At 43.5% G+C, this 72,089-nt stretch overlaps 1 protein-coding gene across 1 annotated transcript; it reads left to right on the forward strand.

Annotated features, from left to right (window-relative positions):
• The first annotated feature begins 29,187 nt into the window (after positions 1 to 29,187).
• On the forward strand, positions 29,188 to 54,264 carry SDE2 (SDE2 telomere maintenance homolog). Its single transcript, XM_082252472.1, has 7 exons — positions 29,188 to 29,353; positions 33,303 to 33,420; positions 37,276 to 37,387; positions 40,240 to 40,409; positions 43,252 to 43,360; positions 50,896 to 51,325; positions 53,951 to 54,264. Exons 1-7 carry the CDS (start codon positions 29,240 to 29,242, stop codon positions 54,164 to 54,166), a joined length of 1,269 nt encoding a protein of 422 aa, XP_082108598.1. The 5' UTR covers positions 29,188 to 29,239; the 3' UTR covers positions 54,167 to 54,264.
• The last annotated feature ends 17,825 nt before the right edge of the window (positions 54,265 to 72,089 follow it).

Consider the following 72,089-nt stretch of genomic DNA (forward strand, 5'->3'; position numbering starts at 1 on the left):
CTGTTTGGTCAGTAGTTTTTACACTGTTTCCGTTGAAATAATCAGGGACCCCCTTCCTCCACTCACACAGTGCATACGTGTGTGGGGCAGTGGTGTCAGTTTTCATGTCAATCACCCAAAATTTCCTGTCTGTGGATAGTGCCCTCAAAACAGGGAGGAGCTTTTCTTCAGTCCAGGCTTCTCCCTTGATTTCAACCACCAGGCCATTTTCCACTATGACATTCTCTTCCTTGCACCACTCAGCAGCAGCGACAGGATCCATTTCTGCGTGGGAGGGGATTCTATGGCTGAGAGGGTTGTATTGCAGGACTGTAGAAATCCCGGACGAGCCCCCACGTGTAGCACCACCCCCGCAGGAGCTGCTGATTATATTATTGGGTCTACACCCTGCCTAACAACCCAATCAAATTGGCTCGATCCCTCCTCAGGCACAACTGACCCAGAATAGGACTGGACTATCAAATAGATACACAGGTTGGAATACAATACTTCACTATGCAACAATACCTTGTTACCTTCTTGAATAGTAGTCCTTCTGGGTGACACAATGGAACAACGCACAAGATTGTAATTAACCAGACTTAGTTTACTATGTATCAAATTGAATAGGGGAGATACAATACAATACAATACAAGTCCATAAAAGGTTATTTAAAACAGCTTTAAAAAGGTAAAAGAATACCCCCACACTCCTCCTGCATTAAGGCTAGACACAGTACCAGGTAGGTGGGCCTATCTGAGTCCCTCCCCCAGAGTTCTCTTCTTTCTTGTTGATCTTCGCTAGCAAGGTTATTGAATAGAGCTCATTTGTAATCCAGATTAGGAATAAAGATCAAGAGAGAAAAAACAACGAGCTGTTAGTTGTCACCGCTGGGTGTCTGCGTAACTGAGCAATAACTTCTGCGAGAGAGATAAGCCTCTGGCGACTCCTTTACAGACCTTATTGTTTGTCTATGAGTCTCCTGAGAGAGTATGGTGATAAACCCCGGGGTTTTATCACCTCCTGCTGCGCTACCGCTATCTGTAGATAAAACTGTCTCTTCAGCAGATAAAGTCAGTTATTGGGCATGTGCCCTCTCACCAACAGAAGTTTCTCCTTCGCGCGCTTCCACTGCGGTCTCAGTCCTTTGGCTATATGCCAGCCGCGCGGGGTCCTTCTGGCGGATGACTTCCGGTCTCGGCAAACAGCAGTATGACCTCCAGGAATGTGCCTCGTGCTTGAGATGGGACGGTTCCACGTCGTCCCTCCAGGCTAAAAGGCTCTGGCCCAATATCCAGTGTCAGTCCTTCACTCTCGCTCGCTGGTTCCTCAGAGTCCAGCGCAGAAAGGCCCCCCCCCTTCGCGCGCTTCTCTCTTCCTTTAAATAACCTCCCCCATAGTGCCGTGCGGTGCAGCCGTGCACCCTGGATCTTGCAAAGCAGCCTGGGAGATGTAGTTTCTTCATCTTGTGAAAAGGAAGTCACAGCCCGGGAAATTCCATGCAGCTACCACTAGAGGGAGCCTAGTTCCTGGATCTTGCAAAGCAGCCTGGGAGATGTAGTTTCTTCATCTTGTGAAAAGGAAGTCACAGCCCGGGAAATTCCATGCAGCTACCACTAGAGGGAGCCTAGTTCCTTCCCACATATCAAACAGTGTCTTTAGGCATGTTTAACCCCGCTACACATACAAAAGTACATGATTCCTAGACAAAATCTGTAAAGTCTGGGCATCCAGGCTAAACACTCCATCCAAAGCAACCAATCTGCAATAACTCCTCACTTTGACACCAGTATCCTCATGTCTTCTGGACTCCTACGCTTTACATGCTTCACAATTATGTAGAGTCACATTAGTTTTCTGTACTTGCCCTAAAAACTGATCTTCTCTGCTATGCCTGCTCCCCATCCACTCCAATCCTTACCTTCCTCTTTCTCCTCTTCTATTTGAAGCAAGAGAAAATTTTGATCAGTTTGCCTTTTTCACAAAGCACGATCTCTCGTTTTTCATGCCTTAGGTGATAATCAACTATGGCATAAAGTACTTCGAAGCACAGCTGGGAATGCTCAAGAAGACCCATCTACAAAAAAAGGTCTCAGTGGGAAACAGCTTGGGCAGAAGAGGTATCCAAGCAGAAGCATTGAAATAAAAAAATAAACTGTAATAACATAACCTAATGAAACCAACAAATTCTGTTGAGTTCCAGAGTTAACATTGGATTTATACTTTCCATTAGTTAAATACAAAGTTTTGTGCTAGACTGAGAACTTTTCATATTAGCATAAAAATATAATTATTGTTCTCACTGTAAAATCCTTTGAGGGGAAACAAGTAGTCCCAAACCTTTGGGTCATATTTCCGCCTACAAACACTGGCAAACTCTTGACACTGGCAAAAAAGAAAACTGTAGGCCAGCCCTGGGGTAACCAGCCTGCCTCCTTTTGGTAACAAAGTATTACCAATAGCATGGTCAAAACTCGTAGGGGTGGAACATATAGTATGCTCTCGAAGGACTTAAAAAAAAAAAACTTTTATGGCGATTGCAAATATCCTAATTTCTTCATGTCATCTGAGGAGCAATAAACCTTTATGACATCCAACATCCAAAGGGTGGGCAACACAGCTAAAAATTGCTAACAGACCGAACAAGAATAAGGGACTGTCTGCAGCTCAAAGAGCCACCTGAAACTGACATTAGATGAGGCAGAGACATCCACCTGGTAAAACTTGGAAAACATGTGAACAGAAGATAAGGTGACAGCCATACAAACCTGAGAAACAGAGGCCTGATGCTGAAATGCTCAAAAGCACCTACAGCCCTGATGGAGTGAGCATTGGTTGGAAAGGGGGAACCTGATCCTTGAGATCATAAGTCTGAACAATGGTCCGTCTGAGCCACCTAGAATGGTGGAAAAGAGAAGCCAGATGGCCCTTCTTGGGATTATCCGGAGTGACAAAAAGTGAATCTTTTTATTGAGAGACGATGTGGCAGAGATAGAGGTGTCCTGGAGCAGGACACAAAGAGGCAAGAACAATGATCTGGCTAAGGTGAATGGCAGAAACTACCTTAGGAAGAAAGGAACACGACCATGCCCTATGGAGGATGAAAAAGGGTTCCTGACAGGGTAAGGCTACCAGATCAGACCCTAAACCGAGGTAATATGCGACATGGAAAACTATCTTTTATGTCAGCGCAGTGAAAGGAATCTTTCTTATAGGTTTAAACAGGGGCTTCTGAAGCACCAAGTGGCCCAGTTTTAAATTCGATGGAGGTAGGGACCCCTTGCACAAAAGTCTTGATCAGAAAGTGATAAGCCAACACTCTCAGGAAAAGATTGGTAAGAGCAGAGGTCTGGCCCTTGATGGTACTAAGGGCCAAACACTGGCCAAGGCTTAACTGCAGGAAAAAAAAGGATCGGTCCCAGGGAGAAACTCCTGTAGTGGAAACCCCCTAGACTCACACCAAGTAAGCCTTCCACATTCAGTAATGGACTTGGGATGTAGCGGGATGTTAACTTTTCAGCCTTAAAGGATAAGTCCCACAGCGCTAACCCCTTCCTTGGCAAGCTGGTAGGAAAAATAGGGAAAATTAAGTTAGATGCCCAGACACTAACAAACATGGGGGAGCTCCATGAGCCCAAATAGCCTACTCAAAGAAGTGAGTCTTTGTAGACAGAGCAAGTGCAGAGGCAATTATAATAAATCTGGAAAGCACTTCGCAGCTCACTTACACTAACCAGAACCTGTCTGGAAAGCGCTCAAGTAGAGCCCAGCACCCAAGTCCAAAGCTGACACTGTAAGGACAACTGTGTAAGACTACCAGAAAGAAGATTTTTTTTTTTTTGAAAATTTTCTTTATTGGTTTAAACTACACCAACATACAACCAATACACACAATTAAACATAGACATTAAAGTGACCCTTGCAGGGGAGTGCATTTTACAGTACAAAAAAGATTTATATGTAGCAAGACCGTATTGGAGAGGAAGGCCTAGATCCCATATGCCAAGTACAGGCACGGACAATCCCTTCTACAAATTAGTCAATGCAAGCCTGAGTGGAGTAAGTATGAGACAACTTGTGAAGCAAACAATGACGTTAATAAGAGACACATCAACCCGAAGGCTCCTTGGAAGCTGTAGAGGCCTCAGCTAGCCATTTGGACCATACCTTATCATATTTTATGGGACAGCCTCTGTGTGTATAAGTATCCTTGTAAAGAGGCAAACTATTGTTTACCAGCTGAAATGAAGGAGAAATCGGCCGCACACCACCAACTGCTAGGAAGATAAATACTTTGGTGGTGAACAAGGACTTTGAAAGTGTGAAACGCGTCTATCTCTGTATCCTGTGTACTTTTGACATATGTTAATAAAGGATTCATCTTCTTAGCAGCTGGTGGCGTGCGGCCGATTTCTCCTTCATTTCTACTGTTGCAGCGGTGGCGAGCCAGGGACAGCACCAACAGAACCGGGATTGCTCACCTGAGCGGTGGTTGTCTTTTCATTTTCATTATTTAGCAGCTGCTTCCAAAAGAAAGTTTAATAGTATAATCCAAAGATTTAAGATTTCCTGTATCTTTCAATAGAGCAAAAAGAAAATGTTTTAAAAACTCAAGCTTTAAGCCCCCTTTCACATAGGGGCGACGCTACTTCGCACCGCGACCTCGGAGCGGCCGCCACGGACTTCATAACATTGAAGTCTATGGCGGTCGCCTCCTGGTCGCCCCAAAGAAGCTCCGGACCCTTTTTCTAAGTCGGAGCGACTTGTGTCGCTCCTATTAGAACGGGTCTGCAGCTTCCCTATGGGAGGCGACCTACGGCGACCTGTGAGGCAACCAGGTCGCCTCACAGGTCGCCTTAGTGTGAATGGGGGCTAAAAGTCCACTGTATTTAGAGAAAATTAAATACAAAATGTTCACTTTATTTTTTTTTTTGTTGTTGCAGTGGAGCCTGTAAAGCATTGCAACCTTGATCAGTGGATCAGTACGCTATATGATGTAGACTTTTACTCCAGTTATAGGTACAGACCTTACAGTATGGGGGAGATTTACTAAAACTGGGGCATGGCAAATCCGGTACAGCTGTGCAGAGAAATCAGCTTCCAGGTTTTTTGGGCAAAGCTTAATTGAACGAACTGAAGTTAGAAACTGATTGGTTACCATGCACACCTGTATCAGATGAGTGCACCAGTTTTAGTAAATCTCCCCATATGGGTCTGAAGAGGTATCAATGGACTACAAGTGCGGTGAATCCCTTCTACCATGGTGACAGATGAGATTTGTTGTTTTTTCATTCACAGACTTCCACACAGCCACAGAAAATTCAAATGATGGCAGAAGCGAGTGAATACCCCCCCCCCCCCCCCAAATTCTGTATGTTGGGGGAGGGTGGGGTTTGGTTTCTGAAGATTGTGACGCTAAATATGGGTGTAACATGAAACATGGTCAAATCTGAAGACTAATCTTTTAAGACATTGACACATGCATCAACGTATCAAGTAACCCATTACTTGATACGTTGATGCATGCTACTGTACACCCATTACTGTACTTGACATTCATTTCCTGTGGGTCCTTAGAAACCATCCATGCACTAAAAGAACAATGGAGTTCCCCTTGGGGCGGGACTTTTAAGGCACTATATAATGTCAAGATACACAATTTATTTGAAAACTTTATTGAAAAAGTAGATATATACAAAAAAGAAAAATATGTTAAAATGCTTGGCAAGTTATACAGACATAATGTACACAGTGAAATGCACCACACATGAACCGCGGGTATTCACCCGACGCGTTTCGGAGAGGAACCCCGAACTCCTTCTTCAGGGGTGCCCGCAGGAAGTGGTCTAAAAATAATTAGTATGTAAGTCACGTGTCACTCAGACAAAAATATGTGCATTGTAGTATTTTGACAAAATTTTTTCAAAGCACTTACATGTTCACTGTAAAGAATGGAGAAAACTTGCCTGCCTGTAAAGGCTAAAAAACAAGAGATCAATCTGCCGCAAGGCGCCAACCTAGGATGCCGTGTAGAAATGCTCGATGTTGGACCCAAAAGAGAACTTCTCTGTATGTCACAGGTGGTTGAAAAACTGCTTGCAACCCCAATTCCCCAAAAGGGAAAAAGGGGGTAGGAATAGCTGGAACCCCCAGAAGACAGTCCTGCTGGGCAAAAGCCAAATGATTAGAAAGAATCCCCAATTTAGCCAAAAGAGCGCAAAAGTGATAGTAATTGCTTTTTTGGAAAAAATCCCCAAAAAAAACAAAAAATAAATAAAAAATGTTACTTTGGTTTCTTTTGTTTGAGGGGAAAAACCATCGTCCATTACTCAGGTAGTAAGTGACAACACAGATTAATTATGAGTGAAAAAATTATGAGTGAAAAAATTACACTTCAGGATTTTTAAGTCCCAAAAGCTATGGTTGAAAATACCAGAGGAAAAAGATAATGAGTATCCTCTCATAAGAAATATAAATTCAAAAAGAAAAAGAAAGAAATCAAAGCTTGCCATCACCATTGAAATACATCGGCAGGCTATTTAGCAGAATTTCTCAAAAAATACTCAAATAAATACCTTAGAGTCACTTGTAATGGGCAGACAGATCCAGCTTGGCAAAATAGATGTTATCTCATGCTCGGCAGCGGAACAAATGAGTCCAATGTCGGGCATGTGAGATATATGAGGAGCTTTGTCAATCAGCTGAGATTGGTCTCAGCCGAGAGACAATTGCAATCAGCTGGTTGTCAATAGGGTTCCCCGGGTAACATACGCCGGGCCTGCCCCCTGCCGGAAACATCCGGCGGAAGCTGGGCCGGCCTGTGCGTCCCACCGACACGGTAAAGGACTTCATTGTTACCCAATGTATCTAATGATTGACATGAATTTAATACGAGGGTTGTTTAGATGCTCTTTAATTCTGTTTCATGCTATGGGGAATATTGAGTGATTGTATAATATTTTGTAATTTAGCATATGCACAAATTAAATCTTTGTACACAGGTAGGTCAGTCTGACCGACTATGGTGCCAACTGTTAATTCTGATAAATACCCTTTCTTAAAATTATATTCGGATATTGCATTGTTGATAACCATTTGCATTCAGGCTCATGGTATTTATTGCCTTATTTATTTTATTGTTTTACAGGACCCAAACCTTCTCTGATGTCTCGATGGATGGAAGCTGCATGATGGGGAGACACTTATTCCCATCTCGGCTCTGGAATAGCCCGGCACGGTAAGCGGACGCCACCAGATGGCGCCCGCAATATCGGCAATAGCCTATTCCATCTAGCTCTGTCTGAGCTATTAGGCGCATGCCCAGTGGACTCCGCCTTGCGTTCCACGCAGTCGGAAGTCCTTTACCGTGTCGGTGGGACGCACAGGCCGGCCCAGCTTCCGCCGGATGTTTCCGGCAGGGGGCAGGCCCGGCGTATGTTACCCGGGGAACCCTATTGACAACCAGCTGATTGCAATTGTCTCTCGGCTGAGACCAATCTCAGCTGATTGACAAAGCTCCTCATATATCTCACATGCCCGACATTGGACTCATTTGTTCCGCTGCCGAGCATGAGATAACATCTATTTTGCCAAGCTGGATCTGTCTGCCCATTACAAGTGACTCTAAGGTATTTATTTGAGTATTTTTTGAGAAATTCTGCTAAATAGCCTGCCGATGTATTTCAATGGTGATGGCAAGCTTTGATTTCTTTCTTTTTCTTTTTGAATTTATATTTCTTATGAGAGGATACTCATTATCTTTTTCCTCTGGTATTTTCAACCATAGCTTTTGGGACTTAAAAATCCTGAAGTGTAATTTTTTCACTCATAATTTTTTCACTCATAATTAATCTGTGTTGTCACTTACTACCTGAGTAATGGACGATGGTTTTTCCCCTCAAACAAAAGAAACCAAAGTAACATTTTTTATTTATTTTTTGTTTTTTTTTGGGATTTTTTCCAAAAAAGCAATTACTATCACTTTTGCGCTCTTTTGGCTAAATTGGGGATTCTTTCTAATCATTTGGCTTTTGCCCAGCAGGACTGTCTTCTGGGGGTTCCAGCTATTCCTACCCCCTTTTTCCCTTTTGGGGAATTGGGGTTGCAAGCAGTTTTTCAACCACCTGTGACATACAGAGAAGTTCTCTTTTGGGTCCAACATCGAGCATTTCTACACGGCATCCTAGGTTGGCGCCTTGCGGCAGATTGATCTCTTGTTTTTTAGCCTTTACAGGCAGGCAAGTTTTCTCCATTCTTTACAGTGAACATGTAAGTGCTTTGAAAACATTTTGTCAAAATACTACAATGCACATATTTTTGTCTGAGTGACACGTGACTTACATACTAATTATTTTTAGACCACTTCCTGCGGGCACCCCTGAAGAAGGAGTTCGGGGTTCCTCTCCGAAACGCGTCGGGTGAATACCCGCGGTTCATGTGTGGTGCATTTCACTGTGTACATTATGTCTGTATAACTTGCCAAGCATTTTAACATATTTTTCTTTTTTGTATATATCTACTTTTTCAATAAAGTTTTCAAATAAATTGTGTATCTTGACATTATATAGTGCCTTAAAAGTCCCGCCCCAAGGGGAACTCCATTGTTCTTGTATTCCTATTTGGGATGTGGCACTCAGGGGACCACCCCACATGAATCAAATGTTTCTTTGATCCATGCACTAAAAAGCTCACATGACCCTCACATACTGGGCAGATAAACAAGGTGCCACTCCATCACTGATGGGATCACTGCCAAATGTCACACATAAAGCCAGAGGGTGAATGACCTGTGCAAACAGGTGAGAATTTCTTTGCCCTTCTATGTTCTGCTGCTGATTGCTCATAAGTGAGACATTGGCCTCAGAATACCTTGTTTTTGTTATTTCTTTTCTTTTTGTAATTCTTTACTTAGACTTTGTGCATATACAAAAGATTGCGCCATTACTACAATAAACACTAAGGCCCCTTTCACACTTGTGGCTCTGTTCACATCTTGGCATACCGGATCATGGGGAGAATCGCCGCGATTCTGCCCGTGTTTCTGAATCACGGCAAAACGCAGGACACCTGTCACGTCCCAGAATCACAGGACGCCTGTCGCCCAAAAAAAGTTCTTGTACTTCTTTTGGGCAACAGGCATCCCACAATTCTATTCCCGCAATTTTACCGTGATTCGTTGGGCGACAATTGCGGAAAAATCGCGCCGCGTTTGGGGTGCCAATTGGAAGTGATGGGAATCGCACGGGCATTCCACGATTTGCAGTGATTCGGGATCATGGGCAGAATCGCTGCGAATCTGTCCGTGATCCGGGATGCCAAGATGTGAACGGAGCCACAAGTGTGAAAGGGGCCTTTGTGTTTATTGTAGTAATGGCACAATCTTTTGTAAATGCACAAAGTCTAAGTAAAACATTAAAAAAAAAATTTGTTTGACGAATCGTGACAAAATCGCACAGAGTTTGGGGTGCCATTGGAAGTGACGGAAATCACACGGGCGTCCCACGATTTGCCGTGATTTGGGATCGTGGGCAGAATTGCATCGATTCTGCCCACGATCTGGGAAGCAAAGATGTGAACAGAGCCTCAATGACCTGAAAGTCACGCGACTTTGATGTGACTTGAAGAAAAGCCTGTGTAATCTTGAGGTCTATGGACCCCAAGTCGCATCAAAGTCGGACCAAAGTAGTGCAGGTACTGCTTTGAAGTTGCTGTGACTTGAAATTGCAGAGATATGACTGCTGTGACTTGAAATTGCACCTGTCTTCCAGTTCCCTTCCCTGCGAGTGTCACCACGCAGGACGTGGAACCGGCGGCAATTTCGAAAAAGTAAATAAAATAAATGACATGATACAAAGTTGTTATCCTAACGGATTACACTGTATCAAGCCATTTCACCTTAAAATTTCACCTGGTGACTTTCCCAGTGCCCTGCCTGTGCCTTTCCAGTTCCTTGTGCCTGGAAAATTGAGAACGACCATGGCGTCCAAAAAGCGTTCTTTTTGCGCAAAAGCGCTTTTAGACGAATTGAAATACAGCGACAGCGAAACTGAGTTACTTGAAGAACTGAGCGATAGCGATTCGTGGGAAAATTCATCATCAGGTACGGAAAGTGATGACAGCGACGATTCTGCGACTGAGCTCAGCGATGTGCAGACTTGGTGCTCTATTGACTGCGGTATGGATCAGGCAGCGCCCCCAAGATTCCCATTTACAGGAGCACCTGGTATGAAAGTTGACCATGACAACCCCTTGGCATACTTTCAATTATTTTTGAGGTTTGCAAGATGCAGAAAGTGGGAACCAGTAACCAAAGATGACCTTTGGAAATTTCTGGGCCTAATAATCCTTCAGGGAGTGGTGGGGAAACTCCTTCAGAAATGGTATTGGACAACCAATACATTACTTGCCACTCCACTCTTTGGCACGGTCATGTCAGAGTACAGATTTTCCCTCATAATGAAATATATCCACTTTGAAAATAATAAAGAATTTGATGAAACTACTCATCCTGCACTAAAACTAAAAAAAAATTGGGAACTATATCAAATGATTCTTCAGAATTTCCAACGGAGCTATGTGCCAACAAAATCAGCATAGATAGTCTAAAGGCCTGCAAGGGAGGCTAAGCTGGGTGCAATACATTGCATCAAATAGGCACCAATTTGGCGTAAAATCCTACATGCAATGCGATTCGTTAACTGGCTACATTTGAAATTCAATGATATACACTGGAAATGGAAAATTTGATAAAAAATACAGTAATTATGGAATGGCAACATCTTCTGTTCTTTCACTATTTGAGCCATTGCAAAATCAGGGCTGTTGTGTAACAACGGACACCTTTTATACATCTCCTAAACTTTATAAGGTTCTACTGCACAACAAAACTGATGCCTATGGAACCATAAGGGCTAACCGGCACGACATGCTGCCAATGTTTGACAAAACATGGGGCACATTCTGCTCAAAAAAAGAGTCACAAGCCTGTAATTCATGTGGACTTTATTTGGAAAGTTGCCGAACAAATCTTTCTGAGTCACCAAACACCATCAATGGCTGTGAACAGATTTAGACATCATGCTGTTGGCGTTGTCAACCCGGAATGCCTGACTGGTCGTCACTTCATAGACTACATCCCACCAACTGATGGTCAGCACCTACAAGGATGTGCATTGTTTGTTGCTTAAAGAGAGATGACAGTGGAAGGAAAATAAAAAAAGAAACCAGATTCTATTGTCCCGATTGTGACGTCGGACTTTGTGCAGTACCATGTTTTAAAAAATTTCATACCCGAGATGTTTACTAAACCTTTATTACAGTGACTAGTAATATCGCACCCCTTGTTTGTACATATTTCAGTGTTTTTGGTTTGATTGTATTATTGAATAAAATGTATTATTATTATATTATAATTTATGATTTAGTGTTTCAAACTTTATCATACCTGGGATGTATACTAGACTCTTGTTTGGACAGATTTAAGTGAGTTAATTCTAAGAATTACAGGCATACAATATAAAACAACATATTTCCATGCAAAACAACGTACCACTTTTAGTACAAAAATTCTGACATAATCAGACTGCCAGGGAGGTTAAAGGTGGTTCAAATAATGGATGTACTGGCAGGATCAACAGGTATAAAAACTATGTTACAGGGGCCTCAGAGAAACAAACATATTGATTGGCTGCATCATACATTTATTTTTGATGTTGCCCACATAATAAATTGTCACTTGAGAAATATTTCTACTTCTATTCTCATTTCCCGTTCGTTAATAAGTAGGATTCCCCTAATCCCCAGGGAGGAGGCAGGTTTAAGAAGGTTGTCTAACTATTCATTGACATCAATGTCTCTGAGGACCAAGAAGTATTATCTTCTCTGTCATTACATACTTACCAAACTGGGATACAGGTGCTTATTACTGTATTTTAACTACTCCTTCATTGCAGCCTACAGAAAATCACTGAGGGATCATTTACAGATCAGTGTTTAAAGCTGAAGGCTTTTTTTTTTTTTTTTTGCATACAGTCAGTGGCGACCCGAGAAACAAAATATAAGGGGGAACATAAGATAGCACAGTCAAAACTGGGGGGGCACTCATAAATTTTCACCACTATACTGTATATATAGGGAAGCTGCCAAGCATGGAACCTGGAAGCTAGTGGAGATCACTGTAGTAGCTGTGCTTACTACAGTGAATTGTAGCTTCCCCAGGGATTGGCCAGGTATGGTATATGCATGCTTACACCAGTCCAATGACTGGACCAATGTAACAATGCAAAACAGTGGTCTCTAAACTGCTGCTCTTTGCCTGCTTTTATGCAGCCTTTGTTGCACTTTTCCTCCCACTGATGCAGGACACTATTCCCCCCACGGACATCAACAATGGGGAATAATTCCTGTTACTAACATTAACAATGGGACACTATTCTTTCCACTGACACCAAAGATGGGGCACTATTCCTCCCACTGACACCAATAATGGGGCACTATACTTCTCCTACTGACACAAATGATGGGGCATTATACTTCCCACTGACACCAATGAAGGGGCACTATTTTTTCCACTGACACCAATGATGGGGCACTATTCCTCCCACTGACACCAATAGTTGGGCATTATACTTCCCTCACTGACACCAATGATAGGGCATTATACATCCCACTGAAACCAATGATGGGCACTACTCTTTCCACTGACACCAACGATGGGGCACTATTCCTCCCACTGATACAAATAATGGGGCACTATACTTCTCCCACTGACAACAAAGATGGGGCATTATACTTCGCACTGACACTAACGATGGGGCACTATTTTTCCCACTGACACCAATGATGGGGCACTATTCCTTCCATTGACACCAATGATGGGGCACATTTCCACCCACTGACACCAGTGATGGGGCACTATTCCTCCAACTGACACCAATGATAGGGCACTATCTCTCCCACTGACAGCAATGATGAGGCACTTTTCCTCCCAATGATATAAATGATGGAGCACTATTCCTTCCACTGACACCAACAATGAAGCACTATTCCTCCCACTGACACCAACATGAAGCACTATTCCTCCCACTGACACCAACATGAAGCACTATTCCTACCACTGACACCAATGACAGGGCACTGTTCCTCCCCCTAATGCAAAAGATGCACTGGTTACTCCCTCTGACACCAGGACAATTTCTACTCCCAGTATGAGTGAGAGCAAAATCTCTAGGTATATAATTCTTGGTTAAGTCTAAACTCATGAGCTGCAAAGGCTTTTAAAGTGTCAGCTATTAAAATAGCAAATGATTTTGGTGCCTTCCCTGGGATAGGGATCAACTGGGATAAGTCCATTCTTTTTCTCCTTGGTACTTAGTCCTCTCCTCCTGTTACAAACACCCCAGTTGTGTGGACCACTGAATTTAGGTACTTTGGTATACGTGTTGATACTACCATCCAGACTTTTGTGGAACTTAATTTGTTACCCCTGTTGCGTTCCCTATCCCAGAAATGCAACACATGGCGAAACCTTCCGTTATTGACTATAGGTAGAGTTAACCTGGTTAAAATGATCTCCTTACCCAAGTTCCTAATATTTTTTCCAGCAACAACCCCATAATTATCCCCAGTTTTTTTAATAGACTGGATGCTATTGTTGATGCATTTATCTGGGCCGGTAGGACACCTCATCTAGCCCGCTCTACATTAGGACTTCCACTTAATCGGGGGGGGGGGGGGGGGGCTCTCCCTCCCTGATTTTTGATTGTACTATTGGGATACGGTGTCGATCACTGTGTGATGGTGGTTCTCTCAGCTAAAAGACAACCCGGCAGTTACTCTTGAGGCAGCTGTGGTAGGCTCAGTACCGTCAGCAATTTTGATCTTTTTTGGGGCCTCTGGGCTCATCCTGCACTTACTGGCTTAATGAGAACCACCATTGTAGCCTGGCACCAGGCACGGGCCAAATATCGTAAACCCTCCACATATTCCTCCCATATACCTCTTTGGGTCAACGCCACTCTACCCCATCTGTGTATGATACCTGATTCTCATATTTGGACCTCTCGAGGGATTGTGGGTCTTAAACACATCATCTCAAAGTGTATGTTTAAAAGCTTTGCGGAACTTAAGGCTGAATTTCATCTGCCCAGTAAAATGCTTTTCAGGTACTTGCAGCTTCGTAATGCAGTGCTTTCACAGTTCTCTACTCCTATTGTTCTGGAATCTGACCCGCTAGAGGGGCTCCTGACCGCTAGGGAGTTGGCGAGGCCTCTGTTCTCCATTTATCTCCATCTATCAGTTGCTCACTTAAATTGGATGGGTTGTATCATAAATGGTGGACAGATATACCGGACCTCACTGAAGAAGACTGGGAAGATTGTGTGGGCCACTATGCTACTACTATGGTGTCAGCCAGGGACAGGTTTGCTCAGGTTAAGTTCCTGCACAAAGCCTACTTTACCTCTGTTCGTTTGGCCAATATATATCCTGCTGTCAATCCCCTATGCAACAGGTGTCAGTTGACCACTGGCTCTTTCTTTCATATGGTATGGACACAGGGCCGGATTAACATAGGGACTATTGGAGCTGCAGCACCAGGCCCCTCCAATAGGATAGGCCAGCCCAGCCAGCAGTATGAGCCTGATTTCTCCTGTCCATAAATGTCTATGGGACAGGGGAAGCTGTTTGTAAATGTAGGGGTGGCTGGCTGCCCCTGTGTTGGCTCAGTGTGATTATTAAAGTGTCACGGACATGCCCTAAAATCCAGGAATATTGGGCTTCTGTGGTGGAGGTCTTAAATCATACTTGCAACCTGTCCCTTGGTCTGGATCCCAGGGTGTGGCTGTTAGGGGTACTAGACGATGCAGAACTAGGTCGTTATATTAAGTTATGTGTGTTCTCCTCTTTCTATGCCGGAGGGAAATTTTCCTCAAATGGAAGTCGGTACTACCTCCCACCATGACTTCCTGGCACACAGCCATTAATGTCGTACTACCTCTGACTTACCTATGAAAGCCAAAATTGCCCCAGGAATTCTGACAAAATTTGGTCGGTCTGGATAGGCTTCTGGGGTACCTGATTTGAGATCCGACTGGTTGCTTGCTTACTTCTATTGATGTTTATTACTCCTATATATATGGGCTGATTTTTCTGCTCCCCTTCCCCTCCCCTCTTCTCTCCCCTTCCTCTCCCCCATCTCTCTTTCCTGTCCTACTCCCAAATGTATCCTTCCCCCCACTCTCCCCTGTCTTCACTGAGATCCCGAAACCATGTTGTTTTCTATTAATGTCTACGCAAAGTCGCATACCTCCCAACTTTTTGAGATGGAAACGAGGGACACCTATTACCAAGAGTATTCAGGCATAGGACACCCCCCTGGCCACACCCCCTTAACCACTTCAGCCCCGGAAGATTTTAACCCCTTTCTGACCAGGGGGTATTTTGCGATTCGGCACTGCGTGACTTTAAGGGACAATTGCGCGGTCGTGCGATGCTGTACCTAAACGAATTTAACGTCCTTTTTTTCCCACAAACAGAGCTTTCTTTTGGTGGTATTTGATCACCTGTGCGATTTTTTGATCATGCGCTATAAACAAAATCAGAGCGTCAATTTTGCAAAAATAACAATATTTTTCACATTTTTTTTATATGAAATTCCCCCCAAAAAAATGTAAAAATCAAAATTTTTTAACATTTTCTGCCAATTTGTTTTATGCTACATATGTTTGGTAAAAAAAAATCACAAAAAGCGTATTTTGATTGGTTTGCGCAAAAGTTATCGCGTTTACTAACAAAGGGAAAGATTTTTGTCATTTTTGGTTTTTTTTTTAACGCGTAATGGCGGCGATCTGCGATTTTTTTTGCGGTACTGCGACATTGGGGCGGACAGATCGGACCCTTGACTGACATTTTTGACACTTTTGGCGTTACCAGTGACATTACTGCAGTAATCAGTGCTATACATATGCACTGTTACTGTAAAAATACACTGGTAGTGAAGGGGTTAATTTTATTTGAGAGGGAGGGGCTGTGTGTGTCCCTAGGGGCGTGATTCTAACTGTGATTGGCTGTGGCTTGTGCTGTAGGAACAATGATCAACGGTCCTACATAGTAGAACCGTATGATCAGTGTTTCTACACAGGGGAGAATGACAGGCGGCTTGTTTACACTAGCCGCCTGACTTTCTCCCTCTGCACCGACGATCGCAGATTGAGCGGCGGACATCGGGTCCACCGGTCACGCGCGCGGGGGGGCCCGTGACCGCGCGGGAGCGCGCCTCCGGCGGCACGCGCCCGCTCCCCAGAGCCTCACAGGCTAGTGACGTTTATTTACGTCACTTTGCCTGTGAGGGGCTGACCGCCGCAGTATATCTACTTGCGGCGGTCGGCAAGTGGTTAAAGGAGAATTGTACAAAAAAATGATTAGCTAAACCCACAAGTGATTTTTTTTTTTTTTTTTTTACCACTACTATTCTTTTAAACTGGCTTTTAACATTTAAAAATGCAGCCATTTAGAACTTGGATGAAAGGTTTAGCACTGAGAAACACTTTTTGAAAGATAAATAGAGCATTTTATATACAGCTAGATAGATCAGACCAAAATGAAGAACAAATGAGGAGGAAAGAGGGACACTGTCCAAATCAGGGACAGTCCCTCGAAACCAGGGACATTTGGGAGCTATGTCTACCTTGTATTACTGCTGATCACTGATCTCACAGTGACTAATTAATGCCTCTCCCACTGATTTTCATATGTATTGTACCTTGGCTCTGGTCATTTCGACCTAACATACTGTACTTGAACGTTCTTACTTTGATATCTAGATATCTAGAGTATATTTACCAGCTGCAGTTGTTGTATTTGGTTTTCCCTTTTTTTTTTTTTTTTTTTTTTACCCAATAAACACTACTTGTTAAAAAAAAAATGTCAGCTATGGAGATTTTTGGGTACCATAGTTTTTCTCTATTTTAGGGGTGCACACAATTTTAGGACTTGACATGTTTAGTATCTGTTTACTCAATACAACCCCATATTTTAAATTTTACCAAAAAAAATGGGTACTATATTATATGTGTGCACTAAATTTCATTTTATTTTTTTTCTGTAAATATGCATTTGATTTGCAATAGATGTCGTATTATAATCACTTCTCTGGCAACTTGTATTTTCTACCTTTCTTCCATCTCACTGCAGCAGTCTCTGTCAATGTCTTCAGCATTTGTCACTTCCTCCTTAGTAATCATGGTGATGGGCAAGCACATTAGGGCCCGTGTTGATGGACACTGGGATTGTGTTTTTGGCGTCAGTTTGAGATGCTTCTAAGATCATTCAGCATCTGGCCTGAAGGTGACCTCCTGCTGACCTGCATATGACCTGCTTCAAGTGGGTTTTGAATTCCTATATACTTAGAATGGAAAAGATGTTTGAAGTGAACAAAAATGTGTTCACACAAGCCTTGTGCTATTAGTGGTTGCCTACTAAGAAGATGTATTGGGAGTCATCATAGGTTTGTTTGAAGTCATCTGCCTGAAACGAGCCTTACATCTGCTTGAATATGAAAACGGACATCTTTCAGCTCACATTAGGGAATTCCAGGGATGGTCCCTGGAAATTAGTTCCAGCTAGTAGAGAGACACAGGTGACACCTGTCACTGGGACAGGCATGCACAAAAGAAACGACTAATTACAGCAACTGAAATCTTCATTTGATTTTTTGTGTGTGCTTTGAGATGAGGATGACAAGTCAACCTGAAGCCACATCCTGTAATAAATGAATTAAGAAGACTACATAGTATTACTCATATTCAAATAAGCATGGTTCCTGGCAAGTCCACTACCTGTCAGCAGGAAATAAAGCACAGCCATTGGCATATTTGCCAGGGTTTCTGTGTATCTGCCATGTGTTTATTTTTTCCTTCCAGTCATATTAAAGAGGACCAGTCAAGGCTTGGCTTTTGCAAGAATCTGGCCTAAAAGTGTATAGCCACATTTTTAAAACCTCCATCAAGTAATTGTTTGCTGCCTGTCTCCTGTTGGGAAGATGCAATAGAAAGTGAGAGTAAATTTCCCCAAAGTGAGGGAAATTCCCATCTAGGGCTTTATGTACACATAGCCTATTATGGCAGCAGAAAAACGCAAAAGCGGCAAAATGTGCCAAGATTTTCCACTGATTTTTCCAGCATTTTGGGGCTTTTTCTATCCTGAACGTGATTCTTTTGCGTTTAGGAGAGGGAGGTTGAACTTCCTCTAGAACTTACTCAGCAGCTCCTAAACGATCCTAAAAGCCTATGTCTACATGGACATGGGGAAAAAAATGCCAAAAGCTCCTAAACTCAACTTTAGGAGCTGAAGTGTACATGAAGCCTTAGACAGTTGTCACCAGAGCAACTATTCCCATTGGAAGTTTTCCTCTAACCTTTCTCTTGCACCCCTTACAACTTGGGGACAGAGGGGTCTATCGCCTGACTGGGACAAGGACTGCAGATAAAACACGACAGAGGGTCTAACATCTTCCCCACAAATTGTAATACATCATTTAGGCATTTCTATAGAATTTTCAAACTAATTATATACTCCTGGAGTAAAAATTTAATAACATGTTATTGTTTATGGTATTAAAGCGGTTTTATCCCCCCCCCCCCCAAAAAAAAAAAAAAACACTGCAGGACAATGGCATAATGTGTTAGTATGCAATACTTACCTTAGAACGAAGCCCTGATGTGGTTGCCCGGACACTGCTGAGGGAGCAGACATGTTCCCTCTGCATCTCTTCTGGGTTCGGCAGCTCCGGCGCTGTGAGTGGCTGCAGCCGCGATGACGTCACTCCTGCGCATGTGCGCGGGATTTCACTTTCCAGCAAGGAGATGGCAAGGAGTCGGCAAGGAGCTCTGAAGGTCCGGCAAGATACGCTCTGTGTGGGGAGATGGAGGTGTCAGATCCCCGCTGTCCTCTATGGGGGAATCGGATGAGAGCGGATCCTGTAGGGATTTGACGGACAGGATCGGATTGGATGTCAGCGGACATGTCTCCGCTGACATCCACTGCCCCATAGAGATGCAAGGGGCATCTGTTCAGATCCGCTTGCAAAACTGACAGGCGGATCTGAACGGTCCGCATGTGTGAAAGGGGCCTTACATAGGTTGGTTAGAATAGGTGTTGGGGTAGGGGGGTTTAGCATTTTTGAGAGTAGTTAGGTTTTACCTGAAATTCTACTTTAAAGTGGAATTCAAGCGGCAAATATTAGAAAACAGGAATCGGTAAGGTTTCCAGACAACACTGATCATGCTCAGCTGAAGCCAAATTATAAAATAGGACTTAAGCCCCGTACACACGTACCGATCGTCGGCCAAACGATCGGCCGTCTTTTGTCCGAGGGCTGTCTTGTCTGTTGAAAAGTGCAAAAGACTGCACATGAATTTTGTCGGCCAACAACAGCCGACTGCAGAAGTGATGTCATGTGATGGTTAACTTTCCGTGTGTTTTTTCTTTTCTGAGCATGCCCAATCTTGCAAATCTGCTGTCTGTCGGCCGAAATCTGTACTGACTGGCGAACAATCGGCCGTTCTGGTGTTGGCCAACAAAAATTTTAATGCTTGCACGACAGATTCTGTTTGGCCGAAAATGCGCTGTCGGCTGTCGGAAGCATCATACTAACAAGCCTACAATCGGCCGATCGGTCGTCGGCCGAATCTTTACGGCCGACAATCGGTACGTGTGTACGGGCCTTAACTTTAGGCTTTTGGCCCAAAGTCTGAAACCATTGGTTTATGTAAATATCAGCATCATCAAAATCACACTACAGATGAAACAGGTGTGTGGACCTAGACTTTACAGAATGGAGAATAGGTCACACTGCAACCCCTTCTGCAAACTTCAGACTTGCCAGATGCTGGTAAAAATATCCCCTGCATGACTAGGTCTAATGAAAAATGTTTTCACAGCTAAGCCACAAACAAGGGAAAGAAGGAAAGAACGTTCGAAGTGTAACTTCGGCCAAGAGTTTTTTTTTTTTTCCATAGAGTGGGGAAGCATTAGAACTTCTATCACAAACATTTACGCTGGTGCTTGTTACCATTAGCTGTCAATGATAGCTCACTTTGCTGTCAATTAGAAAGCCTGGCCTATTCACCTTCTTGTTGTCACCGAATATCTGTTGGCAGCTTGGAAGAGGCCCACCTGCATACCTACAGCAGTACCCTGCTTTCCTATAAGTACCGGGTTTGGTGCTCATTTGAGGTCTGAAGTGCATGCATTGGGGCTGATCTGAGGTCTTAAGTGCATGCATTTGGGCTGATCTGAGTTCTGAAGTGCATGCATTGGGGCTGATCTGAGGTCTGAAGTGCATGCATTGGGGCTGATCTGAGGTCTGAAATGCATGCATTGGGGCTAATCTGAGGTCTTAAGTGCATGCATTGGGGCTGATCTGAGGTCTAAAGGGAATGTATTGGATGGTATTTATTCCGGGCAGTGCACACACACAAATCATTGCATGCACTATTTAGCAGTACTGTCAGTGGCAGCTGATCAAAAGGGGGCGAAGGGGCGCCGCCCCCCATGGCTAGTCACCGTAAAATCAGCAGTAAAAAAAAAAAAAGTGTACCTTTAATGGTAGCGGGGCACCGGACACACTGCTGGCTATGGAGAGGGGTGGGGGTTTTGGCATCATGTGCCTCTTTCTTGTAAGCTGATTCGCGTCCTTTTAGAGTGTCCTCGGGGCGCAGAGCGATGCCCCCAACACTCCCACTCACGATTGTCGTCCTGTGATTGGTCCAGGACATCTGACATCATAGGGGCGGTGCTTGGGCATCACTCTGCCTGCTTCCCGTCTGAGCCTCACTCCATGCAGATGTCTTTCCATTGTCTCTCTCTCATCTCTGCTACACAGGACGCTGAGGACTCGAGTGAGGACCGGTCGGATGGACCGATTCAGAGACTCCGGACAGGACAGTGCTACCAGGGCAGCCAGCCAGCCAGGAGGGCAGACAGGACAGCTTTTTGACTGAGAGAGAGGGAGGGAGCCCTCAGCCCAGTCGATCCCCAGAGTTTTGCGAACACAAAAGGTGAGTGGAACTTCTGGAAGCAACCCTCCATCACCAGCTTGCAAGGGAAGTCATCCCGTACATCAATAGTGCAATGTGGGTCCATTCATTCCATGTAATACCCTATCAAGCCTAATGTGCATTGTGGTGATTCGCATTCCATAGATGTGGTGGCTGCGTTAGTTTTCTTTTTTCAAGAAGTACATTTTCAGAAAGTATAGCTAATAAGGGTTTATCCTAAAAAGCAGAATTCCTGTCACTTTCCATGGGATGAATAGGCAGCACAAACATCTTTATCTTGTCTAAACTACTATTTATTTTATTTACTATAGGTACTTATATATAGCTCTGTCAATTTACACAGTGCTTTACACATACTGTATATTGTGTATCCACATCAGTCCCTACCCTCAAGGTGCTTACAATCTAAGGTCCCTAATCTCATCAATCCACCATGTAATGGAGATGAACAATGGCTGATATGTTTGTCCCAGCAGTCCCCAGTGATATCAATTGCTGCCCCCCTACAGAGGAGAAATGGGTATACAGTAGGCAGGAAATATGTTATTCACAGAAGCACCAGGTAAAAATAAAAGAAACAAAGCCTGAGAAAAGAAAACTAGTGCAGCCACCCTATTTATTGACTGGTATGCTGCATTATGTTACATTTTTTGTTTTAAGTTTAGGTACACTTTAATGCCTCGTACACACGTTCAGATAATCGGACGACTTATCGTTTGCATTTTGTTGCATGATACTAATATCGAATTCAACAATGCATATAAACGTAGAATTTTTTCCATACGATTCCGGAAAAGCTTTCTGGTTGCTTAGCTACGTATCAGATGGTGCAAAACAAAAACAATGGCAGCCAGGCTTTTTCCGTGCTATTTTAGTGTTTCTGATCATGCGCGGTCTTTGTTGATCGATTTTTAGCGGATGCATACTGTACTGATTAAACGATTGTCGTTCGCTAGGCTATCATACGACAGAAGTTTATCCCTTCGGATTTTGTTGGACGAACTGTCGTGATCGGCTGTCTAAAGCTGTGTACTAACGATCAGATTATCGTGCAATCATGTCGAAAGCGATTATTTTCATACGATTAGCTGGACATGTGTACGAGGCATTAGGCCCCTTTCACACAGGGAGTCCGTCAGGCGGACTCAGTTTTTCTCAGCGGGGGATTGATCTGCCGTAATTATCTTTCACATTATGGAAAAAAATTGGGCTAACTTTACTGGATTCTTATTTTTTAATTAAAAAAAGTGATTTTTTTCCAAAAAAATTGCGTTTGGAAGACCGCTGCGCAAATACGGTGTGATAAAAAATATTACAATAATCTCCATTTTATTCTCTAGGGTCTCTGCTAAAAAAATATATATAATGTTTGGGGGTTCTAAGTAGTTTTCTAGCAAAAACAACTGATTTTAGCTTATAAACACCAAATGTCAAAAATAGGCCTAGTAGGCAAGTGGTTAAAGCAGAATTAAGCCCTCCTATCCTTTACGGCCAAGGAAGCTGCTTCTGTTTGAATCTGCAACTGCCATGATGCTGCACATGTGATCAGTTATAACACAAATTTGATCGTTTGACAGTTTGGTGGAGGACACAAGCAAATGTGACAGTTAGCAATTCCAACATTCTAGGAATGTAACTGTTCTAAAACTGTTAAATCAATGGGTTTAGTTCCCCTTTATGATTTACTGCTGCTCAGAGGCTCTAGGCTTCAGCAAAATGGCAGACCCCAGCAAGAAGAAACAGGAGCAATGCTGGAGGCAATTTACAGCACACACTAATTTTAGTAGCATAATTATTAATGTGGAATATTTGTTCCTTGCTAAAGAGCATTATTTTTTATTAAGTTGTTATGGGAAAAGTTCTGCTTTGAGTATTAAAACGTTGCACAGTGCCTCTTTTAATTTCTTTACGTGACCAAACACCTGCATAGGTTTCTTCTCACCAATGCAGCTCCAGGTCTACGAGCACAGTGCAAAGTTCATTTTTAGGGTGGAACTCCGCTTTAAGCATTGTCCAGAGGGCACTGCGCATGTTCAGGGAAGAGGGAGGAGGGGAGTTCCTTTCGGTTTGGGCTGACTCTTTCAGTGAATGCACAGAGGCTTGTACACAATGCCGGCCTGGGGAGCAGGCACACGAAGGTGGCTCCATGGGACCTTCTGAGGGGATGGAGCCACCAAAAAAGTAATGGGGAATATACATTTTCAAGCAGGATTTAAAAACAACCACCTGCAAAAAAGAAAAAAAGGGGCACAAACAAAGTCAGTTTTGATGTCAACAACACATATATCTTCTTTTTTTTTAATTTGTTATTTAGGGCATATAATAAGGGTGTATTCACATGGGCGATTAGCACACACTGGGAATTCCAGTTGCAAGAATGTGGGAGTTCCGGTAGCTGAAATGACTGGTGTGCACAGTGCTGCAGTCGCTTAGCCCAAACAAGGCAATGACAGTCAGCTATCTGTGACTGCACTGCCAGCAATTACCTGCTGTGATCAGGACTGGACACACAGTTTTTTTTTAAAGCCCGTGGTGTGTGAACACACTCAAAAGACTTACACCCCGTGCATAAAAAAGTGCACACACACAAACATGGGAAACACAAAAAGTGCACAAGGCGTACAAATAGCCCTCCTCTGAAGAGGGAAGGCCCTAACCCTGATCCCCCGGGGCGCAAGGCTCCTGACAGGGACTAAGGTATTTCACTTGGTCCTGCCTGGCCGAAACCAGGCAGGCCCCGTTCTCTGGGAGGACTGCCGAAACAGCCCACCCCAAGTACTAGGTGGGGCTCCCCCAAAGGGAGACCTCTTGAGAGAGGGCGAACTAAGCCAAAAGGCCATATCCGCCCCCTCCCAAGACTTTCAGGGCAGGCCCGAGGACCTACACCATACTCATCGTGCCGTGAACATAATCAACCGCCACATAAAAAAGGACAAACTGTGAACACACACAACACAAAAGAGTGGGGAAAGGGGAAGAGGAGAAGTGCCGGTAGTGTCAAAGTGCAAGACCTTGACAGGCCCCCGGCCAGGAATAAAAAAATCCTCTGGTGCTGGCCAAAAGGCCCGTCCCAAGAGGCAGGTGCGAAAAAAGTGTGTACGTGGTGCAGTGACCAAGGTGCCAAAAACTCAAAAGGGAATTGCGCCTCACCAATGAGAATTACGGCACCCCTGGGCTGCCACCCCAGGGGCACGTACACCATGGGCTTTTTTCGGTCCCGACCTCCGGCCAGACCAGTGTAGCCTATCCCCACCAGCAGACATCAGAACCTGGACAGCTTACGGAGAGCCCACCTTCAACTGGGGACAGGCCTTTTGCAAGGCCAGAATCAAAACCCAGGAGAGAAAGCCCTACCATCGCCATCCCATTCCTCCCAATTACATCCAGGAGCAATTCCACCGGCCACAGGACTGGACACACAGAATGTATCCAACCACAATCATCTGTCCCTAACCACAGGTAATTGCATGTTGTGCAGTCACAGAGAGCCGCAGCTGCCTGTCATTGCTTTGTTTGGTCCGAGCGACTACAGCACTGTGCCCACTCCTGCGCACACCCTCCTCCACAGTGTGCGCTGATCCCCCATGTGAGCACACCCTAAGAATGTAAACAGTTACTGAGTAACTCTATTACTGAAACTTGTTATACACTCAGAAGCTGGAAGACGTGGGGGAATTTTTTAAAAAAACTGGAGCAGCTGTGCATTGCAACCAATCAGCTTCAACGTATTAATTTAAAAGGTTAGTTCACCTTTACCAAAAAACTGCTTATGCAGATAAGGGACATCTGTAGATAAAAGCATACTATGCAGCTCTGGTCGGGTGTCAAACTAGTGGCCCTCCAGGTGTTGCAGAACTAAAAGTCCCATCTTGCCTCTGCCTATGGGAGTCATATTTGTAACTGCAAAGCCTCATGGGACTTGTAGTTCCGCAACAGCTGGAGGGCCGCCAGTTTGACACCTGTTCACGGGTGTTGGCCATTTCTGTATTTCTAGAAGCCTTGCTGGAAAGCTGCCGGGATGTTGCTAAGAGCTGCCCTAATGTTACTGTTCTCCTCCACTATCACAGGAGCGAGCTCTCAAATACTGAGCTCAGAGCTACTGCCTCAGGGGAGAGAAAAAGCATGTGAGGGAGTCGTATCTGAGAAGGAACTCATCCAGTAATAGTGTCGGTGAACAGTAACATCCTACAGCATGGTTTCTCAACCAGGGTTCCCCTTGAAGTTGCTTGGGGTTCCTTGAGCACTGGGCAGTTTCTGCCTCTTAGATGAGTTCCCAATGACACCATTGTTCCTTTTTTCTCTCTGTAAGGGGGTAATTCTTCCCAATGATGACAAGAGTAAGGAACATTCTTCCCACTGACTGTCACACTAAAGTGTCATGAGTTGTAGATTTTTAATTTTTAGCAGGGGTTCCCCGAGACAAGACATTTATTTCAAGGTGTGAGAGGGAAGGGGGGGGGGGGTGCTATACAAAAAATTCATGGCACTTCATGAACTTTTTGTATAGCACCCCCCCCCCCCCACACACACACTATAAACATTATATAGAGCCCCCGTTATTTAATTCATTTGGGGATAGTGCCATTAATTTTTTGTATAGCACCCCCTCCTTCCTTCTCACACTATACAATTTATATAAACGGATGGGAGACCCCATTATTTATTTTTTAAAGGGTTTCTCTGTGTTGAATAGGTTGAAAAAGGCTGTCCTAGAAGTTTTCCAGTCAGGCTTCATGAGGTACATACAAGGTGGTATTAAAAGTTTCAAGACTAGTTTTGTAACACACCAACAGATGGCAGCACAGGGCTGCAGGCACAGTCACAGGGAGCTTCGACCTTGAAAAGTCAGTTTGCCAAATGACATCAGGGTTGATTTACTAAAGGCAAGTGCAGTCGCTGTAGACTGGAGGGGGACATGCAAGTAATATAAAAAACAGCATTTTTTGCTTGCACATGATTGGATGATAGAAATAAACAGAGCTTCCCCTCATTTCAGATCTTCCCCTTTGATCTACAGCGGCTGCACTTCCAAATGCACTTGTAGTGCACAGTGGATTTGCCTTTAGTAAATCAACCCCATTGTCCTGTGTACATCGGGAGCTGTGTAACTGGTGCTATTCCGACCATGTGTGTTACCCTGTCTGCTATTTTATCATGGACAACAAGATAGAACAAAGCAAACGTGAAATTTTTGTTCAAGGTGTTTTGAGTGGGAAGCGTGATTATCCTCCGACGATCATCATGCACATTGCTGAATGGTTTTCGACATTTTCGAAGATTGAGCTCATTGAAGGTCTTCCTGATCTCCCGTCATTTTCCAGTGATGTTTTTCTGCTCTTGAAGCGCAAGTGCCACTTCAAACACCTCGAACGACTCATTGCGGCATTGCCATAAACTTGCCGAATCATGTCTCTTTCATGTCAAATCATGCCTCTGTCATGTCAAATGTCTCTGTGGTAGAATTGCCCAGTTTCATGCAAAAGTTCACATTTGCTCTTTGCTTTAACTTGCTGTCCATGATGAAATAGCAGACGCGGTAACAACTTGGTCAGAATAGCACCAGTTGCACAGCTCCCGATGTACACAGGATGGTGTCTTTCGGCACACTGACATATGAAGGTCGGTGCTCCCTGTGACTGTGCAGTCAGCCTTGTGCTCCCATCTTTTGGAACGTTACAAAACTAGTCTCAAATCCTTTTTATGCCACCTCGTACACGGCCTCCTCCTATAGCAAAGGCATTATTCAAATTTTTCTATTGAAATCGCCCCTGAAGTCACAAAAAGTAGCGCAGAAACTGCTTTTGCGAATCGGTACAGCACCGCAAAGTCGGAGTCACACCCATGCAATCTGATTCTGCAAATCGCACTGCGTTTTCCAAACTATTTTGCTGGGTGTCAATAATTTAACATACACTTCACAATTAGTTTGCATGAACAGGTTGCGATTTTGATGCAGTGCAATTTTGCAGCGAATTTGCACCGCATCTAGTGTGAACCGGCCCTAAGCCCAGGTTCACACAGAGGGCGGGTTTGAAATTGCGCAAGTTCAGCTGAACTCGCACCATTTAAAACCTGCATGTCAGTGGGAGTTGGGGGGCTAATTGAGAGACATCTGTGCAGGTTCCACAGATGTGCATTGAAAATGCCCCCGAAGTTCCAAAAAGTAGTGCAGAAACTACTTTTGGGAATTATCACAGCACCGCAAAGTCGGCATCACACCGGATCGGACAGTGCCGTTGCAGGCAATAGACTGAGATTTGGCATGTCAAATCGGCCCGATATGAACGGGGTCTAAAGGTGAAGTAACCCTTTATGCTTCGGAAAGTAAAACTAGAAGCTGATTGGTTGCCATGCACGGCTGCTCCAGTTTTCATAAATCCCCCCTAGAGTGTTTCCAGGGTTGGGTTGCCACCCGTCCGGGATTCATCCGGACAGTCTGGGTTTTGAATCTTGTGTCTGGGTTTTAGACCATCTGAAACCTGGACACAATATTCAGAATGGACTGTGGTTCACCAAGTACCACAACTACCAAACGCATAGGTATGCACAGGGGCCCCACCTTCATACACAAACAGGAGAGGAGAGAGGGCTTAATCTACTCCTTCTCCTGCCCCTACCCCTTTGTGTGCCCACCCACACTCCAATCCCTGGTGTTCTGTGCCTCAGGAAAGAGATGTGCGGGCTGGAATTTTGAAGCTTAGCAAATGACAGATACATTGTGGATGAAAGGTGTTGATGTCTGATCCTCCATCCTTGGGTGAGTGAGCTTACCATCCACTGTCTGTGACTGAAGGCTCCCCCCTCCCTCCCTTCTCTCTCCTGCCTCCAAGCGAGTGAGTACACTAATGTAAGAGGGATGCAGATGTAAGGGGTACCCTATGGACTCTGATGTAAGGGGTACCTTGTGGACTCTGATGTAAGGGGTACCTTATGGACTCTGATGTAAGGGGTACCCTATGGACTCTGATATAAGGGGTACCCTATGGACTCTGATATAAGGGGTACCCTATGGACTCTGATATAAGGGGTACCCTATGGACTCTGATGTAAGGGGTACCCTATGGACTCTGATGTAAGGGGTACCCTATGGACTCTGATATAAGGGGTACCCTATGGACTCTGATATAAGGGGTACCCTATGGACTCTGATATAAGGGGTACCCTATGGACTCTGATGTAAGGGGTACCCTATGGACTCTGATATAAGGGGTACCCTATGGACTCTGATATAAGGGGTACCCTATGGACTCTGATATAAGGGGTACCCTATGGACTCTGATATAAGGGGTACCCTATGGACTCTGATGTAAGGGGTACCCTATGGACTCTGATATAAGGGGTACCCTATGGACTCTGATATAAGGGGTACCCTATGGACTCTGATATAAGGGGTTCCCCCTTAATAAAAAAAAAAATAAAACAAATTGCTGTGCGCCTCTAAAGTGTTCAGGTTTGGCTTGAAGAAAAGTTGGCAACCCTATTCCAGGGCAACAACTGGCCTGGTGACATCTCAGACCTGACTGACTCTAGCTGGGGGAGAACTGAGTAGTAATAAACAAGAGGAAATAGAAATCTTTCCGAAGCACACCAATGACACTGAATACTGAGAATATGACATAAGGCCATTCATGACAGGTTCTCTTCAGTCTCAGCAGAGCATGGAGGTCCATGCAGCTCTAACAAATCCCTGAAGGAGGAAGGAGCTCCCAGCTGCTGCCAAATCTACGTCAACAATTCCCAGCACCGCCCATCAACACGAACCACCAATCACAGCAATATACACATAACCTCACGCCCTCTGCTGCCTCATATCGGTCATCTTTGTTTTGGGCAAACTAACTCCGTTTCATATCGAAATAGAATGCGATACGAAACGCCAGATTAATTTAGCATTTCACTACCTCAAAAAAATCGTTTTACCAATGACATCATTGCTTTTTAAGACTAAACAATCAAATTGCTGTTAAGAAAACTTTAGGCACCAGTTTATTTAGGAGGTTGACTCGGCCTTGTTTTCTGTTGAGGGCAGGCGACATTTTCTAGAAAATTCTCTGACATTGTGAAAGCCAAGCCCGTCTTTGGCTTTACCTCAACAAAGATGGCGGCTGTGGGAAGACATTAAGGTCTTGCGTGAGCTCCCGCCTGGTAGACGTGCTGCGGCCGCATGACGCTGTGGCTGCGCCTGTGATCAGGGAAGGGTAAGATGGAGGTGTCTGTAGTGCAGGTGTGGCGGAGAGACCCGGGGAATGGGCGGCTGTGCCAGGCGGAGCTGCCACAGGGATCCACCGTGAGGGAGCTTCTTCCCTGCAGCGTCCCGGTAAGTGTCTGCGTGTTCCTATTACCGCGGGGCTAGGGCAGGTAATGTACAAGGAGCTCCAGGGGGGTGTATGATGGAGTCACTGAATAACACAGCAGCAGCAGGCTTTCTGGGGTCTCTGTGTGATCTAGTTGTATTACAGATGGATCCTGCCAGGAAGGCGATCATTTCCTTCTTCCTTTATAATGTTGGCAACGCCTTTCATTCCACATTGAGCTCACACTGCAGCGTTGTCACCCTGTGCACAGGATAGTGTTGCATGGAGTTCTCACCACTTCCCCCTCTCACACCTCTTCATCCTCCCAGGAACAGAGCAGTCTTTACACTTCTGCACTCATTTATTTAGAAATAACTTTGTCATTGAAGAGGGTGTAAACCCACTTAACTACCTCAATACCGGGCACTTTCACCCCCTTCCTGCCCAGGCCAATTTTCAGCTTTTAGCGCTGTTGCATTTTGAACGACAATTGCGTGGTCATGCAACGCTGCACCTAAACCAAATTTGTGTCGTTTTTTTCCCCACAGATAGAGCTTTCTTTTGGTGGTATTTGATCACCGCAAGGTTCTTTCTTTTTTGGTGCACAAATAAAAAAAGACCGACAAGTTTGAAAAAAAAAAAAAAACCTTTTTGTTTTATGTTATAAAATTTTGTAAACACGTTTTTTCCTGCCCTGATGGGGTGGCACTGGTGGGCAATAATGGGCACTGGTGGATGGCAATGGGCACTGGTGGGCAGCACTGATAGATGGCATTGGTGGGCAGCACTGATAGGGAGGGCACCACTGGCAGGCTCTCTGAGCTCTGATTGCAATCCCTGGTGGCCATGGTGGGCATCCCTGGTGGTCATGGTGGACATCCCTGGTGGCTCTAGTGGCACCCCCCCCCCCCCCCCCGGGCTGCACTGGTAATCAATGTTCTGATTACCAGCACAGACCCCCCCTGTGATCAGTGAGTAATTAGAAAAACTCACTGATGCCCTGGCAGGCACCAAATCGTCATTATAACGGCTGTATTTACATTACATGGCGGCTGTGATTGGACACAGCCGTCATGTGATCAGGAGGGCCAATCACAGGGCCCTCCTGCCAAAACCTGTTGCTCGGTGTCCGAGGGACACAGGCACATTGAGATTGCGGCACTGCGGCACGAGCTCGCTCCTTCTGAAGGACGTTCCGGAACGTCCGATCAGAAGGACGAGACTCCCACCTGGCCGTATTTGTACAGTGGCCGGTGGTTAATGACTTTTACCTATAGGTAAGCCTATGATAAGGCTTACCTATAGGTACTGTAAATATCTCCTAAACATGTACCGTTTAGGAGATATTTACATTTCATGCAGCCGATGACGTCCTTGGCGCATGTGCCATTTCTTCAGAGCTCTGTGCCGTGAGTGGCGGCTCCCACGTGCATGCGTGGGAGTGATGTCATGCGGCTCTGGCCAGTAATACAGCTGGAGTCCATAAAACCGGGTGAAGATGGATGCGCCCGGCAGCAGGGACAACGCGGGCTTCGTTGCAGGTAAGTGTCACATAATCTGCTAGTATGCGATGCATTTACTTTGCAGGGAAAAGAAATGTGTTACTCTTTAAGTAAAGTAGAACTAAAGGAAAAACCCTTTTTTTTATTTAATTTTGGTTAGAATAAGAGGGTTATAACCCCTGTCAGATAATTTTTCACTATCAGTGTCCCATTGGAGAGATTTTCCTTCACTTCCTGTCCAATTACCAAAACAGGAAAACCAGGAAGTGAGAGAAAATCCCTGCAAACCATACCATAGTTTGTAGACCCTTTCGAACAAAATAATTAATACACACTTTTTAAGATATATGTGATATATTTTTTTTTTTTCCATCAGAGGGTGCATGTGATCAGCACAGGGCCAATCGGCACTGTCTAGATATGTTCAGACAGCGAATCAAGGGTTTTGAAGCCTGATAGGACAATCATGGGAGAAATGAAAACTAGTTCCACCAGCAGTCACTGATAAAAGTCACACGATTGCTCTAATTGCTATATACAACTGATGAAAAAAGGTATTCATCAGTTTATATTACTGAAATAATTGTATTTCCATGTTCTGTGTACTGTAGGAGAACAGATATAGTGAATGCAGGATCTGGGTTTAGTAACACTTTAAAGTATTGCAGTGCTGAATAGCAAAAAATGTTCTGGTCATGAAGGGGGAAGTGGTAAAATGACACTAAAATTATAATTCTGATACAAAGCAGTGCAAAGCAATTTACAGATGGCGTAAAGTGATGTTTTTTTTTATCTTTTTACTTCTAGTTTGTGTTTTTTGAAATGTGTAAATATGTTAAAGAATACGTTTATATTTTATAACATATTACCTGTATTCAGGGTGTAACCTGTTACTGCTGCCCCCGCACTGTGTTACTATAAATTGGAGTTCTACCCGAAAGTGGAGCTTCCGCTTTAAAGACTCCTTGGCATGTCATTTTTTTTTTTTTTTTGTGGGGGGGGGCGGTTGTTTTACCTTGATTTGACAGGTACCCACTTCCACGCAGGCCACCTAGGCGGCTTGAGTGGAATTTTCTCCTCTCCCCCTCCCTCCCTGCAATCTTCTGAGACATGTCATGCCATTCACGACGCACAGCGCGACTCGAGCATGCCCAGTGTGCACCCGGCTGTGAAGCCGCAAGATATCATAGCTAGGTGCCCACACTAGTGATGCCAGCGCCGCAGAGAGAGAGAGGAGCGAGGCTTCAGGGGGGCTGGATCCTGGGACAGGTGAATGTGTGATTATTAAGTCAGCAGATAAACTTTTAGTAGTTGCTGACTTTTAATAAACTCAAAAACATCTGGAACTTCTCTTTGGCTGACAATTGCGTGGTCATGCAACGCTATACAAAAAAAAAAAAAAAACTTTCTTTTGGTAGTATTTGATCACCACTGGGTTATTTTTTGCATTATAAACATAAAACATTTGACAGTTTTGAAAAAAAAAATATATATATATTTTTTACTTTCTGCTATAAAACCTATTCAATAAAAAATTAAATTTCTTCATCGATTTAGGCCAATATGTATTCTGCTACGTGTTTTTGGTAGTGAAAATCCCAATAAGCATATATTGATTGGTTTGCACAAAAGTTATAGCGTCTACAAACTATGGTGTGTATGTATATATGTGTGTGTGTGTGTGTATGTATGTATATATATATATATATATATATATATATATATATATATATATATATATATATATATAATTAAAATTCATTATAATCTTTTACTAGTAATAGTGGCAATCAGCAAATTATAGCAGTACTGCACACTATTGGATACTTTGTGGGATCCAGTGACACTCACACAGTGATTAGTGCTAAGAATATGCACAGTAACGGTACTAATGACACTGGCTTGGAAGGGGTTAAATGTGTGCATAATCGGTGTTTTTGTGTACAGTGTGCTGCTTTTACTAAAGGATGTGATGGATTTTGTTTTCCTGCTTTGCAGGGAGAGAATATCCATCACATTGCTGCTGTCAGGATGGCGCTCTGCATTGTTTACATTGTGCCTTTAGGATAGACAGCAGAGAACGCACCATTTTATATGTCATGTCAGCGGACTCGGCACTTGAATAACACAGTGAACTCTTCGTTCATCCCCTGACAGCCAAGTATTCGGTTATGTGGGAGGTGCATTGGAGCTGGGCCAGCACATCACATAATTTAGAAAGTCCCAGAAAAGGAGAGGGCTATGGCGTGCAAGGTGAGAGGGGGCTGTTTTAGGTGATTGACACTTTCTGGAGCAGTCAGATTTTTGAGTAAATTCAAACACTACACCAGTAAATAAAATCATTGGTAATGGAAAGGAAAATGTAGCAAATTAGTTAAATGCTTGTTTTTTGTGTTAAGTTGGTAACAGAGTCTCTTTAAAAAAATAAATATTTTGTGTAATTTGATGGTTGTTTTTGTCTTCTTTTCAGGGAATATCTTGCTGTGATTTTTATGTGACCTGTAATGGGCGAAGAGTTAGCAGAGATGAAGCGTTGCAGAATGGATTCACTTACAGTGTGGAGCCACGACTCTGTGGAGGAAAAGGAGGTATGTTTGTGAAGCCTTAGAAGTTACTGGAAAGTCTTATCTACACTGCCAAGAAAATCATCAAATCTTAACCCCTTATTGCTGGCTCAATAAGAGCTCCCAATGCCACAGACGTTACTTAGGCTTCCCAATGATGTGATCACTGTGACTGGCTCTCACAGTGATAATGTGGATCAGGAGTCAGTCCTACCAGCTTCTGCTCTTCATTGTGTGGCTGGGAGCGGTCTATGAAAGTGTGGTCACGATAGAGCATGCTCCCAGCACAAACCAGTGTCTCGTATATGTGGCAGCCCAGACAAAAAGCCATCTCTGTGCTGTCATATACAGTATATGTATACAGCTGGCAGCAAGAGGATAACGACATATGTCCAAACACCCTGAAGCCTCGTATACACGATCAGATTATCGAACAAATATTCGTCCCTCTTTTGTTGAGTGCTAGTCTCGTATCGAAAGTGAAGAGGGTACTCGACATATGAAAATTTTTGTACAGCAGAATACAACTTCAGAAGTGATGTCATATGTTGAATTGTTTTGTATGTATTCTTTCGGTTGTGGGCATGCGTAGTGTTGCTCTTACCATTTTTTTTTTTTTTTCCAATTGAAAACTGTACTTATTAAGGCCCCTTTCATACTATCCGTCCATTGGGACGGATTCCGTTTTTCTCAGCTTTCCAGATTTGACGGATCGGGTCGGATGTCAGCGGACATGTCTCCACTGACATCCGACGCCCCATAGGAATGCATGGGGGGACCGTTGAGATCCGCCAAAAACAAATGAACAGGCGGATCTGAACGGTCCGCCTGTGTGAAGGGGCCTTAATGAAAATCTGACCGTTCACATACGATAAAAATTCTATAGCATGCACCTTCAGTTTTTGATGTCTGAAAAGTCGGATTTGGCTTTCAAAAGCACCATACGAAGGATCGATTTTCTTATTGTGTGTGCGAGCCTTTAATCTGGATTATAATGAAGGTTGTGTTGTATCTCTTAAAGGATAAGTCCACCCTAAATTTAATATCCCTGCATCTATAGATTGCCATGATCTAACACTAACCTATCTGGCCCTGTAAAGAAGAAATCAGTATACATACCTTTTTCTGAAGCCGATCCGACTCTATCTCCAGCGGCGCAAGCTCTGCAGAGGACATAGCCGACGACTGTGACAGGAATGGGAATTGACGTCACCCATAGACACTCTGGGGCTTCCATTGTCAGCTTTGTCCTCTGCTCCTGCCTCCACAGTGAAGCCACGGCTAACAGATCAGTGTGGCATCAGGTTGGATCGGCTTCAAAAAAAGGTAAGTATATGGATTTCTTCTTTATAGGGCTAGATGGGTTCGTGTTAGATCGTGGAGATCTATAGATGTAGGGATTTTAGTGTTTGGGTGGACTTATCCTTTTAATTGTTTGGGATTTGCATTATGGCCTTTATATCCAGTCAGGTTATCTGTTACTGCCTGCTAGAGAAATAAAAGCAGAGCTTCAGACACACGGCTAAATGCACAGTATAAGGCTCCATGTACACGGAACGCTGGAAATGGCCGTTTAGGAGCTGTTGGGCGTTTTTTTCAGAAGCCCCTGAACCCATCTACATTTTATCTTATCTGTCCATGTACACCAGGTCGTTTACAGTCATTTGCAGGCAGTTGCGTTCAGGGACTTTTTTTAGAACGCAATTATTTGCGTTCGAACGTGTGTTTCCCGGCGTTTCAAACGCGTCCGAACGCGATGACCCGCGTTTAGCGTTTGCGTTTTTCCATTTTAAAGGGGAATAATTTTTTTTGACCTCTAGGAACGCTTCTAAACGCAAACGCCGCTAAACGCGGGTACAAACGCGACCGAACGGACGTTTCAAACGTCCTAAAAATTCCAGCATTCAAAGGGACTTTTAACAACGTCCCGTGTACATGGAGCCTTAATGTGTTTACTGTTCAACATGCCTAAAGACCTGTAATTCTGCGTGGTTTATACACATCTGCTACACTGCACAGCAAGGCAGGTGACATATTACTTATGCCGGTTCAGCAGTATTGCATGGGATTATTATTATTATTATACAAGATTTTTATAGTGCCAACAGTTTGCACAGTGCTTTACAAAATTAAATTGGTTGTAAAAGCTGAAGGTTTTTTTTTTTTGTTTTTTTTTTTTTATCTTCATGTATTCTATGACTCTGTGTTTTTTACTTTTTGATGATATTCAAATTTTTGTGTATGTGTATATATATATGTATGTGTATATATATATGTGTATATATATATATATATATATATATATATATGAGCAAAATTATAGAATTACAAACTCAACACTTGTTTTTGCTCCATTTTTCATGAGCTGAACTCAAAGATCTTAGACTTTTTTTTTTTTTTTTTTTTTTTTCTATGTACACAAAAGGCCTATTTCTCTCAAATATTGATCATAAATCTGTGTTAGTGAGCACTTCTCCTTTGCCGCCATAATCCATCCACCTCACAGGTGTGGCATATCAAGATGCTGATTAGACAGCATGATTACCGCACAATTACCACAATAAAAGGCCACTCTAAAATGTGCAGTTTTATCACACAGCACAATGCCACAGATGTTGCAAGTTTTGAGGGAGTGTGCAATTTGCATGCTGACTGGAGAAATGTCCGCCAGAGCTTTTGCTTGTGAATTAAGTGTTCATTTATTTACCATAAGCCGTCTCCAAAGGCGTTTCTGAGAATTTGGCAGTACATCCAACCAGCCTTACAACCGCAAACCACGTGTGACCACACCAGCCCAGGGCCTCCACATCCAGCATCTTCACCTCCAAGATCGTCTGGGACCAGCCACCGGGACAGCTGCTGCAACAATCAGTTTGCATAACCAAAGAATTTCTTCACAAACTGTCAGAAACCGTCTCGGAGAAACTCATCTGCATGTTCGTCATCCTTATCGGGGGCTCAACCTGACTGCAGTTCATCGTCGTAACCGACTTGAATGCTCACATTCAATGGCGTCTGGCACTTTGAAGAGGTGTTCTCTTCACCAATGAATCCCCATTCTTAGGTCTTTGAGTTCAGCTCATGAAAAATGGGGGCAAAACAAGTGTTACACACACACACACACACACTGAGCAAAATTATAAAGTGTCTGTTTGTGTATATACTCTCTATATATATATATATATATATATATATATCTCTATCTATAATTTATTTTTTAATAGAAAAGATTGGATAGATTATATAGGGATTAGAATCCTTGTCAGGTTTAATTGCTTTCTTTGCCCCTTTAGGGAGATTCACCTTCTCTATTTACCGGTTTTACCAAGAGTGAAGGTTAAAAAAAGGTTCACATTTTGGGTTGTCACCAGAACAGAAATCCTCCAGTAGGGATGCCAGCTATGAGGATTATGGTGACTCTCTTCCCTCACTTCCTGTTTTGACTATGGGACAGGAAGTGAAGGGGACTTCTCCCCATTACCAGATGGTAAAATCACCAAAAATCCCCGTTTCCTGGGATTGCATACATTGTGGGAATTTTATGTAATCTCAGAGATGGGCCTTACAGTTATTATTTTTTTTTTTTTTTTTTAAACGTTTTTATGCTTCCTCTGTGCAGTTGGATTTGCACAGAGCAGCCCGGATCCCCCTCTTCTAGGGTCCTTCGTTGCTGCTCCTGGCCCCTCCCTCCTATCGAGTGCCCCCACTACTGCATTTATTTTTTGTTGTGGTGTGTGTTTTTTTTTTTTTTTTTTTTTTGTTTTCCCCAGAAATTATGGAAATGTTGAATGGTTTTTTTTTTTTTTTTCTTGTTTGGTTTGTGGTTCTGAGCACGAATGTATAAAAGGGGAATATAACTGGTGTATACTCTATTTCTAGGTTTCGGTTCCATGCTTAGGGCACTGGGTGCTCAAATTGAGAAGACCACAAACCGAGAGGCCTGTCGTGATCTCAGTGGAAGACGACTGAGAGATGTTAACCACGAAAAAGCGTAAGTCGCAAATTCTTGCTGGTTATAATCATGTATTATGAACTGAATGAATGAATTCAGTATTTTTTTTTGTACCATTCCTGGATTACAGAATACATTCCGGCTCTGTATTAAGATGCTTATTTCAGCACCCTCAAAGAGGTAAAGTGTAACAAAACTGGAATCTGCATTGCAGTTCAGCTTAATATTGCCCATGCAATGCAAAAACGAACCTTTGTGTGTTGGGAGTGAATGTATTTATAGAGAGGGTAAAGGAGTTCTGAAGGCAGAGAGTCAATATGACAGGCAATCAAATAGTATTTTCAGAATGAGTTTAGCAATGGCAGCATCCCTTTCCTTCCTATCCGTTCACATGCCTAGAGTGATAGGAAAGCCCCGTATAAGCCAAGTTGCTGGGTTTAGCTTATAGAGGGTTCTTGATGCCCCATGTGACAGATCGGAATGATTTCTGTCAGTGTGGTTGGTTTTTTTTAATGGTGGCTCATTGGCTAGAGTGGTTTAAGAGTAACATAAAGTAATAAACTGTTAAGTTTTTTTCTTTTTTTTTTTCAGTAGGTGATTTAATCACGTACCGTGTATGTCGTTGCTTTATCTTTTAATCCTTGCCAATGGCCCAGTTTGAAGGATAAGTTCAACGGCCACGTAATTCATTGGGAGCTCTGTGAATAAACTAAAACTACAGTTGGCTGGTGGCTTGTGGTTTTCAATGCACTTCGAGCTCTCTCGTATTCCATTGATTATTCCTGTCATTTAGTACCTGCCTGCCCCTATCCCGAGATGCAGGCAGACAGTGTGCTGAGTGTTTGCAGGATCCTGGCAATGCATCGGTGATCTGCTGATCACAGGTGCAAAGCCTTACAGGCTGCAGAGTTAAAAAATAATAGTAAATGCAAATTTTTTTACCTGCAAAAAGATGCACATTTTATTGTCCTTTTAAACTTATGCATGACCACAGCCTCAAGTTTTCTTTTTTTTAGGGTGGCTCCTTTCTCTTGTTGCACCTTATGGAACCACTCTTGCATGCAGGACAAGAATTGTCTCCCTACACTGTGTGTAACAATGGAAATACACGGCCTTATAGCCTGGGAGGGGCAAGGCACTCCCCTGCTCCTCCCTGGCTTAAAACTGCGTTATCCACTGGTAATTCACTCCTGTAAAAAAACAGAAGTTTAGAGAAGTGGCACTGAAAGAGCAGGAGCCAGCAGCAGCATTTTAAGTTGTGAAGTGCAAGTGCTGGGTTAGGAAATTAAACAAACAAATTGTTTACTAGCGAATTCTTTTTTTTATTCCCAGTATGGTAAACTAAAATTGCTGAAGGTTCGATACTGCATTAAAGTTCATGCCTGCATATTTGTTCTTGACAGTGATTCCGGGTAAAGCAAAAAGATCAGCATATCAGGCAACTCGTATTTACAAAAGGAGAGGTCCATAAGTTATTACCATACAAAACACACAAGCTGAACCATCCCCTCCCCCTTCTTCCCCACCCCCTTTCCCTAACAAGCAGTGGTTTGTAGACAGGCATAAGAGAATAAAAAAAAAATGAATTGCAATAAGAAGATTGGAAACCACCAGATTCAGCAGAGGACAATTTATTGAAGTTAGCCAGAAGACCTCCCCCCCCCCCCCCCTACAACAACCACCCACAACGATTACTCATGGAGCAATCAAGACAGAGTTGAGGAAGAATTGCCAGGAACCCCAGATCTTATCAAACTCATGAAAAGAGTCCTAGATTCTGCTTATTACTGTGTTTTCATCATTCTAGTTTGCAGGAAGCTGGATATGTTATAGGGTCCCTTTCAAATGGTATACCACAAACTACAGATTTGAGGCAGTTACTGCTGTCTAGTACCTGAAAAGCCTAGGCCCTAGGGCAGGGGTAGGGAACCTATGGCCGGGGGGCCGTATGCGGCCCTCAAAGTCATTTGGTCTGGCCCCCCGTGCAGCTGAGTCTGTGTCTCTCAGCTGATCTGTCAGAATGGAGCCGATGCTTCCTGTATAGTTTCGGCTCAGTTCTGACAGTCTGAGTCACAGGTGGAGTGATATCAAATGCACTCCGCCTGTGACCAATACAGGAAACATCGCCTCTTCCTCCAGCATTTCCCGCTAGCAGCACACACAGCAGTACCAGCCAGCTGTACCCACGAGCAGTACCAGCCAGCTGTACCCACGAGCAGTACCAGCCAGCTGTACCCACGAGCAGTACCAGCCAGCTGTACCCACGAGCAGTACCAGCCAGCTGTACCCACGAGCAGTACCAGCCAGCTGTACCCACGAGCAGTACCAGCCAGCTGTACCCACGAGCAGTACCAGCCAGCTGTACCCACGAGCAGTACCAGCCAGCTGTACCCGCCAGCAGTACCAGCCAGCTGTACCCGCCAGCAGTTCTTTTCAAAACTTACCACCACAACAAAGAGTCGACTGCGCTCCAGACTAACCGACTCAAACCTGGAAAACCAGTTGCGAGTAGCAACATAATTTAATACCAGCTAACATCACACACCTCACCAAAGCGAAGCAGTTGCAGCCATCACATTAGGGGTGAGTTAATTAAATGTTTGACCAAATATAACAGGCAGATTTTTAAGTTGATAATTTTGTATGGCCCCCAAATGATTTTATAAATACCCAAATGGCCCTTGGCAGAAAAAAGGGTCCCCACCCCTGCCCTAGGGCAACATCTTTTACTGCTATGGTCAGAGCGTAAATCCCCCACCCCACCTGCGTAGTGGTTTGGGAGTTCTACATTAAAGGTTCTTAAGGAAAACACAGTTGTGAGAGGTTACTGAAGGCAGAGAGTTAAAAACAGGAGGCTGTCTTATTTTAAAGTCCTTTTTTTTTCTTAATAGGATGGCTGAATGGATCAAGCAACAAGCAGAGCGTGAAGCAGAGAAGGAACAGAGGCGCCTAGAAAAACTTAAACGTAAACTGGAAGAACCAAAACACTACTTCACTGACCCAGACTATCACCAACAGCGCAGCGACATGTCTGAGAGGCTAGAGGACTCTGTCATTAAAGGTGAGAGTGTTCGATGCAGTTTTCTGGAAAATGCAGTGATCTCAAAATAGATATGGTTTATATTGGTCTGACTGATTAAAAAGGCTGACAAGCATGAAGACTTTTATTTTTTTTTTCTTGCATTTTTTACCTCTGTATTTTTTGTGACTTTCACTTTTTTTTTGTTAGCTCTTCCATATTTTTGTAGTACTACATGTGGTAGAGTAGCAGCTACATTGACTGCCTCCTTGTTTAATACCCAGCTTGGGAAACAACCTAAGTAGGGTTGAAGCAGTCTGAAATTCCTTTGCCTCAAAAGCAATTTTCCACCATGCAGGCATGGAGTGATGATGGCACTCCACCAGACATGTGCCAGTACTCAGGCTCTGCGATTGGCTGCTAGGCCTGGGCTCTGAGAAAAGATATTGACCATACAGAGAACATTTTCAGCAGGTCTGCTAAATTGTAGGTTTGAGAAAAAAAATAAATGTTTCAAAAAACTTTGGACTATGCAATGATCCGCCATCATTTCTCTCACCACTGACAGGTTAAGTGAATAATATTGATTATTTCATTACAATGGCATACAAAAGTTATTGGGATATATTAGGCAGCCACTAAACATGTTGTCCATGAAGTTGATGTGTTTAACCACTTAAGCCCCGGAAGATTTTACCCCCTTCCTGACCAGGGGGTATTTTGCGATTCGGCACTGCGTGACTTTAACGGACAATTGCGCGGCCGTGCGACGTTGTACCTAAACGAATTTGACGTCCTTTTTTTTCCCCCACAAACAGAGCTTTCTTTTGGTGGTATTTGATCACCTGTGCGTTTTTTTTTTTTTTTTTTTTTATCATGCGCTATAAACAAAAAAAGAGCGTCAATTTTGCAAAAATAACAATATTTTTCACATTTTTTTTTTATATGAAATTCCCCCCCAAAAAGTAAAAATCAAAGTTTTTTTAACATTTTCGGTCAATTTGTTTTATGCTACATATGTTTTGGTAAAAAAAAAATCGCAAAAAGTGTATTTTGATTGGTTTGCGCAAAAGTTATCGCGTTTACTAACCAAGAGAAAGATTTTTGTTGTGTGTTTTTTTTTTTTTTTTTTTTTTTTTTTTGCTCTGTACTGCGACATTGCGGCGGACAGATCGGACCCTTGACTGACATTTTTGACACTTTGGGGTTACCAGTGACATTTCTACAGTAATCAGTTCTACTGTAAAATTACACTGGCAGGGAAGGGGTTAACTTTATTTGAGGGAGGGGTGGTGTGTGTCCCTAGGGGCGTGATTCTAACTGTGATTGGCTGTGGCTTGAGCTTTAGAAACAGTGATCAACGGTCCTACATAGTAGAACCGTATGATCACTGTTTATACACAGGGGAGAATGACAGGCGGCGTGTTTACATCAGCCGCCTGCCTTTCTCCCTCTGCACCGACGATCGCCGAGTGACCGGCGGACATCGGGTCTGCCGGTCACACGCGCGGGGGGGGCTGCATGACCGCGCCTCCGGCGGCGCGCGCTTGCTCCCCAGAGCCTCACAGGCTAGTGACGTATATATACGTCACTTTGCCTGTGAGGGGCTGACCGCCGCAGTATATGTACTTACGGCGGTCGGCAAGTGTTTAAAAGCAGAAAAAAATGGGCTTCGCAGTTTGTATATGGGGCTACATAGACCATTCAGGGTGACTGGTGACCCATATCCACAGCCAAAAGCGTCTACAATGGGCATGTGAGTATCAGAAATGGAAGAAGGTGGCCTAGTATGATGAATTCATGTGTTTACATTATTTGGATGGCTTGATGCTTGTGTGTCGCTTACCTGGGGGAAGAGATGGCACCAGGGTGCAGTATGGGAAGAGGACAAGCTAGCAGAGGCAGTGTGACCCTTTGGGCAATGTTCTGCTGGGAAACCTTCTGTTCTGCCATTCGAATGGATGTTACTTGACACACATCATCTACCTAAACATTGTTACTGATCAAGTACATCCCATCATGGAAACAGAATTCCCTGATGGCAGTGGCCTCTTATAGCAGGATAATGTGTCCTTCCACACTGCAAAAATGGTTCAATGATGGTTTCAAGAACATAGCAATGAATTTGAGTTGTTAACTGATCACACCATGAATTGCACAGGAACTCTGTGTGTTCCTGTGCGATTCACATTTGATTAGGGTGCAGTGCGATTTCAGCCTATCCGTTTAAATGGACTGAAATTGCGCTGGAACACTGCAAAAGTAGTTCATGGACTACTTTACAAAATGCAGAGCAATCAGATTGCATGGTAATTCTTTATCATGCGATCTGGTGCAAATGGATGCACTGCTCATGCGACCTGCATTTGAGGGGTCGTTTAAAATTGCACTGACACTCACTGCAGATCCCAAGTGCAGTGCGATTTGGAGGAGGTGCAGGAAACGTGCGCGGAACATGGGTTTCCCATACCGTTAACTGGACCCAAGTCTTCAGATCTCAGTCCGATCGAGCGTCTGTGGGGTGTGCTGGGAAAACAAACCTGAACCATGAAGGCCTCACCTCACAGCAGCATACATTCAGTGGTCTCGTAGAATCCATGCCTTAGTGGGTCAGGTCTGTTTTGGCTGAAAAAGAAGGACCTACTTAATATTAGGTGAGTGGTCATGAAGTTATTGGTGTACATTCCCTTTTTAATATACATTGATTTTTACTAGCTACCTGACATTTAAATTAGTTGCTTTGGTAAGCTTGGTAAATACCATTGGAAACTGTGCAAAATGTTGCACCCTTTGTAGGTGAAAGCCTGTTTTGGTCATGTGCATAGTTACTTTATCTGCAGTTGTAGCTAAATATGTTTATTGGACTGAGGTTTCTTTTTACTAGGTCTGCAAGCTTCTTCAAGTACAGTGGTTTCTCCAGAGTCAAGTGACTGTTGCAAACGTAGGAAAAAGTCACCAAGTGGCAAAGGAAAATCCAGCAGGAAATTCTTATGGTAAGCCCAGTTATCGACCATTTAAAAAAAAAAAAAAGTTGGTAAACACTTGATAAAAAAAAAACATCTCCTGGTCTCTTGGGGAAAACACCTCCTGTATGAATTGGAGGACCCTCCTTTCAAGTGCACAATTTCAAGGGTATGTGGCATAAACTGTACAGATCTACATGTTGTAGATAACGCATATTTAAAGATATATTTATATACCTTTTTTGTAAATTAAAAAAAATAAATGCATCTAATTTTTCATGGGGGGGGAAAAAAATACATTTTTTTTTTCACTTCAGCCTGTAATGTATTGCACCCACAATCAGCAGATTGCAGGTTTAATGCCAGGATCCTGCAGACACTTAATATAGCTGTCTGCCTGTACCTCTTTTATGGACCGACAGTTACTGATTTGAAGGTAGTGCTCACCAGCACTCTCGCAGCTCATTGAGAACTACAAGCTTTCTACTGCGATGAAAGACAGGACTTGTAGTTCAGTCATTAATGCACTGGACCTTTAACTGAAGACGTAGCTGTGTGCTGCTCATTTTTTAAATTGTGGAGAAGATCCCCCTGCCCACTGTCACAGTGAGGGATCGTAGCGATGCACACAGCTGCATTATAGTAGCATAATCCTAAATAAGGGTGTAACTTTGCAAACTCTTGATGATTGTAAAGGTTCTTTTGGTTTTTTTTTTTTTTCTCTATCGTTCATTGATAAACGCCGCTCCATATAATTCTTGACCATTGGGTTATGCTGCCCCCTACAACAGTAGAACACTAGGCAGGAAAAAGCTTTACCACGTCTATGGGGCCGATACTACACCCTCTCAATCTGCTATGGGCTTCAGTTTGTTTCTGTCTAGTTTAGGAGTAGGACCTAGTTCCCGATTGGGACTTCAGTCTTGGCTTGCCTTTTTTTTATTTTAAAGGGTTATTTTAAAGGGAACCTTAGTTTAAAATTTATTTTTTTAGCTAGTTTTGTTCCTGAGAGAACTGCAATCAACCGCCGGCCTAGACTGCATATGCTAGATCTTTAAGGTCTACCAGCCCGGCCAGCGAGCGTGTGCAGGTTAAAGCCCAGCGCTAGGTCTCGCCACGAAAGAGCCCCAATGTACGCGGGCTGGCCTGTGAGTGAAAAACCACGTCGGGACGCACACGACCTGGTTTGGCCAGAAAAGATGTACACCGCTCAAGTAGATCTATATCCACAATCAGCCGTGGGTGCTGGACCTTGGTTCGCCACCGGATAACAAGAACATGAAGAGAAAGTGGCCGCAGACCAAACAGTCTTGATAGCAGCAAAGATTTATTGTACACATCTGGATACAAGGTACAACAGAATGAAAATGGTAGATGCGTTTCACACGACCAACAGCGTGCTTATTCACTTATTAGGTTTGGCCGCAGCGTACCCCTTGCCCGTCAGCTTTTGCGGTCTCGGTGTGGACGTGAGCCCCTCCTTGGGATGGTCGGCCCCCAGGTTCCCTTCTATTCCCCCAGCCCCTCTAAGAGTCACAATGGTCTTTTGGCCCCTACCCCCTCCCAGATTAGGTAGGAGCTGGCTTTGCCACTTGCTCCAGTAAGGGGGGGATGGATGCGGTTGTTGCTTACCGGGCTATCCGGATCGCACATAGGGGTCTTTGAGCAAGTTCCCGGCCCACTGAGAGTTAGTGACTGGGACAGCTGTCTACAGTGCCTGACTGAGCTGACTGGCGGATGCCGACGGATCGCCTAATATGGCCAGATTGGGCCGAGGGTTTGGCTGTGTCTACTGCGACTATATCCAGGTGGATTAGGCAGACCGTTGTACAGGCTTAATCATTGAAGGATTTAGGTTCCTCCTTTCCCTGTGACAGCACGTTCGACCAGAGCTCTGAGTAGTGCTTGGGCTTTTCATCATCAGGCCTCTGTTACTCAAGTGTGTAAGGCGGCGACTTGGTTGTCCCTGCATACTTTTACAAAATTCTACAAGGTAGATTTGCTGGCATCTGCGGATGCTTCCTTTGGCCGCAAGGTTTTGCAGGCTGCTGTTTAGAGGGTTTGTTCCTTCTTTGGGGGTATATTGTTCAGGTAGGCTCCAGTTGTTTTTTGTTGAGCTCCTGTTACCTGGTTGGCTATTGTTTAGCCTTGGATTTTTTTTTTTTTTTGCTGTCCCATCACTCATGTTTGGCACTGCTTTGTGACGTCCAAATGGTTCAAGAATCCTGAAGAGAATCATTGACTTCTCTTTAGGGGTTTTTTCTTTCATGGGTGAGCTCCTGTTCCTGGTTGAGCTCCTTGTTACCTAGTTGGCTAAGTTTAGCCTTTGGAGTTTACGTTTACTATCTGGTTGTGTTCTCCCCACCCCTCATGCCTACACTGCTTTGGGACGTCCCAATGTCTAAGAAGTATGAGAGCTGTGTTTTGTCAATGGACGATAGACAAAACAGGATTTTTGTAAGAACTTACAGTAAAATCCTTCTCTTGAGTCCATTGACAGACGCAGCACCCGCCCCTCTGATATGGGGATGGTTTTGGATCCTCTTTCACTGCTTGCAATGAAACAGTTTTTTACTAGAGCAGGGGGTGTGGGGTTATGCCTATAGGGACAGCCTTGTGGGCGTGGTGATTTGCTTTTTTCCTGCCTAGTACTACTGCTGCAGGGGGCAGCATAACCCAATGGCTAAGAAGTATGAGAGCTGCTTCTGTCAATGGACTCAAGGGAAAAGGATTTTATGGTAAGTTCTTACAAAAAGCCAGTTTTATTTTTCAGCACACAGGCGGCCCCTTTGTGCCTTTGGCATGCAGGAGAAAGGACCTATGCCACTTAGGTCATCTGGGGATTCCAAAAGACCTGGTCAGGTAAGCCCAGAACAGGCCCCTCCAGATCTGTGGACAAATCTCCGTCTGCATGAAGGGACGCCCTCCCCCATATCTGGGGTGAATGGACGTCTTCGTTTTCCTGTCCGGAACCATGGACCTCCTTGATTCAGGACAAATGGGCCCACGAGCTGCTCCGATCGGGTTAAAAGATCAAATTCAGGTCCTGACCATCGGACAGATTCTTCCCATCCAATCTACGGCTATCTTCAGATCGGTTAAGGGATCTACGAGAGGCAGTACAAGATCTGCTGTCGCAAAGGGTGGTTGTGCCAATTCCCTCTCAAACGCTTTCAAGGGTTTTATTCAAACCTGTTTACTGTTCCCAGAAAAGAAGGGAAAGTGCGTCCAATTCTGGACCTTAAGGCTCTGAATCGCTATATGCGGGTACAGAGGTTTAGAATGGAGTCCATTTGCCCGGTAGTGGTGCTCCTACACCAAGGGGACTTTTTGGCCTCTCTCAATATCGAGGACGCAAATCTGAACATCCCTATTTATGCTAGACACCAGCGTTTTCTTTGCTTTACTGAAGGAGAGGAACATTATCATATTGTGGCGTTACCGGTATTGGCATTACTGTGACAGCGGGAGATTGTGGGACTGGGGTACCTGGACGATCTCCTCTTAAGAGCAGACTCTCATTCAGTCCTGTTGGGCGACTTGTCAGTCACTGTATGGACTCTGCAAGAGTTTGGTTGGAACATCAATTTAAAAAAATCTGCTCTGGTCCCCTCTTAAAAGCTGGATTATCTGGGTCTGACTCTGGACTCAGCTTCGGTGAGGGTGTTTCTTTCCCCGGGAGAGCTGCAAAAGTTGCAGAAGGCGATTTTGCCTGCTGTTCTCCAGCAATCTTTCCTATCTGTGGACTTGCATGTGAGCATTAGGTCTGATGGTGTCGACCTTCGAGGCGGTTACGTTTGCTCAGTTCCACACACAAAGGGAAATTCTTGTCAAGTGGAACAAAGATCCGAAATCCTTGGACACTGATTCGGTTGAGTCATAGCACAAGGAGTGCTCTTCTGTGGTGGCTTTGCTTGTTGGCATTAAGCCAGGGCAAATCCTTCCTTCCTTCCTTCCTTTCATTGTTTTGGACAGTGGTAACCACGGATTCCAGCCTGTCCGGCTGGGAAGGAGTGCTTGGGAAGCCTGTGTCCGGGGGTCCTTGACCATGGAGGAGTCCAGACTGCCGATCAATATTCTGGAACTTGGAGCAATAAAGCTTTGCCTGAGTCACTGGACGAATCGTCTGCAGGGTTGTCCAGTTCGGCTTCAATCGGAAAATGCCATGGCTGTGGCTTACGTCAATCAAGAGTGCCCTGGCGGCCAAGATCCTGAAATGGGCAGAAAATTGTCTTCCAGCCCTTTCCGCTGTGCATATCCCAGGAGTGGAAAAACTGGCAGGCTGATTACCTGAGTCGTCAGGTGTTGGATCAGGGGGAATGGTCCCTGCACCCGGAGGTGTTTCACCTGCTATCTGTCTGGTGGGGGGACACCCGACATCGACCTAAGGTTAGCCTCTCGACTCAACAAGAAGGTTCAGAGGCCAGGTCTCCGGATCCTCTGGCCGACGCCACACACTCTGGTGGCTCTTTGGAGTCAGTATCGACTGATTTATGCATTCCCTCTGCTGAAGCTCCTGCTGAGGATTCTGCGCACAATAGAGGTGGAAAGTATTCTGGTCATTCTGTTGGCCCCAGACTGGCCTCACCGGTCTTGGTACGCAAATCTGGTAAGGTTGGTCGCCGATGCTCCTTGGAGACTTCCTCTCAGGGAAGATCTGCTGTCTCAGGAAATCGTACATCTCATGATGTGAATCGCTGAAGGTGCATCCTCGCTTTTTTTCAGTGGCTAGGATTTTGGCCTTTCTCCAGAGGGGTTGAAAAGCGGTTGGCCTTGGGTACTGTCCTTCAAAAACCTACCTTTGAGAACTTTAGGGATATTCCTCTGCTTACTGTTACAGAAGGTAGCCTTTTTGGTGGCTATTACTTTTGCTTGCAGAGTATCTGAATTGGCGGCACTATCCTGCTGTTCACCTTTATCTGGTGATCCACAGAGATAAAGTGGTACTTCGACCTAATCAGTCCTTTCTTCTTTTCCAGATGGATCAGGCAGACGGTGGTACAGGCTTATTCACTGTAGGGTCAGGTTCCACCTTTCCCTGTGAAGGCGCATTCTACTTGGGCGCTGAGTGCTTCTTGGGCTTTTCGCCATGGGGGGTAGTGATTCAAGTTTGCAAGACGGCAACTTGGTCGTCTGTGCACACGTTCTCAAAATTCTATAAAGTAGATGTGTTGGCATCCTCGGATGCTTCTTTTGGCTGCATAGTTTTACAGGCTGCTGTTTAAAAGAGACTTAAGTCTCTTTGAGAGTGTTTGTTGCTGTTGAGCTCCAGTTGTTCCTGGTTGAGCTCCATGCTCACTGGTTGAGTAAAGTTGTGTTGTTTTCTTTTTTGTTTTTTGTTTTTTTTAGCCTTTTTGGGAATTGCGTTCTTTTTCTGAATTGTTTTCCCACCATTCATGCAAATACTGATTTGGTTCGTCCCAATGGTCATTCTATGGAGCTGCGTCTGTCAATGAACGATAGAGAACTGGATTTTTGACTCGCCGTAAAATCCTTTTCTCTGAAGTTCATTGACAGAACAGCACCCGCCCCTCTATCTTGAGTGGGTTGGGGGGTTTTTCCTCCTAAACACTGCTTGCAATGAAACTGAAGCCTATAGCAGAGTGTGGGGTTATGCCTGCAGGGACGGCCCCATAGGCACGGTAAAGATTTTTCTTGCCTAGTGTTCTACTCCTTTAGGGGGCAGCATAACCCAATGGTCAAGAATTATATGGAGCTCCGTCTGTCAATGAATTTCAGAGAAAAGTGTTTTACGGTAAGTAAAAAATCTAGTTATCTCATAAAATAACATGTTATACTTGCCTACTATGTGCAGTTGGTTTTGCACAAGGCAGCCCAGATCCTCCCCTTCTCGGGTTTCTGGCTGGAACTCCTGGCCTCTCCCTGTTGAGTGCCCCCAGAGCAAGCAGCTTGCTATGGTGGCACCTGAGCCGAGCTGCAGCTCCGTGTATCCATTCAGACAGGGAGCCATGGTTCAGCCCCTTTCCCCCTCTCTCCTCATCGAGTTTGATTGACCGCAGAGGGAGACAATGGCTGAGACAGCAGCAGTGCCAATCAGGAGGGAGAGTCCCGGACAGCCGAGACATTTGTGGACATCACTGGATTGAAATGGGGCTCAGGTAAGTATTAGGGGGGCTGCTGCACACAGGTTTTTTTTTTTTTTTTTTATCCTAATGCAAAGAATGCATTAAGTTTTTAAAAAAAAAAAACTCCTTTAATTTGTTTGTAAAGGCTCAAGGTTATTTACCCTTATGCATTCTATACATAAAGATAAACCACCTCTGTGCAACAGCCCCCCCCCCCAATACTTACCTGAGCCCCAGTGTGATCCAGAGATGTGAACAAGAGGCTCAGCTCTTCTGGGACGCCTCTCCTCATTGGCTGAGACAGCAGCAGTAGCCATTGGTACCCGCTGCTGTCAATCACAGTAGTCAATGAGCCATTGAAGGAAGAGGTAATGGGGCCAAGCTGCGGCTGTGTGTCTGACTGGACATGTAGAGCCACATATATAGTAATCATAAACACATTTGTGATAATGGCACAATGTTCCCTGTATGATGACTAATACTTGGTGATCCTGACATGAATATCTTCCTTTCCGGTTATACGGTGACAACACTGTCTCAGTCTCTCATTTGCTCTTCTGTGTTAACCTGTCACACTGGCTTCCAATAGAGACGGCTACAAACAGTTGTATCAATGCACACTGCACACACCTAGTCCACTTGTCTCACCATCAGGAAACTTGCCCCAAGAAATGCCAAGCCGTCATTGCTAAGGGGAATGCATACAGGAAATGGCTGTAAGACTGGCAGCATGTTATGCAGCAAAGGATATAAAAAACAGTATTTTAAAAACAGCAGTGGAGTATGATAGACGGTAACTGTCATTCGGGTAGTTTACATCACCTTTGCCTAACATCATTTTAGTCTTGATCGGAGGCTCATTTGACAGGGTGACAACGCAACTGGAGTCAAGGACAATGTTGTCACGGTATAACAGGAAGTGTGTGGACAAGGACCTCAATGGCAGTGTCACTTTTTTTTTTTTTATTTCCTTGTGATTCAACTAGTGAAATATCTGGTTTGAATTCCTGGATCTGCACACCTGCTTCACCTACGTGAATCCCACTTCACCCATGGCTTTATTTTTTTTTTATTTTATGTACAGTAAAACGCAACAAGAAAAGGAAGAACTCGCATAATTGCAAAGTGGGTGGGAACAGGGCCAGAATCTATAGCTGGAAGAAAGAAGTAGCAAGGCATCTAGTATGAAATTAAATATCCACATGGTTGTGTAATAACAGATGCAGCCACTGGAGGGAGCTGGTGTCTGCCCAAAATTGTAACCAATCCTCATGTAAAGTGCCTGCTGTGTAACTCCAGGGTGTGAGTTGGTAACATTCCAGATGGTGAAAATTTCAACACATTGGTGGTAAATTAGTGTCATATTTTACATCTTTTAGCATAGAAGTTAATTCCTAGAGGCTGCAGGTCCTTTGGTATAAAGTTTCAAGTTTTCTTGGCATGTCCTATGGTGTAACATTTTTTGTTTTTTAATCTCAGGACTGGAGTGGAAGGGTTGGAAGTTTCAAGCTCTGACAGTGACTCAGAATCTCCCAGCACATCGGCATCTTCTCAAAGTGAAGAGCAGCAAGTGCACAGCTTTGACAGCGATTCTGATGAACAGGCACAGTGTTCCTCATCCACCTCGATAACCACACAGCAGAGTCCAGAGCCAAGCAACCACATCAACCTTGACGAAGAGGCTACAGGCCATGAACCGTTAGTTTCTGATTCTGGCCAGACAGAAGTTGTCGAGGCTGCACACAAAGGACAGCCAGTCTCTGACCCTGGCCAGATAGAACTTTCTGAAGAGGCCATAGATAAAGGGCAGTCAGTCTCTGATTCTGACCAGGCAGAACGTTCAGAGGCTATGCCAGAACTCGTGAAACCGACCTTCACCCCTGACCCACCAAAGGAGTCCCCTGGCATGGTAAGTAAACCCCATTATAGTGCTAGAGGTTTTTCTTCAACACTATTAGTGAAAAACAAACTGGTAAAGTAAAACCCTTCCCAGCAACGTTTTACATTTTAAATGCCTAGAGTTCTACTTTAAAGTGAACTTACCACCTGTGTGCCCCTCGGGGGGGAAATTTTATCAAAGCTGAATTCCAGCTTTTGATAGACTTCACATAATTTGTTTGGGCCAACTTAGGCCTCTTACACACGATACTCCTGTTTGAGCATCTACTATTTCCAGACGTTTTTTTGGTATGTATTTGCACGTATTCATGCGTGCATTGAGGCTTAAATTACTGACCAAAAATGCAGATTTTTCCATTTTGTTCTTACTGAAGAATACACAGTGCTTGTTTACGCGCCTGTGTGCACAGGCACATAACAATTAATGGGCTGTATTTTAGCTCAGAAAACAAACAAAGCTGTACGGAGCTTTTTCAAGCTGCGAGATGCTCAAATAGGAGTATCGTGTGCAAGAGGCCTTATGGGCCATACACACTATAAGATTTTCTGAAGACTTTTTCCTTTCGATTTACCAAAACCATATAATATGAGGTCAAACCTAAACACTTTCAATTTGTATGCAATCTGGCAGGCCCTTGCACTACATAGAAAAGGTAAATCTGAAGGAAAAAGTCTTCAGAAAATCTTAGTGTGTATGGCCCTTTAGGCTGTGTCCCACATGTGAGACCTGTGGATGTGCAATATAAATTGTATGTTTTTTTAGGTCTTAGGCTACGTACAGCATACCGCACTGTATTCCAGGTTCGAGCAGAGACTTACTGGCTCATACCTGGAATACAATGGTCTGATCGGCGTTCAGCCATTTAGAGAGAACAATGTATTCTAGCAGTAAATACAAAGCATCCTCTGATTGGCTGAGTCAGAGGTTGTGACCTCATCAGCCCACCTCTCTGACTTAGCCAGTAAGAGGAAGCTTTGTATTCATCGCTAGAATATATTGTGTTCTCTGAATGGCTGAGCACTGATCAGAGAGACTATTCTGTTCTGGGGTATGAGACAGGATGTCTCTGCTCGAACCTGGAACACAGTGGAATATGCTGTACGTGGCCTCAGCTACATACAGTTTATACAGCACATCCAGCGGCCTCACATGTTAGGTAGGTACTTAGTTTGTTTGTACCTAAACAAACTATGAAAAGTGTATCAAAAGCTGAAATTCAGCTTTAAAGGGCATGTACCTTTACCAGGAAGTTGGAACAAGTGACTGCTTAGATACATTGCCTGCTATAATTTCATAATGTAGAGATGACACTTCTGAAGATGTTTGTTGCACTGTGGGATAAAGTAGTCGCTCCTAAGATGTGAAATGGAGGAGATGCGAGTAAACTGAACATGCTGGGTGTTTGGGACCCTTTGGATTGCATGAGAAACTAGCGAGAGCTGTGGGGAACCCAGGAGAATAACATCCCCAGAAGTGTTGGTTTCCCAACAGATGTTTGATCAGACATTGATCACAAACCGAAAGCAGGAAATAAGTATTTACAATGTTTCACAGGTGCTTGTTATCCAAGTAATTTTACAAAATCACACAGGGTCAATACTACACAATAAAAAAATACCTTCACTATAGCAGTGTTCATTTCGTCGACTAAAACCGACTAAAACGTTTTCGTCGACTAACACAATTCAGATGACTAAAATACGACTAAAACTAAAAGGGCATTTTAGTCTTAAGACTAAAATACGACTAAAACTAAAATGGCATTTTAGTCAAAAGACTATAACTAAAACTAAATCGAAATTTGCTGCCAAAATTAACACTGGTGCATGCTCAAAGCTTAGTACCATAAATAACATATTAGATTTTTCACTCCAGGACCAGCAGTAGTATATAATGAGTTTGGAAATTGTAGAGAAATGCTTAAATAATGCATTACAAATTACAATTGAACTACACCCATTTGATTATAGATGACTAATATGAGTTTTAGTCGACTAAAATTAGTTTTAGTCGACTAATATGTAGGACGTTTTAGTCGACTAAAATATACTGTAGTTTTAGTCGACTAAATACGACTAAAACTAAAACACTTGCAGAAGACTAAAATGGGACTAAAATGCCATTTTAGTCCTAAGACTAAAACTAAATTGAAATTTGCTGCCAAAATTAACACTGCACTATAGTGACCTGGTATAAGCACACTGCAAATCGAATCTGACTCGTGTCCTTAATGCTTGTTCCTAGTCAGTGACCCTAAAAAATAAATAAATAAATAAAAGCAGGATGGCAGCTTTAGAGCCTGCACAGGAAAAAAAAAACATGCTCCTATGTTCAGACTTTACAGGATCCTCTTTAAGAAGTCTTCCTCATAAATATACTCTATAGAGTAACATGCCCCTCTTCTCCAGAGCATTGAATCTTGAATTCTGTGAAGGCTGGAAAGTGTCAGAAAACTAGAAAGTGAGGTGCGTAGCAGTGCTTGCTCAGCTCTTTTTTTACAGAATTTACTCCACCTTAGGAAATCTAAACTGGTTACTGTTTCAGGTTTGTAATTATAGCCTGACAGGTCCACTTTATGGAGACCGAGAACATGTTACCGTTACTTAATGGTTATTTCCTTTTTTTTTTCTGTAGGACTCTGCTTCCTTTGACCTCATGTCATTCTCCTCTGCTGTACAACTAGAGGCTCTGGGTCTTGACAAGTTGAAGACGGAACTGATAGCGCTGGGTCTGAAGTGTGGTGGGACTTTACAGGAGCGTGCAGCCAGACTATTCTCTGTGCGTGGACTTTCCAGAGAACAGATAGACCTGGCTCTTTTTGCCAAACCAGCCAAAGCAAAGAAAAAATAAAGCATTAAGAAGGTCTCTGTGGATTGGGTTGAAGACAACTGGGGGCAATGGGACACAGATTGTTGCCACAACAGAAGTGGGGTGCACTTGGGCTCATAAGGCTTCTGGGAAAAGTCACTGTTAAGGTCTAAGTCTGTATGTATGAAAGCCATTATCTGTATTTGTTTTAAATAAAACTTTGTACATTTTCATTTAAATGTGTTTTTTTTTATTTTTTTATTAAGGGCAAGAGCCCGTTGCTGTTGCTAATGGGGGGGGGGGGGGGAGATCCTATCTGGGTAATCAATGTTCTTTGCAAGGATTTTTTTTTTTTTTTGCGCACTCATTATTACTACAGAAATAGCTGTTTTGTTTGACTATATGTCCTGTACAGATTGATTCTGAATAGGAGTGACCAGTTCATTATATTATAATCTGGTGTTTTGATGAGTGGTTGCAATGTCTGCCCCCCTTTTTAGAAGTAACAAATCCTTAGGGAGCATTATTTTTCAAAAATAAAATTTCTCTTTCGTTCATTGATGGACAGAGCTCCTGTCATTTTTGACCATTGGATTATTCTGCCCCCTACAGGAGTAGGACACTAGGCAGAATAAACTTCTGACTGCATCCATGGGCAGTCCCAGGGGTTATACTCCTTCTTCCTGCTATAGTCACTGTTTTTTTTATGCCTATTCAGTAGTAAGGACCTAGTTTCTTGCTGTGATCTTTGGTCCTGGCAAATTTTTTTTAGTTATATTTTTTCCTCCTGGACTTTTCCTGTGAGATCTACTATCAACTGCCTGGCTGGGTGACGGGCTGGTTATTCAAGATACAGTTGTCTCCCCAGTCTGGCCAACGAGCTCGTGCAGGCCTCAGCTCCGCGCTAAGTCGGCTGCGACAGCCCCACTAGACAGGGGCTGGCCCTGTGAGTTAAACGTCTCGCAAGGTTGCATACGACCTGGCCTCGGCCTGAGTTGCAGCATTTCTCCTGGCCGACAGACCCTAATTTCGATGGAGAGGAGGATCTGTCTGGAGCGGCGCCCGCCTGGTTCCTGGTATGGTGGGTAGCTGTCCCCCCCCCCCCCCTACCCCTGGAGGGTTTTGGGGTGGACATGGGCCCCTCGAGGCCCCAATAGCTTGCCATACATTTTAACTTTTGTGTATATGAATTTCTTTCAATAAATTTAATATTTTGTCAATTTTGATGTAATTATATTTTATTAACAAATGTGTGCCTATAAAGTCCCACCCCAAGGGGAACTTCCATTGTAGTCTTCCCTTTCAAGGAGATCATCTGTTTGGAGCTACCCTAGATGACATCATTAAAGGTCTCAGAGGCGGAAGAGTACCTTTCTTCCCCAGGCTTCCAAGGACAAGGAACTTTGTCATAGATGTGGACCTTGCTTCTTGGATCAAAAGAAGTTTTTATCGTCCCTCAGGGTCAACTGACAAGGGCTCGAAGCCTTTCAGGGCCTACTCTGGCAGGTCCAAATGAACCTGGTCTGGCAAGCCAAGAGCAGGCTTCTCCAGACCCGCGGACAAGGCTCCTTCTGCATGAAAGGGGCACCCTCACCCGTATTGGGGGTGGGGGGACGTTTTTGCTGGTTTCCGAAGCCATGGACTTCCCTGGTACAAGACAAGGGTGTCCACAAAGTAATTTGGTCTGGCTACAAGATTGAGTATTGCTCTTCTCCCCTGGCAAGGTTCCACCCTGCACCTATCCACAGACCGGTTACAGGATCCGGTTGGGAGCAGTACAAGACCTGTTCCTTCAAGGGGTGATTGTCGCGGTTCAGACTTCGAAAAGTTTTCATGGTTTTTACTCAAATCTGTTCAGTCCCCAGGAAGACCAAGTGCGTCCAATCCTGGACCTCAAGGCGCTAAACTGCTTTGTGTGGGTACAGAAGTTCAGGATGGAGTCCATTCGAATGGTGGTGGCATCCCAGCTTCAGGGTTATTTCCTCGTCTCTATAGATATCAAGGATGCCTACTTTCACATTCCAATATGTGCCAGTCACCAGCGTTTTCTCCACTTTGCTTTGGGAGAGTAGCATTATCGGTTTGTGGCGTTACCCTTTGTTCTCGCCTCTGCTCCTTCGGTCTTTCACAAAAGTGTTTGGTCCTGGAGCCTTGCTATGCCAACTGTGGGATATCGCGGGACTGGGCTACTTGGACGATCTTTCTGCGAGCGGAGTCTCCCTTTGCTCTGGTGGAGAACCTTGAGATCACAATATGAACTCTGTGGGCGTTCGGCTGGATTCTGAATTTTCAAAAGTCTGCCCTTGTTCTGTCCACAAAGCTGGACTATTTGGGCCTGACTCTGTAGCCAGAGTGCTCCTTCCTCTGCACAAACTCCAGAAATTGCAGGCTACAATTCGCTTCCTGCTGTCCCAACGAATGGTCATCCCTTCGGACTTGCATGGGGGTGCTGGGCCTGATGGTATCCACCTTCGATGCAGTTCCGTTTGCACAGTTCGTACGAGGTTCCTGCAAAGGGAGATTCTGACCAAATGGAACAAGACTCAGCTGTCTCTGGACAATCAGATCTGGCTGAGTCAGGGAACAAAGGAGTCCCTGATATGTTGGCTTTGCGCTTCGGCTGAGAAAATTCTTCCTCCCCTTGTATTGGACAGTGGTCACCACGGATGGCAGCCTGTCTGGCTGGGGGAGGTGTCCTCGGCAAGCATTCTGCTCAGGGTATCTGGACGCTGGAAGAGTCCAGACTACCGATCAATGTCCTGGAACTCTGAGCGATCAGCCTTTGTCTGGATCATTGGTTGGATCATCTTCAGGGATGCCCATTGCGCATTTAATTGGACAATGCCACAGCTTATGTCAATCACCAAGGGGCCACAAGAAGTGCCCTAGCTGCTCCTGGAGGTAGTCGGCATTTTAAGGTGGGCAGCACGGTTTGTTCCAGGCCTCTCCGCTGTACACATTCCTGGGGTGGAAAATTGGTAGGTGGATTACTACCTCAGTCGGCAGGCGTTGGAGTAAGGGGAGTGGTCCCTTCATCCAGAGGTGTGTCTCCGGTGGGGCAGCCCCGAGGTGGATCTGTTGGCATCTCGGCTCAACAGGTGCAGAGGTTTGTGGCTCGGTCAAGGGATCCTCTGGCAGACGCCACAGATGCGCTGGTGGCCCATTGGGGTCAGTATCGTCTGATCTACGCCTTCCCTCCTCTCAAGCTTCTGCCCAGACTCCTATGCAGGATCGAGACAGAAGGGATTCCGGTCATCTTAGTGGCTCGTGACTGGCCTCCCCGGGCTTGTTATGCTGATCTAGTGCAGCTGGTCACTGACGTTCCTTGGAAGCTTCCACTCAGGAAGGATCTGATGTCCCAAGGACCAATCTTCCATCCTGCTTTAGTCGCTGGCTTTGACGGCTTGGCTGTTGAACACCAGGAGCTAAAGTTAGAGGTTTAAATCGGTAATTCCTAAGTTGTTAAAAGCTAGGAAATCTACTTCTAGGAAAATCTACCAGCGTACGTGGAAGATGTACATTGCATGGTGTGAGTCTCTTGGGTTTCATCCTCGCTCCTTCTCGATTGCTCGGATCTTAACCTTCCTTCACTAGAGGGTTGAACAGAATTTGGCCTTGAGTACCATCAAGGGCCAGGTATCAGCCTTGGCCGTCTATTTTTTTTTTTTCCAATGAGCTTTTAGCCACACACTCCCTAGTGCTTACTTTTCTTCAGGGTGGTCGTCATTTGGTTCCTCCAGTGCGGGCTCCATTGCCGCCTTGGGATCTTAATTTGGTGATTTCAGCTCTAAAAAGCCTCAGAAGCCTCCCTTTGAAAATATTTGGGAGATTCCCCTGCTTACGCTGTCCCAGAAGATGGCATTTTTGGTGGCTATCACTTCTGTGCGCAGGGTGTTGGAACTGGCGGCGTTATCCTGTCCACCTTATTTTGTGATTCACAAGGATAAGGTGGTGCTTCGCCCCTGTCAGTCATTCCTTCCTAAGGTGTTCTCTGACTTTCATTTCAATGAAGACATTGTGTGGCCTTCTGTGTCCCAGAAATAAACATCTGATGGAAATTGCCTTGCATGCCTTGAATGTGGTCTGGGCAAATAGGGTGTACCTGGCAGCTATGGAGTTTTTCAGGAAGTTAGACTCTTTGTGCTCAGAAATGGACCTCGCAAAGGGTTGTCCGCTTTCTCTGCTACCATTTCCAGATGGATCAGAAAGACAGTGGTTCAGGCCTATTCCATCAGGGGTCAGGTTCTTCCTTTTTCTGCTAAGGCGCACTCTACTAAGGCGCTTAATGCCTCCTGGGCCTTCCGCCATCAAGCGTCAGTGACGCAGGTTTCCAAGGTGGCCACCTGGTCGTCGGTGCACACTTTTACAACGTTTTATAAAGTGGATGTGTTGGCATCTACGAATGCTTCCTTTTGGCCGCAAGGTTTTGCAGGCTGCTGTTTAAGAAGACCTGATTCTCTGAGGGTGTTGTCTTTTTCAGGTGGCCTCCAGTTGGTGGTTGAGCCCCTGTCACCTGGTTGGCTATGGTTTAGCCTTGGGAATTTTTTGCTGTTTTTTCCCAACCCTCATGTTGACATTGCCTTGGGACGTCCCAATAATCAAGAGTGACCAGAGCGGTGTCCGTCAATGAATGAAAGAGAAAATGGGATTTTTGACTTACCGTAAAATCTGTTTCTCTGATTTATACAGAGGAAAGAGAGCTGCCATTTGAGGGGTATGAAAGTGTCTTAGTCCCGATTATGTATAAACACAAAAAAGAATGCCCAAAGGACTTTGTAAGACACAGGTATAAAAATTTACAAAATGTATTACATTTCAAATACTTTAGTACATACAATTGAAAGAATTCTAATAAACATAGGTACATAGATATATGCATGGGTTACCATAGTTACATAAATCAAAATGACTGACAATCCAAGGTGTAAATGTATAGATGGTAAAATTACTCTATGCGTTTCGCAAGACCATGCTCGCTTCCTCAGGAGGTGCATATATAAATTCCTGAAATTAGAGACAGTTGTTAGGCCTCAGAGCAGAAAGTGAGAATAAGAAAGGAAAGGGGGGGGGGGACAGGCAAAAAAGGGAGAGGGAAAAACCAAAACTTACAATGTGTATATAATAGTGCTAACGAACTTCTAAACCAGAGTCAACAGTCAAGTAGATTCATGGTTCCCATAGCACTCCCCATGAAGAGGTTCAGGGATGTACAAATACTGAAAGTTGGAAAAGTAACAGTTAAACTCAATAGGGGGCCATTGGGCCCAGTAGTGACTAGCAAACTCCTAAACATCACATCCCACGTGTAATATTGCAAAAAACAACCCAGTGTAAACGCAGGAGTAGCTAATAGTAAAGGTATAAAGTGTAAACCATATATAAAAATATAGAGCGGGCATTTACAGAGCGGAATTGTGCATGGGTGCAATAGATATGTGGACCTCAGGTGTCTACCTTAGGGTATAATACATATAAATATAAAAAATTGTAATGAATAAATAAAAAAGGAGACAAATAAGTGTCCATTATCAAGAGATAGTGATGTGTAGAGGCCAGTGAATGGCCCATGGAATTTTACCATATATACACCTTGGATTGTCAGTCATATTTTGATTTATGTAACTATGGTAACCCATGTATGTACCTATGTTTATTAGAATTATTTCAATTGTATGTACTAAAGTGTTTGAAATTTAATAAAATTGTACATTTTTATACATTGTGGTTTGTGTGTTACAAAGTCCCTTGGGCATTCTTCCTGTTTGTATCCATTTCTCTGATGTTTATTGACCGACACAGCACCTACACCTCTGTGGAATTATAGTTCTCCCATCACTGCTTGTAACATAACTGAGTGACCTATAGCAGAGAGAGGGGGTATACCCCTGGGACTGACCATAGGGAGTAGCCAGAAGTTTTTTCTGCCTAGTGTCCTACTCGTGGGGGGGGGGGGGGGAGTATAACCCAGTGGTCAAGAATGACGGGAGCCGTGTCCGTCAATGAACATTAGAGAAATGGTTTTTACGATAAGTCAAAAATCCCATTTTTTTTTTTTTCTGAGTCGCATGACTAAAATCCACACTTGTATAAAGTATTCAAAACCCATACTTGAGTAAAAAGTGCTCTATCAAAAAGTGACTTGAGTAGAAGTGGAAGTGCTCTATCAAAAAGTGACTTGAGTAGAAGTACTAAAGTATTCAACATTTTTTGTACTTAAGTATTGTAAGTAGTTTTTGTTTAAATTTTGCTACTCAAGTACTGAAAGTAAAAGTACCAGTATTTTTTTTTAAATTGCTACTCAAGTGCTAAAAGTACAAGTACTGTGTTATGCAGTTATTTAAAGACAAAAGTCAAAAGTTTGAACATCATATTGTTTTTTATTATTTCAAATGATTAACCTAAAGGACAATCACAATTCCTTTGGATGTAACTTTTTGTAAACAAACACAGATAAAGTATGTCCCTCCCTTCCCCCTTTAAAGCATCCCTCCTTCTCTTCCCTGCATGTTTTTTTTTGTCTCCACAGCTTATTGGTGCGCAATATAATATAATACCAAAGTGCAGCGCTAAAAAAATATTTATGAATAAATATATGAAAAGTATAAGTAGTGTCCCAATAAATAAGAACAGTCCCACATAAATAGTGCAGAATAAAGATAAATCCACATGCAGGTTATTCCAAAGATGGAATTCTTTTCCGTGACACCAAGGGTAAGTGTAAGGAAGGGACACCTCTGTGCTCAAGTGTAATAAGCAGCTTACCGAAGTTCCGTGGCTGCTCAAATGAATGAATCAGCCTCTCCCGGCTTATAATTGAAACCAATATGATCAGAAGTTAGACCCAAATATTTCAAAGCTCCGTGGTTGCTTTCCAAAAAAAGAATCGCCTCTCCAGATGGGTGGTAAAATCAATATGATTGGAGGATGTCAGGCTTAATACTCCTTAGTAAACTCCATCAACCATAAATGCATATGTGAAGAAGAAGAACAGAAGCCCATAGCGTGATCCCGTATAAACTTAGGCAATATTTATTTAAAAAAATTACTCACAATTTTACAGATGATAATCAGGCATATCAAAAGGCTGAACATAGGGTAAAGGTGCGGCGTCCCGCCAATTTCCCAGGCAGCAAACAATAATTCACAGAAAGGCTGGCTACTTCCAGGGGGCGTGTGGACGTTGCGTCTGGAGTCGCCAACGTTTCGTCATCAAAAGACGTCGTCTGTTGGTGCGCAAAATCATATAAAAACCAATGTGATATACAACAATATATTCCAATAATGAAATAAAGGAAGAGTGTATGAAATCAAAGTCAATACAAAGTCCATATATATAATGCCATAATACCACATATATGTGACAAAACGAGATGAATATATTTTCAAAGGTGCAGGAATCAAACAGGTGCTATTCCAAATAATAGATGCAGACTCCCACCACCTTGTGGATTTCCCCCTTACCCGGCGGATGAAGGTGAGTGCAAAATAATATCCAAATAGACTCTTCCAGTGAAACAAAACTGCAAAACCTGTGCTCTCAACTTCCAGTGAAAAAAGCAAAATCAGCCTCTTACCAGAAAAAAGGTCTATGTACGCTTGTGACTCTCCTTGGTTGGGTGAGGTTCTCTTTCCCCTTAACAGCAGATATGTAGACCATTTTATTTATACATACAGTAGCATTTATTTTCGTATGCGCTGATTTACACATGACATTATACACATTTTTTTGAACTTCATGAAACCTGCCATCTACTGTTCTGGCAGTGGTAATTTTTATAATTGTAACGAGTAACTATGCAGCACAAAAAAAAAAAAATATCAGAGTAGAAGTATTGAAATCATTGAAAAAAATGTAGTGAAGTAAAAGTGGAAGTAGGAGAAAAAAATTCTACTCCAGGAAAGTACAGATACCGCCCTTCTGTACTTAAGTACAGTAGTGAAGTAGTTCTACTTAGTTACTATACATCTCTGCTAAAATCTAACTTGCATCTTAGTGTGGAGTTTTGAGAAAATTGGTGAGCCAATCCCACAAGCAGAAGTTGCAATTTTTTTAGCCATTTAGTACACCCGCACTATACAGAACACTTCCAGTAATGCCATTATGCATTGAATTTTACAGAAATTACAGCTCTGCAGATTGAACTAGAAAAGTAATTTTAATAGTAATAAATTACTATATAGCTTATGTACATAGTTACATAGGTTGAAAAAAGACACAAGTCCATCTGCCTCAACCAATAAAAAACAAAAAATAAAGAAAGCACAATCATACAATCCTATACCCGCAGTTGAATCCAGAGGAAGGTGGAAAACCCCAGCAAAGCATGATCCAATTTGCTACAGCAGGGAAAAACAAAGTTAGTTGCCCTTTTATCTATTTCCCTTCCTTCCCCTCCCTCTTATATTTATTTTTTTCCATAGTGACACTTTAAAACTTGTAAAAGAAGTACCACAATATCTCTAATATATTTGTTATAAATGTGGCTTCTGTATTCCTCTCTGATTTGAGTTTCACTTTTTAGTGCGTTTGATGGCATTTTAATGAAGTATGACCAGCAAACAGAATATATTTTGATTTCATTTTTTAGGCAAACACCTGCAGGGAAATGGCGCATATTGACTTGCTTTAGAAATGTGCATCAATGCGCAAGAGGCATGCTGTAACACGTGTTAAAAAATGAATAACTGTTTTCACATTGCAAAGTGTGAATCTAGCCTTGCTGTGTAATGCATTTGTCTGCATGCTGCCTGACTGTAAGGCGACGATGCACATTTATTTTGTGGAAGTTTCTGTTAATTACGTAATCATCACTGATTTGGATTAACTAGCAGAAAGCGATACCTTTCTCAGCTCCTTGTTTGTTTCTGTTCATTACCTACACTGTGTAAACGCTGAGCTGCTATCCTATTTTCCTGCAAATCACAGTAGAAGAGCTGACAAGTTCGTAATACAGATAAGCAGACATCAGGGGGTTATTAGCAGTCTGTGCTTTTGTTTTGTCTCTTTAGGATTACCAGGCTTGTTGATAATGCTGTTTATACGCATTCTTATTTTTTGATGTGATGACTTTGGTTTAGTGATCGACCGATATCGTTTTTTTGCCGATACCGATATTTTGGTCATTGGATATCGGTATCGGCTGATATCTGCCGATATTTTCGGACTTTAAAACATTTTTTTTTTTTTTTTTTTTTTAGGTACTCCTTGTGGAGGGATCTGGGGGGTCTAAAAGACCCCAAACCCCTCCTTGGCACTGAAAAGCATTCAAAACGCCAAGTTTGGCTGTTTTGAATGCTGTCAGTTTTTTTTTAATTCGGCGCCTAATACCCGGAAGTGATGTCATGACATGACTTCCGGGTTTTTTACATGGAGACCCAGGTCTTCTCTTCGGCGGCGGTGAAGGTAGGATGCCCGGGTCTCCCGGTGGGACGGGAGACCCGGACGAGCCACGGCAGGAGGGGGGGGGGGTTTCCTCTCCTGCTCCTTGTAATGACAGCCGATCGGCTTCTCAGCCGCATCGGTTGTCCATTACAAGGCAGCCGACCGTCGGCTATGGACACTGGTACCGGGGTGATGCCTCTAGCTGCAGGCATCTCCCCGATACATGCACTTTCCCTAAATATCGGCAAATCCAAACGTCGATACGGATATATCGGGGAAAGTGCATATCGGCATCCGATAATCGGTCGATCTCTACTAGAAACACTGGCGAGGGACCTGAGAAGAGAAGGATCTTGGCTGCTCTGTGCAAAACAATTGCACAAAACTGGTTAGATACCCCATGTTTGTTATTTTAAAAAAAAAATAGACTAGCATCACTTTAAGGTGTATCCATAGTCTATAAAATTTGTGGTTTAAGTGATGCCCTTTATTGGCTAAAGTTAGTTTAAGATTGGGGTATCTTCCATTATAGCAATAGTACCATGTTAACCATTAATGCGAACATTTTTGAGTTTAATTGATGTCTTTTATTGGCTATAAGGTTGCATTTTGAATAGCCGACAGAATCGCCGTGACGCTGCCTGCGACTTCATAACACACTGCTAAAATGACATTGCACGATGTGAATTTCAGATGCCATTAATTTTAATACCCACTAAAAATGCAGTGTGGTTCTGCTACGGTTGTTAATTTGCGCTGCAGGAGTGGCAAACCATATCGCGTGAAGGTTTTGGACAGCAAGCGTCACACGATGCTATGATTGCAGCACAATTTATCGCACTGCTGAACCGCACCATGTTTTCAGGTGCCATTAAAATTAACGCCAGCTGAAATCCACTTTCTGCGATTTGTCATTTTAGACTGCTTTGAAATTGCAGCGATTATGCCTGCTGATTCAAAACACCCAGGTGTGAATGCAGCCTAAATTATGACCAGAACTATGCTGACCATCACAGCTACTTTGTGGCCAAAATCCTTGAGAAATGTAATCTGAGCTTCATGGAAAGGTGAACAATAAAATGCTGATGTTCTGGTCGATCTCCTCTTAAAGACCCATGATACCCCTATACTTATTTTGGATTTATATGGCCAATCGTATGTGGACATCCATGCAAATTGAGTCCTGTGTTTTCAGTGAAGGGTACTGTCGATACTACAGCTTACAAAGACATTTTAGAAAGTGTTGTGCTTGCAACCTTGTAGTAACATTTTAGGGAAGGTTCTCGTCTGTTCCAGCATGACTGTCACTGTGCATAAAATGGTCTGCACAGAACCCTGACTTTACCCTACCTGAACAGGAATGTGAATTGCAAGCTATGCCTTTTTTTTTTTTTTTTTTAACACTAATATCCGTATCTAACCTCACAAATGCTCTTTTTGTTGAGGCCTTACAAATTCCCACAGGTATACTACAAAATATTCTGTAAAAGGCTACTCAGGAATTTGGGCTGTTATAGCTATAAAAGGGTGTGGGGGACTCCTGTTAATGCCTAGAACTTTGTATTATGGCCAACATAATAAATGTATTGGTGAGATGTTTTTAGTCAGGCATTGTTCATTTATAAGGAATCATAAGACTGTTTTCAATCGCCAATATCAGTGACATATCCAGCAGAAACAATAGCACCACAAATGGGGAAACCGTCCCAAGTGCTAACATGAAAGGAAGAAAAAAAATGACTGCATTTAGTTTTTTCAAGTGAAGAACATTTTCAGCAAATACAGAACATTCCTGTTGATCTTGCCAGAAACGTAGTATCCTAGTCCCTTCCTATAAACTGTACCAAACAATATCTTCCTTCTTACCTATCTCCTGTTAATTACCCCCATGTAATGGTGGTGAAGCGATAATGACATTTGTGTAGTCCAAGGGTGTCCAACCTGTAGCCATCGCAAAATCGTAAATTTACTTGAAAATAATTTTTTTCTTTTTTGTAAAAATGTGTTTACACTTGGCGAACACATGCAATAGAGGAAAAAGTTGACAGTGTTTCTTTACTGGACTTCTACAAGTTTTATCTTCCCAAAGAAAAAATCTCATACTCGTCACAATCCCGCCTTATTTATGTAATTCATTTTCGACAGCACTTACATTGGGAAAACTAATTATTTGATCCCCTGCAGATTTTGTTGGTTTGCCCACTTACAAAGAAATGAAGGGTCTAAAAATGTTTTATCATGGGTGTATTTTAAAAGATAGAATATCAACCAAAAATCCAGGAAAAAAAGCATGATACAAATGTTATAAACTGAGTTGCAGTTTAGTGAGTGAAATAAGTAACTGATCCCCTACCAACCAACAATAATTCTGGCTCCCACAGGGTGGCTACAGTATGTGCTCATGTGGTACTCCGATAAGTCCTGTCAATTTAAGAAGCTGTTTCTAACAACAACTTATGTGTATAAAAGACACCTGTCCACAGAATCTTTCTTCCATTCAAACCTCACCGTTGTTGGCAAGACCAAAGAGCTGTCAAAGGACTTAAGGGACAAAATTGTAGACCTGAACAAGGCTGGAATACAAGACCATCAGCAAGAAGTTTAGTGAGAAGGAGCCAACTGTTGGAGTGATTATTCGCAAATGGAAGAAATACAAAATAACTATCAATTGCCCTCGGTCTGGAGCTCCATGCAAGATTTTGAGTAAAGAGAAAAGTGAGGGATCAGCCCAGGACTATGTGGGAGGAGCTTGTGAATGATCTCAAGGCAGTTGGGACCACAGTCACCAAACAAACCGTTGGTAACACAATATGCCGCCATGGGTTGAAATCCTGCAGTGCCCGCAAGGTCCCCCTCCTTAAGAAGGCACATGTAAAGGCCCGTCTGACGTTTGCCAATAAACAAAATGATTCCGAGAAGGATTGGGTGAAAGTGCTGTGGTCAGATGAGACCTAAATTGAGCTCCTTGACATTTTCTCGACTCGCCTTGTTTAAAGGAAGAAAATTGCTGACGATGACCCTAAGAACCCCATCCCTACAGTCATCGCACTAGTTTAATGTTGCCCTTTTTTACTTTTATGATAAAAAATATTACAAAAAAATGTTATTACTCGGGTACATTATCTATATGAGTGATCATTAACTTGTGATCTGCCCAACCTTTTCCACTCATAAGCTATCATTACTAGTGTTGTTTATGTGGGGCCCAAGTCAAATCATCTTCTTCCGATGTGGCCCTGGAGAGTCAAAAGGTTGGACACCCCTGGTGTGTAGTCCATATTTGGAGAGCAGCCTAGGGTGACAACCATAAATCCAATAAATGGATAGTGTTTTTTTGTTGTTTGCTTTTTATTCTAGTGGTGTATTGTTGTATTGTGACTATTGGAAAATGTATTACTTTGCACACTATTTTTTGTATTGCACGGAACTGTTTGAGATTTGTTTACACTCATATATTTCATGCTTTCAGTACCTGGTGATTTTGCAGACTAGAATCCTGTTGCCTTGTGCTCATATTGTCTGTTCTGTCATCCAAATCCTCTTTAGCTCGATGTGGTCTGTTCCTCTGCCATTTTTGCTGGGGTTTTCAGTAAAGTCAGGTAATATTGAACAACCAACGAAAACTCTTCAAAATACAGCGCTGGGGGGTATACATGTTTAAACAGAACCCGGAGCATGCAATCCCAAGGTAATCAATGATAGTGACTGTGCCACAGTTGATGTAGAAAACTTCAAGATTTATTAAAAGAACTATAGTCAGGTAAGACTTTTAGAACCCATCACCTAGTTTTGTTTTGCTAAACGTTCCACAGAGGCTGAAAGCTTGCTTCTGCACATTCCCTTGCAGAGTCTACATCTGATTTACACATTTAGCCTTAGTGGCGTCTGAGCTATGAGCCGCAGAAATTCTAATTGAGTCGCACCAGGCTTTGCCAGATGAGCTTGCCCTGGAGGATTCAGTCTCCTGCTATTAATTCCTAATGAGAAGAAAGCATTTTGATTTGATACTCACCACACTGAAAGTTGAGGATCAGCCTGTTGCTCTTACCAATGCAGTTTTCAGTCTTGGGTCTTTTGAGCAGCCCTAAGGCTGTGAAGATGTTTCCATTGCACCCATTTTTACAACTCTTCTTTAGATATTGGAAATGCCCTGACATGCTGCCCCCCCCCCCCATGCCCTTTGGGGGGATTTTTTTTACAAAATTATGCTACCTCTACCTACCTCTAGATCTGACGGTGTCCCATCTCAACAAAGAGGACAGGATGCACCTGTCTTTTTCTGGACCCAGCCGATAAGTGAGTAAAAGCCACTAAAAATGTGAGCCTTGTTCTTCACACTGTATTGACTGTGACTTTACCTTGCTGGACTGCTGAAAATTTCTGAAAAATGATCTTACCACAGTTGATCCGCATACAGGAAATACAAAAACTCTTAATTTTAGGACAGCAAATTTTCCAAGGATGAGGGCTGCTCTCCAGGATTTAGACTGGGAGGGAATATTGGCATCAATGAGCACAGAACAGAAATGGGAAATTTTCAAAAAGACTTTATGCAAACTCACTGTAAAGTATATTCCCATGGGTAATAAGTTTAAAAGGCTAAAAATAAAACCTATGTGGCTCACGGCCAAAGATAAAAAAAAAGCTATAAATAATAAGAAAAGAGCTTTTAAAAAATATAAAAATGAAGGAACACTATCACTGTTTAATTGTTACAAAGAATATGACAGAATATGTAAAAAGGAAATCAAGGACATAAAAGTTCAAAGTGAACGACAGATTGCAAAAGATAGTAGGACAAACCCCCCAAAAATTCTTCAAATATATTAACAGTAAAAAGGTTAGGTCTGAGCATGTAGGCCCTTTACAAAATAATCAGGGGTGGCTGACTGGGAACAAAGAGAAGGCAAATTTATTAAATACTTTCTTCAGCTCTGTGTATGCAAAGGAGCATAGGGGAGCTCATGACCATAATGAGGACGGTATTGACACAGCCCCAAATGATCCACAATGTCTCAAAAGTGATATGGTCCAGAAATATTGACAGAATAAGTGTGGATAAAGCGCCTGGACCAGATGGCATCCACCCATGCATCCTAAAAGAATTGAGCGCTGTAATTTCAAAGCCTTTGTTTCTAATTTTTAGGGACTCGTTAAGGACTGGAATAGTACCACTGGATCGGCGTAGGGCCAATGTGGTGCCTAGATTTAAAAAGGGATCAAAGTCTTTGCCAAGTAACTATAGATCAGTTTAACTTCTATAGTCGGGAAGATACTGGAGAGTTTAATAAAAGACCAAATAGATGAGTTCTTGCTGGAAAAAAAGTATTTTAAGCAACAGACAGCATGGATTCATGAAAGACAGAAGTTGTCAAACAAACCTAATTTCTTTTTATGAGGAGGTAAGTAAAACCTTGGACAGAGACTCCCCTTCCGCATGCCTTGTCCCTGATCTATGCCCTGCTTTCGGAACCTCGGGATGATTTCGTCCTTCCCGGCATCGTGAAGTGGGAACAGGAGCTGCAGAGGACTTTTACGCTGACTCAACGTCGGAACATTGTTCGCTTCTCTCTGAGGTCTTCTATCTGTACACGCCTCCAGGAGGTTAACTATAAGATCCTGATGCACTGGTACTATACTCCGACGAGGTTGGCAGGTTTCTTCCCGGAGGCGTCGGACAGCTGTTGGCGGTGTCGCGCGGACCGGGGGACGATGCTCCATATCTTCTGGAGCTGTCCGGTGCTGAGTGACTTCTGGAGGCAGGTCAGAGAGATATCCCAGCGAATGACCGACTTCGCACTCAAGGATGACCCAGCGCTTTTCCTCCTCCACTGTTCCTCCATCAAGCCTGATCACTATAAAAAGTCCATCCTCCGCCACCTCTTCAACGCAGCAAAGGCCTGCATTGGGGCCTGCTGGAAATCCACCGCCCCGCCGTCTTTACGGCTTTGGCTGTCCAAAATCAAGCAGATTGGTGACTTTGAAGACCTGGTGCTGACCTCGCAGGGCAGGAGGGAACTCTACTCAGCTACGTGGGGGTGTTGGAATATGTTTGTCCTGTCAGACGAGGGTAAAGCGCTCCTGGAAACCCACTGATCACACAACTGGCCTCAGTGGCCATCGCCTCGCACGGGGTTCATTGGCCGTGGCTCTTAGCCCATTCTTTTTCCCCTTTCTCTCCTACCAGTGCTGTTGCATGTGTTGCCCTGGGGGCTCAGCGGCGGGCGCTGGACAGGCTTCACGTACTAGTGACCACTGTCCCCCCTTGCTTCCGCCCTGATCCCCTCTGCCAATATTCCCACCTTTCTGTTCCGCTCCTTCCTTCCTTGCCCCCTTTGTTTCCCAGTATTCTTTCCCGAAGTGTTGTAAGCTCCCCCCCTACTCCTCTGTTTTTTTTTTTTTTTTATTTGTTTGGTTCTCATGGTGAGAAATGTCTACTCTGGGTAGATCTCCAACCCACGGTTCCGGTTGCCGACATCACTCTGATGCACGATGTTGTCCACTGTTCACAGGCCCGTTAGGGCTACACTGAATGTTTGATGTTTTTAGTTGTTTTCTACACATTCTCATATGCTACGAGTAGACCTGCTGTATATCTACCCTGCTTTATGTGACGCTGTTTTATTGATGTTTTGCATTCGATTTTCTCACTCCTTTGATGCGATTTGACTCTGTATGCTGCAACACGACTATGTCTGTAAACTTGTATACTACCTGTACTTGTATTTTTATTTCTATTACGTTTCAATAAAGAAGAATTTGAAAAAAAAAAAAAACCTTGGACAGAGGGGTGGCTGTGGACGTAATATACTTGGATTTTGCAAAAGCGTTTGACACAGTTCCCCACACATGGCTAATGTGTAAGGTAAAGTCTACAGGCTTGGAAAGATTGGTTTGTAATTGGATAGAAAATTGGTTAAAAGATAGAATTCAGAGAGTAGTGGTTAATAATTCTTACTCTGAATGGTCTAAAGTTATCAGTGGTGTACCCCAAGGTTCAGTGTTGGGCCCCCTACTTTTTATTATCTTTATAAATTATATAGGGTCTGGGATTAAAAGTACCATTTCAGTCTTTGCAGATGACACCAAACTTTGCAGTGGAATAACTTCCTCACAGGATGGCTCCACCTTACAAGCTGATCTCAATGCGCTGTTTCATTGGGCAACTATGTGGAAAATGAGGTTTAATGTTGATAAATGTAAAGTTATGCGCTTTGGGGCTTTGAATATGCATGCATCATACATACTAGGTGGGGTAGAACTGGGGGAACCCAAAGTGGAGAAGGATCTAGGTGCTCTGGTAGATCATAAGCTTAATAATAGCATGCAATGCCAAGCTGCGATTTCCAAAGCAAGCAAAGTCCTTTCTTGTATTAACAGAGGCATGGACTCCAGAGAGAGATATCATTTTGCCCCTGTACAAATCATTAGTAAGACTTCATCTGGAATATGCAGTTCAGTTTTGGGCACCAGTTCTTAAAAAGGATATCAGGGAACTGGAGAAAGTGCGGAGAAGGGCAACCAAACTGATAAGAGGCATTGAGGAGCTCAGCTATGAGAAAAGATTAGAGGAACTGAATCTATTCTCTCTTGAGAAGAGGAGATTAAGGGGGGATATGATCAACGTGTATAAATACATAAGGGGTCGAGTTGTTCACTTTAAGGAAAACAGATTTCATCTCCAAATCTGGAAGGGTTTCTTCACCGTAATAGCTGTGAAAATGTGGAATAGACTCCCTCCAGAGGTGGTTCTGGCTAGCTCACTAGATTGCTTTAAAAAAAAGGTCTGGATTCTTTCCTGGGTGTACTTAATATACAGTAAGTGGGCACTACATTTTTTTTTTTCTAGGTAAAGTTGATCCAGGGAATATCCGATTGCCTCTCAGGGGATAAGGAATGAATTTTTTCCCCTGCTGTAGCAAATTGAACACACATGGTGTGTTCAATAAAAACATGGTAACATTTAATTCTTTGTGTGTTATTAGTTTAAGCAGACTGTGATTGTCTATTGTTGTGACCTAGATGATGATCAGATCACATTTTATGACCAATTTGTGCAGAAATCCATATCATTCCAAAGGGTTCACATACTTTTTCTTGCAGCTGTAGAATGTATAGAGCAAGTGGCTGTAGCTTTAAACTTGATAATTTGTTATAAGCTTACTGGCTTATTTTCCACATAGGTCTTAGGTTAGTACTCATGCATAAGGCAGTTTGGGCAAAAGGCTGGACTGCAAATCGCATATGTAAGAAGCATCTGGTCCACATGGACTTTGAGAGACGTTGTCCCTTTGAATCTTCTCTTGATACCCCTTTTCAAGGGCCCTGATGTCTGTAATAAAATACCCTGAGGAATCCTTTCCTACCTACCCTATATGACAAAATTAATGAGAACCACCATCACAAAATGAGATAAAACGAACTATAGTAAATCTCTAAACACAAAAACATATATAAATCTAGTAAATGTGCTGCACGTCCAGTGATATTGTGCATCCACTCCTTCTCTGCTATTGTAATCAACCATATATTACCTCATAGGATCCCAGCGTATTCAGAGTGTTTGTGATTGAATCCATCACA

This window comes from Pelophylax lessonae, assembly GCF_965119305.1.
Source record: "Pelophylax lessonae genome assembly, chromosome: 3".
NCBI lineage: Eukaryota > Metazoa > Chordata > Amphibia > Anura > Ranidae > Pelophylax > Pelophylax lessonae.

Bases quoted from the DNA above. Each gene is read 5' to 3' on its own strand.
- SDE2 (XM_082252472.1), top strand. From the start codon at position 29,240: ATGGAGGTGTCTGTAGTGCAGGTGTGGCGGAGAGACCCGGGGAATGGG. The intron at 37,388-40,239 runs GTAAGTCGCAAA...TTTTCTTAATAG, and splicing joins GATGTTAACCACGAAAAAGC to GATGGCTGAATGGATCAAGC. The intron at 51,326-53,950 runs GTAAGTAAACCC...TTTTTTCTGTAG, and splicing joins CAAAGGAGTCCCCTGGCATG to GACTCTGCTTCCTTTGACCT.